At 32.5% G+C, this 72,089-nt stretch overlaps 1 protein-coding gene across 1 annotated transcript; it reads right to left on the bottom strand.

Annotated features, from left to right (window-relative positions):
- Positions 1-46,769: 46,769 nt before the first annotated feature.
- Positions 46,770-47,207, bottom strand: LOC141489700 (large ribosomal subunit protein uL16-like). Its single transcript, XM_074190186.1, has one exon. The coding sequence runs from the start codon at positions 47,205-47,207 to the stop codon at positions 46,770-46,772; it is 438 nt and encodes a 145-aa protein (XP_074046287.1).
- Positions 47,208-72,089: the final 24,882 nt, after the last annotated feature.

Genomic DNA, 72,089 nt, shown 5'->3' with positions numbered 1-72,089 from the left:
GCTAGAATTTTACATACATATTTTGATAAACATGTTTTCAAATTAGTAATTTTGGGCATTAGGAATTAGGATTAAGGGAAAGAGACACATAAGAGATAATTTTTATAAAGCATTCATCAGATTCTGAAGGTTTTTCTTTTTTTTTTCCTGTGTTTGGTTTTATTATGTTTTTCTTCCTCTGGATGGGAACCTACTACCAGACTTTTGCAATGATTTAGATGTGAAATGTTAAGAGACTGCATTAGGGTGCTGGCAGTGTCAGAGGAGAAAATGGGGAATTATATGGAAATAGTACAAAGGTGAAAATGATAGGACTTGGCCACAGTTTTGGTATTAATGAAGGTGAGAGGTAGGAAAAAAATGACAGTTCTTAAGTTGTATGACTAAAGAGTTTTGATGACAATGATCAGAACATTAACAAGGAAAGTAGTAGTAGGTAGGAGCAATTTAGAAAGATAATGATTTTGGTTTTATATATGTTTAGTTAAAAATGTCTATGGGACATCCTAGTTGAGATATCTGGAAAGAAGTTGGAGATGTGGGATGGCAGTTCAACTGAGAGTTTGAGGCAGGTTAGGTAGATTTTGAAAGTCATTAATTTAGAGATGGTAATTAAATAAATGGAAATTAATGAAACCACTAAGTGAAAAAAGTGTTGAGAGAGAATATGAGGACTCAGAAAAGAATCCTGAGATATAAACTGAATAAGACCTTTAACAGAATCTACTGCTTTTTTAATTGTTCAAATAATAAATAAAAATTTTAAATTAATTAATTAATTGATTAATTTATTTATTTTCATCCATTTTTGCATGCATATTTCCAAGTCAGAAAATTTCCTTCAACCATCTCTTACCACCCCTTTTACCCTCAGCAGGGAACTGTCAAGTTAGCATTTTATGTACATATTTTTCTTAAACGTATTTACAGATGAGTCATTTTTGACATGAGGAATGAGGATTATGGGAAGGAGATACATAAGAGATAATTTTTATAAAGTGTTCACCAGATTTAAAAGTTTTTTTCTGTTTGTTTCATTTTGCTTTGTTTTTCTTCCTCTTCTTGGGGATAATATATTCTATAACCAGTCAATTACAATAGTCCTAACTCTGGATTTTCAAGAGGAGTTGCTTCCATCAAGGTGGAAATTGTTTCCAACTTTCTGTCTTCCTTTTAATCTTGTTATCATAGATTTCATTAGAGTAAAAACTTTTTTTAATTTAATGAAGTCAAAATCATCCATTTTGCAATTTGTGTTGTACTTTATTTCTTGTTTATCAAAATTTTTTCCATATCCATAGATCTGACACATATAGAATTTCTTGATCTTTTAATTGGTCTATAATATTGTCCTTTTTGTCAAAATGTTGTACCAATTTTGACCTTTTTTGGTATAATGTGATAGATGACTAGTTTTTCCAATCTCTTTTTGCAGTTTTTCCAACAATTTTTTTTGCATAGTGAGTTCTTATTCCAGAAAGTAATGTCACTTTCTTTGTCAAATTATATATTACTAATTATTTAATACTCAATATTTTAGTGCCAATGATCCATTATTTTAATTCTTAACCAGTACCAAGATTTGATGATTGCCAATTTATAGTAATTTTAGAACTGATATAGCTATATCACCCACTTTTGCATTTTTTCAGCAGTTCTTTTGATATTTTTGATCTTTTCTTGCTCCTGATGAATTTTCTTTCTATTTCTTCTAGATTTATAAAATAATTATTTGGTAGTTTGCTAAGGCACTAAATAAGTGATTTTATGTGAGTGAATTATATTTATTATATTAGCTCAATTTAACCATGAGCTGCCGACATTTTTCTAATTGTTTACATCTGTATTCACGTAAAAAGTGTTTCCTAACTGTCTTCATTCAGTTTCTATGTTTTTCTTGGGAGGCAGATGTCCAAGTAGTTTCTGTTTTCTGCCACTCCTTTAAATGAAATTACTTTTTATAACTTTTGCCCTTGGGCATTGTTGTTCAAGAATAGAAACGCTGATGATTAGTGTGGATTTATTTTACATCTTGCTACTTTGCTGAATTTGTTAATTGTTTCGAGTAGTTTTTTACATGATATTCTTGGATTGTCTAAATATACCTTTATATCATCTGCAGAGAGTAAAGGTGTTGGTTTCTCATCACCAATTTTAATTCCTTCTTTTTCTTCTCTTATTGCTCCATTTCTAATGCCATTTGAATAGTAATGGTAATAATTGGCATACTTCTTACAACCTGTTCTTATCAGACATTCTCCTTGTTTATCCCCATCATATATATATATATATATATATATATATATATATATATATATATAATATTTTGATGATTTTATATAGATAATCTTCATTATTTTAAGGAAAACTATATTCCTATACTCTCTTGTGTTTTGAATTGGAATAGATATGGCATTTTTCAAAGACTTTTCAGCATCAATTGAGATAATCAAATGATTTCTATTGGCTTTGTCATAGATATGCTCAATTATGTGGAGTTTTTCCTATTATTGAACCATCTTTGCCTACCTGGTATTGTGTTATGAATCATACCTGATCCTGGTGCATTATTTTGGTAATAACATGATGTAATGTCTTTCCTAAAATTTTACTTAAGAACTTTGCATCAATGTTCATTAGGAATATTGGACTACAATTTTCTTTGTCTCTTTTGGTTCTTCCAGGTTTAGATATTAACACATTATTGGTGTCATAAGAGGAATTTGACAGAACCCCCCTTTCCTACTTTTAAAAATAGATTTTGCAGAATTGCAATTAATTAATCCTTAAATGTTAGGTAGAATTCACTTGCAAATCCACCTGAAAGAGAAGACTTTTTTCTTAGGGTGTTTATTGATGACCACTTCAATTTGTTTTTCTAATATTGGGTTTTAAAAATATTTTATTTCCTCTCCTGTTAATCTGGGTGCTTTGTATTTTTGTAACTGGCATACAGTTGGTCAAAATAGGTAAGAATTATCTCTTTAAATCCTCCTCATTGGTGTTAAGGTCATCCTTTTAATTTTTGATACTAGTAATTTAGTATTCTTACTTTAAAAATCAGATTACCCAACACTTTATTTTAATGATTTTTTTCCCATGAAACTAAGTATGAGTTTTATTTTTAGATCAAGGGTTATCTTGTTTTCAATTATATTAATCTTTCCATTGATTTTCAGAATTTCTAATTTGATATTTAATTGGGGTTTTTTAATTTGCTCTTTTTCTAGCTTTTTTAGTAGTATACACAATTCAATGATCTTGTCATTCTGTATTTTATTCATATAAGCATTTAGAGTTAAAAAGCATCCCCTAAAGACTGCTTTGGCTGCATCCATTCAATTTCGGTATGATGTCTCATTGTTATCATTTTAGTGGAAAAATGAGTGATTATGTCTATGATTTGTTTTTGGATTCATCCATTTTTTAATCTTAAATTATTTAGTTTCCAATTAACTTTTCGTTTTTCTTTCCAGTGACACTTTATTGCAGATAATTTTTATTGTAACATGATCTGAAAAGTATGCATTTATTGTTTCTATATTGGTTTGACCTTTTTCCATTTGATCCCAAGATTTATGCCCTAGTATATGTCTAAGTTTGACTACAAAAGTTATTTAGATCACTGAAAAGTTAAATAAATTACCTAGAATGAAACAAGTATATATAGTAAAGAGGATTTGAACCTAAATATTCTTATATCACAGGCAAATTGTCTGTCCAATATTTTACATGTCATCTCATATGGAGAATATATACAATTAATTTAATATAAAATAATTTAACATAAGGAAGTTTGAAAGGTAGCATATCAGCAATTTAGGGGACTAGGAAGGCTTCAATTTTGTGTATTTACCAATTCAATGAGAAAAAAAACCTAGTATGTATCTGGAGAATGCTTTATTATAAAGAGTAGAAAAGTTGGAGATAGATTATTGATAGTATTAAATCCTGAATTCTAGCATTATCTCTTGATGTCTCATTCAGTATACATTCCATAGACATAGGAGAAAAGCATTTATCCCTTTAGGCATTTTTCCCCACTTTTCACATTTAATTTTCATTTTATTTTTTCTCGATCATATATAAAATATTGTGTTTTTTTAATTGAGTTCTATATTCTCCTCTACCTTCTCAATCCTTCTTATGTTCTAAGAATTCAAGCAATTTGATATAGAGTATATATGTGCAGTCATGAAAAGCTTTACTGTATTTTTAATATTGCAAAGGAAGATGAAAACCAAATTTTAAAATATAAGAATTTTTTCAAAAGTTTGAAAAGTGCACTTTGAACTGTTTTCATATTTCATCACTTCTTTTTCTGGGGACAAATTGTATGTTTCATCCTAAGACCTTCAAAATTGATACAGATATTATATTATTGAAAATAACTAATTAATTCACAGTTGATCATCACATGACATTTAATCTGGTTCTGCTCATTTCACTTTACGTAAATTCATATTAAACTTCTTATGTTTTTGTTAAATTATCCTACATATCATTTTTATAGTACTATACTGATAGTACATTTTAGAGCATATAACTTTTTTTAGTCATTCTCCAATTAATAGGTATACTGTTCATTTACAGGTCTTTGTCAACACAAAAGGAGCTGTTAAAATATTTGTGTGCAAACAAGTCTTTTAGCACTAATTTTTATTTCTTTTCTAGGTGAAGATAATAGAATATTATATTGTCCTTTGAACATAGTTCCAAATGTCTCTTCAGAATGATTGATACAGTTAACAGTTTTTACACTGCATGAGAGCTTCAATTTTTACAAAGACTTCAAGATTTGACATTTCCCTTTTATTTCAGGTAAACTAATCTCATAAATATGAGGTGATACCTCAGGGTTGCTTAAATTTCCATTTCTCAAACTAATGAAACCAAAATTAGAAGGAAAATAGAAAGATGGAAAATAATTTTTATAGCAACTGTCTCTGTCATAGACCTCATTTTTCAAAGATAAAGGGAACTGAATCAAATTTATTAGAATATTAGTCAATCCCCATTTGATAAATAGTCAAAGACCATGACCAGGACTATTTTCAAGGTAATCAATTATCTAAAGGCATTTGAAGAAGGGTCCTAAATCTCTTTTCTTTAGAGATATCAACATCAAAACAAATCTTATGCCACCTCACACCCATCAATCTGGCTAATATAACCAAAAAAATAGAAAAGAAAAATTATAAATTTTGGAAAGTATGTGGGAAATTATGGCATTAAAGCCCTACTAGTGGAGTTATTAATTGATTCAATCATTCTGGAGAATAATTTGGCACTATGTCTAAAGGACAACCCTTTGATCTGATCCATTTGAACTAATAATGCTTCTACTAAATCTGCATTCCAAAGAGACCATAAAAAAAGGGGAAATGATTTATATGTGCCAATATATTTATAGAAGCCTTTTTCATGATGGCAAAAAAAAATGGAAATTGATGGGAGGTCCATAAATTGAGGAATAACTAAACAAGATATATGAATAAATAAGGTATATGAATGCAACAGAAAATTATTATTGTGCAATAAGAAAGAATGAAAAGGCAGTTTTTTTTTTCTGAATAAAACATTTAAAGACTTATGTGAACTGATGGAAAGTGAAATGAACAGAACAACACAAACCTTTTACACTGTATCAGTAACACAGTGGGATGATTAGCTATGAGTGATGCAGTTCTTCCCAACAACTGATCCCAGCAATGACCCAAGACGAGTACAAAAAATTCATAAAGGAAAATGATTTATACATCCAGATAAAGAACTGATGAACTCAATGTAGATCAAAGCATGTGGTTATTTTTTGTTTATCCCTTTTAATTTGTTTCTTCTTTCTGAGACTAATATGGAAATATGTTTTGCATGATAAGATATCTATACAAAATCAAATTTCCTGTCATTTTCAGAAGAGGGGAGGGAAGGAATGGAAGTAGAAAAATTTAGAAAGCAAAATTCTATATAAATGAATGCTGTTGTGTTGACAAAAATTGTGTTGACATGAAAATTTTTCCCTTATTAATAGTGTTTTTAAAATATTTTATGAGAATATACATAGCTTTTTCTTGTTTTGAAAACTCTTTGGTGGACTTCTGGAGCACAAATGAAGCTAACATGCTCCTGGAGTTGTTCCCTATACAACATCAAATGAGGTATCAACACAGACATTAAAACTATAAATCCAACAAAAAAAATTCAAACAAGTTTTCAACTGTAGACATTGTGGAGGATCTTCAATGAAACTATCTCTTCGAGGGAAATGAGAAGTAAAGCATAGCTAGGAGAGAGGGGAAAACCAGCAGTAGTCTTTCATTTATTTATTTTTAATTTTTAAAATATAGATATTTCATTTATTTGTTTTTCCAATTACATGCAATGATTGTTTTGACCAATCATTTTGTTGAAAGGTTTTTAGTTTATGAATTTTTCTCTCTCTTTCCCTTCCCTGCTCATTTTCCCTAGCTGAAAGCAATCTGATGAAAGCTCTATATTTATAATGGAGAATACCATATATATATATATATATATATATATATATATATATATAATGAGAGAGAGAGAGAGAGAGAGAGAGAGAGAGAGAGAGAGAGAGAGAGAGAAAGAGAGAACTGTGAAATTTAAATGAAGACCAAAGACTATTTATTACCTTTATTTAAGGGAAGAAAACTGTTATCTTATTATGTAATTTTGCTGTTTCTTATACTTTATTTTTCTTCCTTAAGGATACGATTTCTCTCTAATTACATTCAAATTAGATCAATGTATACCATGAAAACAATGTAAAGACTATATGAGTGGAGGGAAGGGAACCAAGATTAGGGGAAAAATTGTAAAACTCAAAATAAATTAATTTTAAAAAAATAAAAAAACAAAATTGTCCTTGATTATTATACTGCTGAAATAAACAAGTCCATCATAGTTTATCATCACATCATGCTGTTATTAGTATGTATAATGTTTTACTAGTTCTGCTCATCTAACTCAGCATCAGTTCATACAGATCTTACCAGGCTTTTCTGAAATACCTTCTCTCATGATTTCTTATAGAATAACATTGTTCTATCACATACATACATGAAAACATATGTACATATAATTTCTTCAGGAGTCAGATCCAGTAGAATTGCTGGATTGGAGGGTATATACATTTTTATTACCCTTTGGGCACAATTTCAAATTGCTCTCCAGAAAGGTTGAATCAGTTTCCAATTCTACCAAAAATGCATTAGTGTACCAGTTTTCCTATTTCCCCTCCAATGTTGATCATTTCCTTTCTAGTCATATTGGCCAAACAGAGAAGTGTGAGGTGGTACATCAGAGTGTTTTATATTGCATTTCTCTAATAAATAATTATTGGAAACAAATTTTCATATAACTATAGAAAACCTTGATTTCTTTGACTAAGAAATTCCTTTTCTTATCCTTTGACTATTAATCAATTGCAGAATAACTTTTTTTATAAATTTTACTCATTTCTCTCTATATTTGAGGAATGAGTTCATTGTCTTAAAATGCTTCTCAACTTACCAAATTCCTTTTAATCTTAATTGCAGAGGTTTTGTTTATGCAAAGCTTTTTATTTTAATGTAATCAAAATTATTCAGTTTGTTTTCTATAATGATTTCTATCTCTTCTTTGGTCAGAAATTGTTCCCTTTTTCGTAGATCTGAAAGGTAAACAATTCTTTGTTCTTCTAATTGGCTTATGATATTAACTTGTATGTCTAAATTTTGCACCCATTTTGACATTAAATTTGTATGGGTTGTGAGATGTTGGCTTATTTCTAACATACTGTCTTCCAGTTTCTCTAGCATTTTTTTCAGTTTGTATTTATCCTAGAAGCTATAAGTGTTGACTTTATCAAACAGTCATTTAATGCTGTCACTTTTTCAAGTAATCTATTCCACTGGCCCATTTCTTAGCCAATATCAAACAGTTTTGATGACCGATGTTTTATAATATGAATTTAGATACTATAGGGCTAAAAGAATGGTACCAATATTAGAAGGAAAACAGAAAGCTGAGAAATAATTTTCACAGATAAGCGTTCTGATAAAAGTCTCATATCTAAAATATATAGAGAATTATATCAGATTCATAAAGAAGCAAGTCATTCCTCAATTAAAGAATGGTAAAAAGATATGAACAGACAGTAAATGAAGAAATTAAAGCTGTGTTTAATCATGTGGAAAAATGAACCAAATCCTTACTGATTACAGAAATGCAAATTAAAAGACATTATTAGGTTCTACCTTACACCTATCAGATTGACTAAGATGACAAAAAGGAAAAATGATCAATTTTGGAGAGATTGTGGAAAGATTGGAATACAAATGCATTATTGGTGGAGTTGTGAACTGATCCGACCATTCTGGAGAGCAATATGGAACTATGCCTAAAGAACAGTAAACCTTTGACCCAGCAATTCCAACACTAGGCCTAAATCCAGATGGAATCATAAAAATGGAAGAAATCCCATGTTTCAAATATTGATAACACTTCTTTTTGTAGTGACAAGGAATTGGAAATTGAGTAAATGTCCATCAAGTGGGGAATGACTGAACAAGTTATGATATATGAATCTTATGGAATAATGTTGTTCTATAAGAAACCATGAATTGCTAGATTCTAGAGAAGAATGAAATAAATTACATGAACTAATGTTGAATGAAGAGAGCAGAACCAAGGGATCATTGCATACATTAACAACAACATTGTGATTTGATCCACCTTGATGGGTGTAACTCCTCTCAGAAATTCAGAGAAATAGGACAATGCTAGAAGGCTGCTTATGGAAAATGTTTTCTCCATCCAGATGAGGAAAAACTAAATAAAAGCAAACCAAATGGAAAAAAATCCTGCAGAATATGAATGAACACTACATTCACTTAAAAATTCTCTTATATATTTCTTTCCCATTACACAGTTTTCTTTTTTTCCCTTATACCTAATTCATCATACTGAAATGACTAATCTGTAAATATCTTAAACACAAATGTGTATGTACAATATTCATTTTACTGTTCACTTCTGAGAAGAGGAGGTAGTAAGGGAGGGTGGAAGGAAATAAAGTACCTTAAAAATTTGCATATGCATTTGGATGAATGTTTTAAATCTTTCATAACATGTAATAGGAAAAATAAAGGAAAATATGAATTGCAAAAAGAAAAGGGTGTTTCAGTCTGTATTCAGACACCATCAGATTTTCCTTAGGTATAAATAGCACTCTTTATCATAAGTCCATCAGAGAACTTGCTTCAATATTATTTTCCACAGTTGCTAATGCCAGCTATATTTTCCTCCATCCACTTCCCCCCAATCCCATTTACTCTATTATGTCTCTTCTTACAAGCATGTTGTATCTGATCTTTCCTTTCTTCCATCATCCATACTCCCCTTTCCTTCCCCATTCCCCTTCTTCTGTCTCTTTCCTTCTGTATTTTCATCTAAGGTAAGATAGATTTCTAAACCCATCTGAGTGTGTATTCCTCCTCTCTGAGGTACTTCTGATGAGAGTGAAAGTTCACTCCCTCCCCCTCATATTACCTCTCTTTTGCTCCATTGCAAAATTTTTCCTTGACTCTTTTATGTGAAATAAATCACCTCATTCTACCTCTCTGTTCCATATCTCCCAGTAAATTCCTTTCTTGTACAACACCATCTTTTTAAATATGTTATATCTTCATATTCAGTTTCCTCCTATACCATGTATACAGCATCCATATATGCTCTTCTAATTGTCCTAATAAATAGGAGAGGTCTGATGAGTTTCTAGTATCATCTTTCCATGCAGGAATGCAAACAGTTCAGCATCATTAAGTCCCCAATAATGTGCCCTTCCCATACACTCTCTATGCTTCACTTTGAGTCTATTAATAGATTATCAAGCTTTCTGTTCAACTCTGGTCATGTCAGTAGGAAAGTTTGAAAGCCACTTATTTCATTGAATGTTTATCTTTTCCCTTGAAAGAGTGTGTTTTGTTTTGCTGGATAGTTGATTCTTAGTTGTAGTACAATAGCTTTTGCCTTCTGGAATATGATATTCTAAGCCACTTGAGCCCTTAATGTAGAACCTGACAAATCTTGTGTTGTCCTAACTATAGTTCGACAATTTTTGAATTGTTTCTTTCTGGATGCTAGTAATATTTTCTCCTTGAGTTGGGAGTTTTGAAACCTGACATTAATAATCTTGGTAGTTTTCATTTTGAGATCTCTTTTCAGTAGGTGATGGATAGCTTCTTTCAATTACTATTTTATCTTCCTCTTCTGGAAATTAGGGCAATAATCTTGGAGAAGTTCTTGGAAAATGAAACCAAGGGTCTCTTTGTTCATGAATTTCAGCTATTCAGTATTATTTTTAATTATCTCTCTTGGATCTGTTTTCTAAGTCAGTTATTTTTTTTCAATGAGATATTTCACATTTTATTCTAGTTTTCATTCTTTTGTATTGTTTTTTGTTTGTTAATTTACCACAAAGTCATGCTCTTCCCTTAGTTCCTTTCTACACATTAAGGAATTATTTTCTTCAGAAAGCTTGTTGATTTCCTTTTCCATCCTACCAGTTGTGCCTTTTGAGGCAGGCTTTTCCTCATTGGTCTTTTGAACTGCTTTTCTATTTTGCCTAAACTGGTTTTCAAAGTTTTTTTTTCCTTCAGTATTTTTTTGTAAGTCCTTCACCAATTTGCCGACTTGGTTTTTTTTTGATTTTCCCATATAGCAATCATTTCTCTTTCTAATTTTTCCTTCACCAGCCTTACTTGATTTTAGTTTTTCTTTTTTAATTATATAAATATTTTATTTGCTTTCCAATGATATACAATACTGGTTGAAATTATAATTTCATTATTTTTCCTCTAACCTCCCTTCCTTCACCCCCTCCCACAACAGAAGGCAATCTGATAATTAGTGCATTATTTCCATGATATGCATTGTTGAAAATTGAATGTGTTTAGAGGAAAAACATATATTTGAGGAAGAAAAAAAATATTAGTGATAGCAAAATTATGTAGTACATAAGTCAGTGTTTTTTAAAAAAATTGAAGGTAAAAATGTTTGGTTATTGTTGAAATTTCTCAGTACTTCATGGTATTCTCCATTGTACATACCCGAAATTGTCCCTGATTATTGCACTGACAGAGTGAGCAAGTCTTTCAAGGTTGATCATCACCCACATGTTGCTGTTATGGTACACAGTGTTCTTCTGGTTCTGCTCATCTCACTCAGCATCAATTCATTCAATTCTTTCTAGGCTGCTCTTAAATCCCATCCTCCTGATTTCTTTTAAGTTGCACTTTTTTAAATAAAAGAAAGATTGTATATATTTAGAACTGTACTATTTTTCCCCCAATCTTGCTTCCCTCCCCCCACCCCCCAGAGAAGGCAGTCTGTTAGTCTTTTCATTGTTTCCATGGTATGCATTGTTCTAAGTGGAATATGATGAGAGAAAAATCATATCCTTAAAGGAAGAAAAATAAAATATCAGAGATAGCAAGATTACATAATGAGATAATCATCTTTTAATTAAAGCTAATAGTCTTTAGTCTTTGTTCTAACTCACCAATTATTTCTCTGGGTGCAAATGTTGTTCTACATAGCAGATAGCCCAAAACTTGTGCCTGATTGTTTCCCTTATTGAATGAGCAAGTCCATTAAGGTTGATCATTACCCCCAAGTTGCTGTTAGGATGCACAATGTTCTTCTGGTTCTACTCATCTCTCTCAGCATCAGTTCATGCAAATCGTTCCCTGAATTCCCATCCCTTCTGTATTCTAATAGAACGATAGTATTCCATGACATACATATTTCACGGTTTGTTAAGTCATTCCCCAAGTGAAAGGCATTCACTTAATTTCCAATTCCTTGCCACCACAAACAAAATTGCTATGAGTATTTTTTGAAGAAATGATGGTTTTTCCCTTTATCATGATCTCTTCAGGGTTTAGATAGAGTAGTGGTATTGTTGGATTAAAGTATATGCATATTTTATTATCCTTTGGGCATAATTGCAAATTGCTCTCCAGAAAGTTTGGATCAGTTCACAGTTCCACCAACAATGCATTGGTGCCCCAGGCATCACATATACCTTATAACAATGATCTTTGCCTTTCTGGTCATATTGGCCAATCTGAGGGGTATGAGGTGGCACCTCAGAGATGCCTTAATTTGAATTTCTCTAATCGGGAATTATTTAATGTAACTTTTATATGCATAACTTTGAATTCTGCAAATTGCCTTTGCATATCCTTTGATCATTTTCCAATTGAGGAATTGTTTCCATTTTTTATATTTGACTCAGATCTCTATATATTTTAGTAACTTTGTCAGAAGCACTAGCTGTAAAAATGTTTCCCAATTCACTACATTTATTTTGATCTTGGTTACAGTGGTTTTGTCTGTGCTAAAGTTTTTTGATTTAATGCAATCGAAATTATCCGGATTGTGTTTAATGATGTTCTCCATCTTTTCCTTGCTCCCCTTTTCATAGACCTGACCAGTAACCTATTCCTTTTTCTCCTAGTTTTCTTGTGATATTGTCTTTTATGTCTAAATCCTCCACCCACTTTGATCTCATCTTGATATAGGGTGTGAGATGATGGTCTAATTCAAGTTTTTGCCATACTATCTACAAATCCCCACCAAAAAAATTTAAGGAAGAGTAAGTTATTATCCAACAACCTGGATTCTGGGTTGATTAAACAGCAGATTACTCTAAACATTTTCTGTTTTCTCTTTTGTGCCTAGGCTATTCCACTGATCTACTACTCTATTTCTAAGGCAATACCATAGATCTGGTAAGGCTAAGCCACTTTCTTTTGTATTTTTTTCCATTAAGTCCCTTGATATCATTGAATTTTTGTTTCTCCATATAAATTTAATTACAATTTTTTTTCCTAGCCCACTAAAGTAATTTTTATGGAAGTTTAATTGGTATGGTATTAAATAAGTAGTTGAACCTAAGCAGAATTGTCCTTTTTATTATATTAGCTTGGTCTATCCATGAGCAGTTGGTATTAGTCCAGTTATTTAGATCTGATATGATTTGTGTGAAAAGTATTTTATAGTTGTTTTTATAGAGTTTCTGAGTCTACCTAGGCAGATAGATTTCCAAGTATTTTATGCCTGACATTATATTTTAAATGGCATATCTTTTTTTTTTAACTCTTGCTTGTGTATCTTGCTATTAAGCTATAGAAATGATTATATTTTATGTGGATTTATTTTATTTCCTTTGAATTTGCTAAAGTAGCTAATTGTTTCCAGTAGTGTTATAGATGATATTTTAGAGTTCTCTTGGTACAGCATCATGGCATCTGCAGGCAGAGATAAAGAGAGTTGTTTCTTCTTTCCAATTTCTAATTGCCTCAATTCCTTTTTCCTCTCTTCTTGCTGTATCTAACAACTCTAATAACTATATTGAATAATAGTGGTGATAACAGGCATCTTTTTTCACTTCTGACCATATCAGGAATGACTCTAACTTATCCCCATTGCATATAATGCTTGTTGATGGCTTCCAATAGTTACTGCTTATTAATCTTAGTAAGAATACATTTATTCCTATGCTTTCTAGAGTTTTTAGTAGGGATGGGTGTTGCATTTTGTCAAAAGGTTTTTAAGCATCTTTTGAGATAATCATATGATTTCCATTAGATTTCTTCTTTATATAGTCAATTATACTGATAGTTTTCCTAATATTAAACTAACCATGAATTCCTCGAATACATGCTGTATATTATCCTAATGATAATTTGTTGTAATTGCTTTGCTAAGATTTTATTTCAGATTTTCAAATCCATATTCATTAGTGAAATTGGTCTATAATTTTCATTCTCTATTTTGACTTTTCCTGGTATAATTATCAGCACCATATTGCTGTCATAGAAGGAATTAAGCAGAGTTCCATCTTCACCTATTTTTCCAAATAATTTATACACAATTGGAACCAACTGTTCCTTAAGTCTTTGATAGACTCCTTTTGTAAATCTGTCCTTATTGTTTTTCAGATTTTTTTTAATATCTTAATTTCCTGAGACCAATTCATATTTTTCTTGGAGACTTCGGATACTTTGTTACCTTCTCAGTGTGTCTTTTGATCCTTCATAGGATCAAAGTAATTGTCTATGGTCTGATTTTTTTTTTCTTTTGTGATTTGCTCATTTCCCCAACCTATGACTTGATTTTACCTCTTTCTTAAGGTGGGTCTCTGCTTCCAGAGAGGAACATGCACTGTTATAAGATTTTGAGAATTTTTTCAGTTGTTTTCAGGGACAATCCCCTAGGAATCTCAATTCCCCCATTGTCTTATGCAAGATTATAACTGCTTTCCTGTCCTATGCTCTGGTCTATGGATGATCACAAGCACTCCCTTTTGCCCTGGAACCAAAAGTAGAGTCCTTACTCTGCTATGGTAATTAAACTCCTTTTCCTGAGAATGGGACCCCCCCCCACTTGAACCTACATCTAACTATGGGAAAAACAATAGAGTCCTGCCTCAGGGATAGATAGTAAAGAGACCTCTGCAATCTTCCTCAATTCCCTCATCCTCTTTGTACTGAAGCCTCTAGAAGAATTTTCCAGAAGACTCCCTGATGAGTGGCTCCCAAGTTTACTCCAAGTTCCTGGGGACAGGTCTGTGTAGTGGCTTGTACTAGGCTAGGTCTATTATTTCTTTGTGGTGAAGAGTATTCCTGCTGAACTTCTCAATTATCCTTGACTATACCTGGACTGAGAGGTCTAGAAACCATTGTCACTGTCACAGACCCAGGCATCCCTCGGGAACCAGGTCTCTTGCTGTCTGTTCATACATAGCTGGAACCAATTTGCTCTGGCTTGTGGCTAGGTTGCACAGTGGGCCCTTTCCAACAGACCCCTCCCATGGATCTTCCAAGTATTCCTGGAAAATTTCCTCACTCAGTCTTTCCATAAGTTCTGCCACTCTATAATTTGGGAAGTCATTATTTTAAAGGCATGTGTATGTATCTCTCTGCTTCAAATGGGTTTATTGTAAGCAACATATTATAGGATTCTGGATTTTAATCTACTCTTCTATTTGCTTCTGTTTTATGGGTGAGTTCACTCCATTCACATTCACAGTTATTGTTCTCCATGCTATCCTTCTCTGTGTTTCTCCCCTTATTTAACCTTTTCCCTCCTCCCCCATGTTTTGCTTCTAAATATCACTTCACTCAATCACCTACTTCTATCCACCACCCTCCCTTTTCTTACTCCTTTTCCTAACTTTTCTCACTCTATCCTTCCCTCCCCCTCATTCTCCTACTAATATTTGAAAGGTAAGAAAAATTTCTAAACTTAACTAAATATGTGTCCCAACTAAATCTGATAAGAGTAAGATTCAGTAGGGTCTTACCCCCTCCATTCTTTCCCTCTAATGCAATAAGTCCTTTTCAACTCTGCATTTATTATAATTTACCCCCATTAAATTTTCCTCTACTTCCCATCTCTTTACACCCCCCCCATTTTTAATGAAATATTTTTAAGTCATTCCATGAAAGTCATGGACATTCTGTGAATATCCATATCTTCAGCCTAAATATATCCTGTCTCATACAGTTACAATTCTCAAAGATATGAGAATCTTCCTTCCAGATTGGGATGCTACCAGTTTCACCTTATTGGATAATAGCTTTTTTTTTCCCTTTTCTCCTGTTGACCTTGTCATATATCTCTTTAGTGCCCTGTTTTAAAATCAAATTTTCTGTTTAGCTCTGTTCTTTTCATCAGGAAAGTTTGAAAATCGCCTACTTGGTTAAAGTTCTATCTTTCTCCTGAAAGAGAAGGATAACTTTTGCTGGATAGGATAGTTGATTCTTAGTTATAATACAAGTTCCCTTACTCACTAGAATATTGAATGCCAGGCCCTTCAGTCTCCTAATGTTGATGCAGTCAGGTGCTGTGTAATTCCATCTATGGCCCCTTTCTATTCTTTCTTGTTGCTTGCAGGATTTTCTCCTTAATCTGATAATTCTGAAGTGTGGTAACAAGATTCCTTGGTGTTTTCATTTTGGTATCTCTTTCAGGAAGGGATAAATGGATTCTTTCAATGAATATTTTTTCCTCTGGTTCCAGGATATCAGGGCAGTTCCCCCATCTATTTCCTGAAGTATGAAGTTCAGTATCTTTTTTATTTCATCAAAGTTTTCAGGAAGTTTTATTATTCTCTTTTTAAAATTTCAAATTTTTATTTGTTCATTTTTTTAGTTTTTTAACATGCATACAATTGCAAATTCATAAATTACACAATTTTTCTATCACTCCTCCCTCCCCTTGGGAATGAATATTCTGTTAAAAGTTGCACATGTATATTTGTGTTTAACATATTTACATTTTAGTCATTTGGTGTGAGAGGCTTTAGGATTCAGGGAAAAGAACAATTCATGAGATAAGAAAGAAAAATAATAAAAAGTTGTAAAAAAGTGAACATAGTTTACATTCAGACCCCATGACTGTTTTCCCCATTGGATATGGATGGCATTGTCTTCAACAGGTCTCCCAGAGTTGTCCTTAATTTCTGAACTGCTGAGATGATTGTATCTTTAATAGTTGATCAACTTACAGTATCCTTCTTAATGTGTTCAGTGTTCTCTAGATTCTCCTCCCTTCACTCAGCATCAGTTGATATAATTCTTTCCATGCTTCTTTAAAGTCCCACCATTTATGGTTTTGTATAGAATAATAATACTTGATAACATTTAACACAATATCTCCCTCACTCAAATCCAATTCACGTAATTGTCATGGCATCAACTACTTGATGTCATGATCTTCTTTGAAAAAGAAGGACAGGGGGTGGCTAGGTTGCACAGTGGATAGAGTACCGGCCTTGGAGTCAGGAATACCTGGGTTCAAATCCGACCTCAGACACTTAATAATTACCTAGCCATGTGGCCTTGAGCAAGCCACTTAACCTCATTTGCCTTGCAAAAACCTAAAAAAAAAGAAAAGAAAATGAAGGACAAACAATATTTTTTAACCATAATTTGTCAGCCATTCCCCAGTTGATGGGCATCCTCTCAACTTCCAATTCTTTGCAATCATCATTTATTTTCTTTTTTTTTATAAAAGAAAGATTCTATTTATTTTGAATTTTGCAATTTCCCCCTAATCTTGCTTCCCTCCCCCCAACTCCCAGTTTTATTATTCTTAATTTGTCTCTGTTAGATCAAGATCAGCTGCTTTACCAGAGGATTTTACATTTTCTTCTGTTTTTTTGTAATTTTTTAATTTAATTTTGTTTCATAGATTCTTATTGTGTCATGTAATCAATTGCTTTCACAGATTCTAGTCTATTTTTCAGAGAAGAATTGTCTCCCTTTTGGTTTTGTATTTTCTGATATTTGGTCAATTCTATTTGTTAGGGAATTACCTTTCCATTAGTCTAAATAGATTTTTGAAGAAATTACTTTTCACATTTGTAAAATTGAATTTTTAGAGAACTTGTTTTCTTCTGTCATTTATTTGTAGCAAAATGTTAAATTTTTCTTTCATGGTGTCAATTTTCTCTAGCGTTTCTTTTCCCAATTTTTCCACTTAATTTTCAAACCTTTTACTGATCTTTTCTAAGACTTCTTTCTGATTGGAGAACAATTCATGTTCTTCTCTGTAGCTTCACATATAGTGCTCATTCTATCCTCTTTTTCTGATCTAATATCCTTATCTCCAAGGTGATGTTCAGTAGACTCTTCTTTGAACTGATCCATTATTTTTTTGGAGTATTAGCTTTCTCTAGGCTCTTGTGTTAGAGAAGTGGCTGATTCACAGGGCTTTGGTCTTGAGATCCCTAGATACTTGCTTACTGGAGGTAGGAACTCAGTGGACCAAACAGTAAGGAATGCAAGAAGCTTTTTTCTGGATTGTCTATGTTGGGAGTGTCAGCAGGCCACACTCTAGGCCTGGGACTCAATGAACAACCCAGTCTTTGGGTTCTGGTTAAGGGCTAGAAATGCCAGAGGGTCTCTCTGAATAATTAGTAGTAGGGAACTTCTGCCACCCACACCTTGGCCTTGAGGACAGGTGTGAACACCCAGCCTGTTTCTGGGTTTATCTTGGAGAAAACCAGATCCTCCTACAGGAACACCAGGAACTGGGCCTTCCAAACCAGATGAGATAGCAGAATAGGTATCATGTGCAACCTCATTTGTGAGGTTCTGCTAATTTGCAAACTGGAGGTTTACCTTTCTATCCATGTATACCTCAAAGTTTTCCACTCCCACTGAAAAGGCTTCCACTCCCACCACTGCAATTCTCAGGTTAGTACCTTGCCTCACCCTTCCACCCTTGAGCTCGGGTTTCAACTTTCTGCCCAGGGCAAGTCTACACTCCCCACATGACAAAATTTGCTAGAAGATGTTTTTCTCTGATATTTTGTGGGTTCTTTAGATCCAAAATCTAAGATACTTGATTAGTCCCTGTTATGAGGGGAAACCAAGAGAGATTAAAACTGTGCCTAGTTTCTTTCTGTCATCTTGATCAGCAAATTAGTCTTCAGGGGGAAATTTTTAGCCACAAGGCAGCTCAGCTCCCAGTAGATAGAGAACATCACAAGCCCTGGCAGAAACACAGCATTACAGCAGGGGGAGAGTCCCAACCTCATACACTTTAATCATATTCAACCATTTAAGTCTCTTAAGTGAAATACAATTCTCAAGAATTATATGTTACCTTTCTTTGTAGGGTATATGCAATTTTATTCTTTTGAATATTGTTTGTTTTTTCCCCTTTCCATTTACCTTTTTTAAGGTTTTTTTTTGGCAAGGAAATGGGATTAAGTGACTTGCCCAAGGTCACACAGGAAATTTTTATGTGTCTTAAGACGAGATTTGAACTCAGGTCTTCCTGACCCCAAGGCCAGTGCTCTATATGCACACCTAGCTGCCATTCATTTACCTTTTTATGCATCTCTTCAATCTTTTATTCAAAGACCAAATTCTCTGTCCAATTCTGGTATTTTTAGCAGCAAATTTTGAAAGTCGTCTATTTCATTGAACATCCATTTTTCCCTTGAACAGAATACATTGAATTTTTCAAGGTAGTAAATTGTTGGTTAAAATCCAAGGTTCTTTGCCCTCAGAAATATATTCTCAGCCTGTCCAGTCCTTTAATGTTGAAGCTGATTAGTCTTGTGTAAATCTGATTATATTCCCTTTGTATTTAAATTGCTTCACTTTGACTTTTCACAGTGCTTTCTCCTTTATTGAGAATTTTGGAATTTGCCTATGCAATACTAACTAGCATATTGTTCTTTTGGTTCTGGTCCCTTCGATTAACATTAGATCCTGCATCTCATTCCATGCCTCTCTAGAGTTGAACCACTTATGTTTTCTTATAGAACACTAATATTTCATGCTATTCATGTACCATAACTTGTTTAGCCATTTCCCAATTGATGGGCATCCCCTCACTTGCCAATTCTTTGCCACTACAAAAAGAGCTGCTATGAAAATTTTGGTACATGTGAGACTTTTCCATTTTTTATATTATTTATGGATATAGGCCTAGAATTGGAATTGCTGGGTCAAAGGGAATGAATATATTTATTGCTCTTTGAACATAGTTAGATATTGATATTGCTCTCCAGAAAGATTGTATCACTTGAAAAATCTACCAGCAATGCATCAATGTACCTTTCCTCCCACAATCTCTCCAACATTAAGCATTTTCCATTTTTCTCATTTTCGTCAGTCTGAAAGGTGTAAGTTGATACCTCAGAGGTGGTTTAATTCGCGTTTACTCTAATCAATAATGATCTGAAGCATTTTTTCATATGATTATATATAGCTTTAGTTTCTTTTGAAAATTGTTTAATCATATTCTTTGTCTATTTATCAATTAGGGAATGACTTGTGTCCTTATAAATTGGATACAATTCTCTATACATATATTTTACACATTTTCTCTATATATTTTAGAAATTTTATCAGAACTCTTGGTTGTGAAGATTATTTCCCAGCTTTCTGCTTTCCTTTCAATTTTGACAGCACTGATTTTACTTGTGCAAAATGTTCTAAATTCACTTTGCAGTTTATAATGTACTCCAGTTTCTGTTTGGTCATACATTTATCCCCTTTCCATAAATCTGATATATAGTGTATTTCTTGGTTTATTAATTCATTATTTGCTGTCACCCCCCATGTCTAAATTCTGTACCCATTTTGACCTTATTTTGGCATATGTTGTGAGTTGGGGGTCTATGCCTACTGTTTGCCAAATTGATTTCTTGTTTTCTCAACAATTTTTTCAAATACAAAGTTCTTACCCAGAGGATGATGCCTTTGGGTTTGTCAAATAGTAGATTGCTGTAGTCATTTCCTACATTTTATTTTGAACTTATCCTAATTCACTGATCTGCTAGTATACCTTCCTTTATAATGCTTTTTCATCAGTTCCCTTAGTATTCTTGATTTTTCTTGTTCTAACTGAATTTTTTCACTATTTTTTTCTTACTAATAAAGAAGTTATTTGGTAGTTTGGTTGGTATGGCACTGAATAATCAATTTAATTTTTGTTGAATTGTCATTTTTATTAAATTAGCTTTACTTAAGCATGAGCAATTGCCATTTCCCCAATCATTTAGATCTGACTTTTTTTGGGTGAGAAGTGCTTTATAATTGTGTTCATGCAGTTTCTGGATTTGTCTTGAGAAGTATTTGTCTTGAGAAGCAGAATTAGCAATCTTAACTGTAAATGTCAATGGAAAGACCTCTCCCATAAAATGGAAGTCAATGGAAAAAATGGATTAAAAAATATAATCCTATAAAATCTTGTTTACAAGAAACACATGTGAAGTGGAGAAGTATACAAAGAAATAAAATTGAAAGGCTAGAGCAAAATATATTGTGCTTTAGTGGAAGTGAAAAATTTAGGGGTAGCAATCCTAATGTTAGACAAAGCATAAAGGAAAAATTGATCTCATTAAAAGGGAAAAGGAAGGAAACAGCATCTTCTTAAATGGCATCATAGGCAATAAAGTTATATAATTATTAAACATAAAAGCACCAAGTGGTCATTAGCATCCAAATTCTTATAGGAATAACTGAATGAATTACAAGGAGACATGGATAGCAAAACAATAATAGTGAGGTGCCTCAACCTACCTTGCACAAACCTAGATATTTCTAAATAAAAAAATAAACAAGAAGGAAGGAAAAAAGTTGAACAAAATCTTAGAAAACTAAGATAAAAAGAAATTTAAATGGTGATAGAAAATATGAAATACATGGTAGTGATAGAAAACATATAAAACTATACTGATAGACGAAGTCTCTTTATCTGAGAAAATTATATTAATGAAAATCTAAGTCCAGTTCCTATCCATATGCTATTTAAATTATTATGTGTAGAAATATACTTGATGGCCTTATCTCTTACTATTTTTTCCTTTATGTATTAATTAAAATGCCACCTTTTATCGGAAATCTTCAACTCTTTTTTATTCTAGTGCCTTCCTTCTATTTATTATTTCCAATTTATCCTGTTCATAGATTTATTTGCATATATATATATATAAATTTTTACTATTATACATATATATGTTCATATATATATATATGTATATATATATATATATATATATATATATATATATAATAATTTGCTTTCTTGTTAGAGTGTTAACTGAATAATGTATTTTGCAACTTTTTATATTCCCAGCCTTTTCCAGCTTCCTGACACACAGTATGTAATTAATGTCTCCCTATTAGAATGCAAGTTCTTTATGTGTAGGGGCTCTTTTATTCATATTATTTATAACAACACCATTTGCTCAGCTTCTGACACAAAGCATCTAAAATGTTTTTTGATTTGACTAATTGATTTGTGCTAAAGTCTCTTTTGCTTTCTCCAGGATAGCTTTATTAATTCAAAAAGCCAAAAGATTTGCTTCTTTTAACTAATCACCTCAGTCCATCAATAAACATTTTAAAGAGTCTATTGTGTGTCAGGCACAATTCTAAGTACTGGGGAAATAAATGAAATCAAAGGATTGTTTCTGCCTTCAAAGACCTTACTAACTCATGGGGGATGACAATGTACAACAGGAAGCAGAAAAGCAATCTGGTGAAAAGAAAAAGAACCATACAAGGCTGTATGATTAGAAAGTATTGAGGAATGAGACTCCCTCTTTAACTGGAAATTCTGGAAAAGAAATCTCTACCCTCCTATCAGTTGGAGGGAGTGGGGCAGAGGGATAGATTATACTGACAAGATGTGAGTTCCCAGGTTGATGTGATATTTCAGAAACATGTTATTAGGTCATAAAGAATCAGAGAGGAATACAGTCCAGTGGGGAATGAAGGATCATTTCATATCCATTGAAAATTTGTTGACTTCTTATATCTTTCAGCCTATGAAAATCATTGATTTTTACAGGATTTAAATAAGAAATAGTCTTTATTCCCAAGAGGATGAACACAAATAAACAAATCAAACAGGACTCAGAGCTTTGGGGTTTTGTTAATTTTCTCATAAATTCATAACATACTGAATTTGGGGCCCTGCTGAGCAGTATGTCTCCTGCAATGCTTTAATAAATAAATGAATAATTAGTTTCACTTTAGTGAAATAATAACTAAAAACCATATGGGTATAAGGCAAGAGGTTTCAATCTAGCAAATTACAAATCCAAAATACAAGCCAATATCAAATATTTTTTGCAAAGTTATGAAATCTGAGAGGCAAATTTTATCAGGAAAACAATTGACTTAAGGAAATAAATAATTATTAAATATTTAATTTGTATAAGACCCCTGGTTAAGTGCTTATTCATAGTTTGTTGGTGACTCATTTTTCAAAGGCTACATTAACATTTCACAAGTTCCAGATGCTCCTATCAAGCTTGTAAACCCAGGATTTTGGGTTTACATCCTTTACAGAGAGACTTTATACATGTGTAAGGACCAATATAACTGAACTTAGTGAACAAATCTGAAGTTTGGTTACAAGGTAATGATATTATTGGCCATGACAATGATCAAGTACCATTGAAAATAGCAAGACACTTCCAGCCAAAATGGCAGAGGAAAGACATGCATTGTACTAAGGTCTCCTGGTTTCCCCTGAAAAATAACATGAAGGAAATTTCTTAACAGAAATTCAATTGACAAAACACAGAAAGAGATGCTAGGAGAACACCTACCAAAATGTCTATCTCAAGAGCCCACAGATGAACTGGGAGATAAGTCACGAGCAGAGAGCCAGTGGGGGCAGAGTGAAGCCAGAGGATCTTAGCCCTGGAGGGTTTGGTGAGTGGTAGGTCCGAGGTTCAACTTTAGCTGCAGAATCTTTGCTGGGGACACAGAGGGCTGGTGAGTACCAGCCAGACTGGAGGGAGAGTTCCAGTACAGAGAGCTGCGGAGCATGGCAGGGAGTCGGCCAGCTGGCCTTGGGGACCTAAGTTCCATACTTTCAGGGACTCTCTTCCCAGAACAAACAGTAACAGCCCCCCCGCCATGCTCAGGTGGGGGCAGCAGAGTTCACTGAGCTGAAAGGGGGATTAACTACCTCCACCAGGGCTCAGCCCACATTGTTCAAGAATAATTCAGGCCCTGCTTCCCAACCTCACTCCCTTGAAGCCTAGGGAGAATGCCTCAAGCACTCCAAAGAAAGTAACCAGCAATTCCTACGGGCTGAATCAATTGGAGTTACTGAGCCAAAAGAACAAAGCCTCTAGGGTTTTTCAAAAGCAAACTTCTGTGATACAGCCCTGCCCCCAATAAAAGATCCTAGGAAAATGAAGAAATGCCATTGAAATGGGGACTCATTGAGAATTTCTTTCAAGGCACAGATCCTAACCCAGAGAGATCTAGATCTTCTGAGGAGAATATGAACTGGTCTTCTTTTCAGAAAGACTTCCTTGAAGAAATCAGGATGGAGTTTAAAAATCAATTGGAAAAACATGGGGAAAGAAACTCAAGAGGAAATTCCCCTTGCAAGAGAACATTAACATCCTGCAATATGAAAACAAACCTTGAAAAATATGATTGTTCAAATGCAAAATGGGAAAAATTCCATCAGATCCTCAATTAGGCAAATGCAAAACAGAAAATAATTCTCTCAAAACTACACTGGGGCAAATGGAGAACTCCTTCAAAAACAGAACTGACCAATTGGCAAAGGAGTTGTAAAAGGTAAATGAAGAAAATTCTTCTCTCAAAAAAAGAATGGAATCTGTGTACATATCAAGAACAAACCTTTGTTCTGTTGAGACAAAAAGATTCTGTTATACAAAAACAAAAGATCGAAAAAAGAAGAAAATATAACTTATTTCATCAGAAAAACCACTGACCTTGAAAATAGATAGAGAAAAGACAACGTAAGAATTATTGGACTTCCTGAAAACACTGAAGAGAAAAAAAGCCTGGACTTAAAATGACAGGATTTAGTGAGCACAAACTGTCCTGACATCATGAAACCAGAAGGCAAAATAGTTATTGAAAGAATACATCCATCTCCTCCATAAAGGTATCCTAAAATAAAAACACCAAGGAATATTGTAGCTAAATTTCAGAACTATCAAATAAAAGAGAAAATCCTGCAAGCAGTCAGAAATAAACAATTTAGATACCAAAGAGCCACAGGAGGGATTACACAGGACCTGGCTACATCAATATTAAGGGATTGAATTGCCTGGAATGAGATATTCTGAAGAGCAAGAGAGATTGGTATGAAGTCAAAAATCCACTATCTGGCAAAACTGAGCCTTCTCTTCCAGGGGGAAAGATGGACATTAAACAAAATGGTATACTCCCAATATTTCCTGATGAAAAGACCAGAGCTAAATAGAAAATTTGGAAATCAAACAGGAGACTTAAGATACACATCAAAAGGCTAAAAATAGGGAAAAGTAAAAAATTGCTATCCAATAAGATGAAACTGGCTATATCCTGACCTTGGAGAAAGATTAGCATAACACTTGATAATTTTAACTCTATTAGAGGGAATATACTTAGCTAGAAGTAATGGATACTCATGACTTATCCATGAAACTGCTATCCAATAAGATAAAACTAGCTATATACCTCCCTGGGAGAAAGACTCTAATAAATCTTGAGAATTATAAGTCTATTAGAGGAAATATACTTAACCAGAAGTGATGGACCCTCATAACTTTTCTGTGACTCAGATAGACTGAATTAAAAAGAATACTCCCAGAGTGACTAGGTGGCACAGTGGATATAGCACTGGCCCTGGAATCAGGAGTACTGGCCTTAGACACTTAATTACCTAGCTGTGTGGCCTTGGGAAAGCCACTTAACCCCATTGCCTTCCAAAAACCTAAAAAAAGAAGAATTCTCCCTTAAAAGGGGGGGGTAGTAAGGGGATGAGAGGATGGAGGCGATTGAATGGTATAAATCTCATTGCATTAATAGATACAAAGGATCTATTATAATACAGGGGAAGAAGGGAGGAGGTGAGAACTACATGAATCTTCACCTCATCAGACTTGGCTTAAAGTTAACATAGCTACACTCAGTTAAGTTATGAAACTTATCTTTCAAATATTAAAAGGGAAAAAGGGAGGGCGAGGAAAAGGGGAACTAACAGAAGGAAGAGAAGAAAGAAGGGGCAAAGAGAAATGGGAAAGGAGAAGGGGTTGGATATAGGATAGCAAACACACTGAAGGTGGTGGTATTCAGAAGCAAACTACTGGAAAAAGTGAAAAAAGGGAAAAGTATAAACAAAGGGAAGGATAGCATGGAGGGCAAAAAAGAGTGAATACTTATAAATTTGAATATGAATGGGATGAACTCTCCATTAAAACGTAAGCAAATAGCAGAGTGGGTTATAAATCAGAATCCCACAATATGCTGCTTACAAGAAACTCATTTGGAGCAGAGATATACATATAGAGTAATGGTAAAAGTTTAGAGAAAAATATATTTTGCTTCAGCTGAAGTGAAAAAAGCAGCAGTAACAATCCTTATCTCAGACAAAGCAGCTGCAAGCATGGATATATTTAAAAGAGATAAGGAAGGAAACTATAGCTTCCTAAAAGTTTCCATAGACAATAAAATATTTTCAATACTAAATATATATGTGCCCAATGGTATAGCATCCAGTTCTTAGAGAAGTTGAAGGAGTTAGATGGAGACAAAGACAGCAAAATTCTACTTATGGGAGGCCTCAACTTCAGATTTAGATAAAATTAATCATCAAATAAACAAGAAGGAAGTTAAGGAGGTAAATAGATTGTTAAAAAAACTAGACATGATAGACTTATGGAGGAAATTGAATGGGGATAGAAAGGAATATACTTTTTTTTCTTAAGTGCATGGCACATATGCAAAAATTGGACATGTAGTAGGGCATAAAAACTTAATTATCAATTGCAGAAAGGCAGAAATAGTGAATATAGCTAAGACTATAATGCAAAATTAATCACATGTAATTTTGGGCCAGGAAGATATAGAACCAGAACTAATTTGAAACTAAATAACCCCATTTTCAAGAATGAGTGCATCAAGCAGTAAGCTGTAGAAAGTATTATTTCATCCTAGATAATGGAAATAATAAAACAACATGACAAAACCTATGTATTTAAATCAAGGCAGCAGTCAGGAGATCTATTATAACATTAATGTTTACTTGAATAAATTTGAGAAAGAAGAAATCAATGTTCTAAATATTCAACTAAAATTGAGAAAAAAGTATAATTCAAAAACTCCCAGATAAATATCAAATTATAAATTCTAAAAATTAAAGGTGAAATTAATAAAATTAGAAAAAGAAAATTATTGAACAAATAAATAAAACCAAGAGTTGTTTTTGTAAAAAAATACAATTAAATTCATAAAATTCTGGTCAGTTTGACTAAAAAAAAGAAAGAAGAAAACCAAATTGCTAGTATCTTTAATGAAAAGTGTGAACTCATCACCAAAGAGGAGGAAAGTAAAGTAATGACTTGGAATTATGTTGCCCAACTATATGCCAACAAATTTAATAATCTAAGTGAAACAGATGAATATTTACAAATAAAATTTTCCCAGTTAAAATGAAGAGGAAAATAAATGCCTAAATAACCGTATCTCAGAAAAATAAATTTAGCAAGCCATTATTGTTCTCCCTAAGAAAAAAAATCTCCAGGACCAGATGGATTTACAAGTGAATTCCATCAAACATTAAAGGAACAATTGGTTCTACCTTGATATAAACTCTTTGTAAAAATGTGTAAAGATGGAACCCTGCCTAACTCTTTCTATGACATGCAAATATGCTGCTGATACCTAAACCAAAAAGAGTTAAAACCAAAAAAGAAAATTATAGACCTATCTCCTTGATGAATATGGATGCAAAAATATTAATTAAAGTCTTAGCAAAACAATTAAATCAATTTATTACTAGGATAATACTTTATGACCTAGTTGGATTCAACCCAGGAATGCAGTGTTGGTTCAGTATTAGGAAAAATGTTAGCACAATTAATCATATTAAGAACAAACTTTTGAGAAATCATATGATTCTCTCAATAGATGCTGAAAAAGATTTTGACAAAATATAACACCCATTCTTACTAAAAACACTAGAGAGCATAGGAATAAATAGATTGTTCCTTAGACTACTAAGCAGTATTTATCTGAAACCATCAGCAAGCATTATATGCAATGGCAATAGGTTTGAGGTATTCCAAATAAGATCAGAAGTAAAAGAAGTGTGCCCATTATCACCACTACTATTCAGCATTATATTAGAAATGTTAGCTTCAACAATAAGAGAAGAAAAACAAATTGAAGGATTTAGAGTTGGGAAGGAAGAGTCAAAACTCTCAGTCTGTGCAGATAACAGAATGTATACCCATCAAATCATAAAAAAAAAATTATCTTAAAATACTACTAGAAATAATTAGAAACTTTAGCATAGCCACAGGATATAAAATAAACCCTCAGAAATCATCAACATTTCTATATATTATTAGCAAGATGCAGCAGAAAGAGCTAGAAAGAGAAACCCCATTCAAAGTAACTTCATACAACATAAAATACCTATGAGTCTTCCTGCCAAGTCAGATGGAAAAACTATTTGAAAACAATTGCAAGGCATATCTCACACAAATAAAATCAAGTGTAAGTAACTGAGCAAATATCAGCTGCTAATAGATAAACTGATCTATTATAATAAAAATGACCATTCTAACAAAATTAAACTACTTATTTTGTGCCCTACAAATCAACCTTCCAAAAAATTACATAATGAGTTAGGAAAAGTCATAAATACATTCATATGAAGAAATAAAAATCAAGAATTCCCAGGGCCTTAATGAATACAGGTTCAAAAGAAGGTGTCTTAACCCTATTAGATCTAAAATTATATTATAAAGCATCAGTTTTCCAAACTGTCTGGTATTGGGTGGCTAGGTGGCATAGTGGATAAAGCACCAGCCCTTGAGTCAGGAGTACCTGGGTTCAAATCTGGTCTCAGACACTTAGTAATTAAATAGCCATGTGGCCTTGGGCAAACCACATAACCCCTTTTGCCTTGCAAACCCTCTCCCCCCCCCAAAACATAAAAAAAAAATCCTGTCTGATATTGGTCAAGAGACAGAATGGTGAATCAATGGAATGGGCTAGGTACAATAGCATGTAATGATTATAGTAATCAGCTGTTTGATAAAGCCAAAAAGTCCAGGTATTTGGATAAAAACTCTCTTTATAAAAAACTGTTGGGAAAATTGGAAGTTAGTATGGCAGAAACTTGGATTAGGCTAACACATCACACCCTTTACCAAGATAAGATCATAATGGACACAGGATTTAGATATAAAAACAATATTATAAGCCTAGATAAAATAATACTTTCCCTCATATATCTATGGAAAGGGAAGCAGTTTATGAGCAAGGAAGAAATGGAGAACATATTTACAAAGTAGATACTTTTGATTATATTAAATTAAATAGCTTTTGCAGTGACAAAACCACTATAACTAAGATCAAAAGCAGTAAATTGGGAAAAAAATTTACAACTAGTATTTCTGATAAAGGACTCATTTCTAAAGTATATAGAGAACTGTGTTAAATTTTAAAAAAACATGCCATTCCCCAATTGATAAATGTCAAATGATATACAAAGGCATTTTACAGGTGTGGAAATCAAAGCATTTGATAGTCATATGAAAAATTGCTCCAAATCATTACTTATTAGAGAAATGCAAATTAAAGCATCTCTGAGGTACCAACTCATAACTCTCAGACTGGCCAATATGACAAGAAAAGACAATGATCTATGTTGGAAGGAATGTGGGAAATATGGGCCACTGATGCATTGTTGGTGGAGCTGTGAACTCATCCAACATTTCTGGAGAGGTATTTGCAATTATGCCCAAAGGACAACAAAAATGTGCATACCCTTTGATCCAAAAGTATCACTATTGAGTGTATATCCTGAAGATTTTGTGAAAAAAGGTAAGAATATCACTTGTACAAAAATGTTCATAGAAGCCATGTTTGTGGTGGTAAAGACCTGGAATTTAAGTGAATGTCCTTCAACTGAGGAATGGCTTAACAAACTGTGGTCGATGTATGTGATGGAACACTGTTGTTCTATTAGTAACCAAGAGGGAAGGGAATTCAGGGAAGCCTGGAAGGATTTTCATGAACTGATCCTGAGTGAGATGAGAAGAACCGGAAAAACACTGTACATGCTAACAACAAAATGGTGGTGATGATCAATCTTAATGGACTTCCTCATTCCATCAGTGCAGCCATTGGGCACAATTTTGGGATATCTGTCTTGGAGAATATCATCTATATCTAGAGAAAGAATTGTAGAGTTTGAACAAGTATCAAAGTTTATTAGGTTTAATTTTTAAAAATGATCTTATTATGTAATTTCACTTTCTCTTATACTTTATTTTCCTTCCTTAAGGATATGATTTCTCTCTCATCACATTCAACTTAGATCAATGTATAGCATGGAAGCAATGAAATATTAACAGGCTGCCTTTTGTGAGTGTGGGTAGAAGGAAACAAGATTAGCAAAAAAATGTAAAATTCAAAATAAATAAATTCTTTTTTATGAAAAAAGAAAAGAAAAATAGCAAGACTACAATTTGAATGAAGTCAGGAACCATATTTTTAAAATCGGAGTTATTTTAGTATTGATCATGTTAATACCATTTTGCTGGGTGTTTATTTGCAGTCAAAGACAAAAAACTATCACAATTATTCTCTAGGCAGTTTGCAATTTAGTCAGTGGAAAAAAAGATTAAACACACACACCCACACAAACTCATAAACACACATACATTCGCATTTTTACATACATGGACATTCAACAATAAGACAAAATTTTAGTAATTATATGAATTTACCTCAGAAACAACATTAATCAAGTATCTAAATGGATTCTCAATGACAGAATTTACAGACAGTTTGAACAATTTCCAGTTTTAAGATATTTGGAAAGGAGTTCAGAAAATATTAGTATCACTAAAGTGGAGGGAAAGCTGGGCCCAAAACAAGGAGTGCAGCACATTGTAGGATGCTGAGACCTGGACAAGAAAGATATAGAGGAGATCTGTTTATGACTGACAGGCAAAGCAGAGATCTGTGGTAGAGGTCCCTGTAATTCAGTTTAGCAGCCCATGTTAAGGTAAGATAGCAGGGCCCCAAAACAGAATCACTGTTTAGATGGCACTACTGGGTTGGAACCCCATTGAGTGAGCAAGGTACTAACATTGCCAGCAGAGAAAGTCTGCTAGGGAATCCCTCAATCAACACAAGAATCTTGGGAGAGCAGAAACATATGGGTTAAAAACAGTTAAGAGAAAATTCATGTTGTTAAAAAGTTACATTTAAGGTAAAAAAAAGAGTAAAATCCCATCCCAAAAAAGGATGTCAGAAAAAGTATTATATCTGAAGCCCCAGAAAGGAATATGATTCATTCTCCATTCCCAAAAGACTTCTTGAAAGAGCTTAAGATAGATTTTAAAAAAAATCTCAAGAAAACCTGAGAAAATAAAGGCCAGAGAAATTTGATATCTTGCAAAAAAAGTACAAAAATTGAAGAAAAAAATTCCTTTAAAAATACAGTTGAAGTGAATTCTGGCCAAGATGGTGGAGAGAAGCCAGGCACTGATTTAAGTTCTCCTAGTTTTCCCTCAAATCTAATTTTACCCAAGACTCTTAACAGCATTTGGATCCACAGAACCCATAAGTGAACCTAGGACAGGAATATCTACCAAAAAAAGTCTGTCCCAGGGAAGCCTTGGCTGGTTGGGGCAGAGAACAAAAGCCAATGCAGGGCCTATGGGCTGAGTCTCAGGGATTGACCCGAGAACAGCTGCAGAAACCTTTCCTGTATTCATGGCAGCAGGAAGAGCTCTAGCTTGGAACCATATATTGTATTGGGCAGGAGAGATCCAGTGTGGTGATTAGACATTGATCTACTCAATTCAGCTGGTCTGGAAGACCAGGGCTATGAGCCCCCGTGTTTTCAGTGAAGTCTCCCTGTTTCCAATTGAGTCCCCTCCTACTCCATATCTATGAGTGAAAGTGAGTCTTCCAAGAAAAAACATAATTACAAACCACCCTCCACCCACCCATACCCCTCTGTTCAGGTGTGAGCAACAGATCTCCCCCAGTGATGAGTGAGGTTTAAGTAGATGAATTATATAGCCCAAGGGCCCAGCCCATATTGTTTGAGGGTAGTCTTGATCCTGCTGTACTCCCCACCCTCCCACACTAAGGAGTGAATCATTAATCAAGGTCACAGAAACTCCAGAGAAATCAATCAGCATTCCCTATGGGCTAGTGCACTTGGAGTTACTATGTCCCATGAGTAAAGCATCTAGGGATTTCACAGCAAAAGTCTGTGAACCAGCAACTCCTCCTAATAAAAGATCCTAGGAAAATGAAGAAAAGCCAACTGTAAGGCATGATTCATTGAAAGTTACCTTTAAGAAACAGATCCTAACTCAGAGAGAACTAAATCAGAGAAGAGTATTAATTGCTCTCCAACCCAGAAAGACTCCTTAGAAGAGATCATTAAGGAGTTTAAAAATGAATTGGAAAAACTGGGAAAAGAAACACAAAAGAAAATTAACATTTTGCAAGAAAAAAATTATCCTTTTGCAACAAGAAAAAGAAAATAATAATGGACAAGTGCAAAAAGAAAACAATTATCTCAAAACCACAATTGGGTAAATGTAAAACTCCTAAAAATATAAATAAACAATTTGGAAAGGATTTAAAAAAGGTAAATGAAGAAAATTCTCGAAAAATTGGAATCTAAGGGTCCTAATGACTTCATGAGACAACAGGAATCTGTCAAAAATATTGTAAATATAGAAGAAAATGTAAAATACCTCATCAATAAAACAGCTGACCTCAAGAACTGATCCAGGAGAGACAACTCAAGAACCATTGAGCTTCCTGAAAACATTGAGGAGAAAATAGCCTGTACTCCATACTTCAAGATACAGTGAAGGAGAATTGCCCTGATACCATGGAACCAGAGGGACAAATAGTTATTGAATGAATACACTGATTCCCTCCTGAAAGGGACCCAAAAATGAAAACACCAACAAATACTGTGGATAAATTCCAGAACTATCAGATGGAATTATTTTCTTCCATCAGTCTTTGTACTTTCTTTTGCAAGATATTCAATTTCTCTTGCCTTTATTTTCTCAAGCTTTCTTGAGATTTTTAAAATCCATTTTGAGCTCTTTCAAGAAGTCTTTTGGGCATGGATAATGAATTATATTCCATTCTGGAGCTTCACACATAATACTTTTTTCTGACATTCTTTTCTGGGATGGTGTTTTACTCTTTTTTTACCTTAAATGTAACTTTTTAACAACATGAATTTTCTCTTAACTTTTTGTAATTTATGGTTCTCTTCTATCCCCAAAAAGTCAGAAAGAAACAATTTAAAGCAGGACCAGGCTGCATCAACATTAAGGAATAAAAGGGCCTGGAATTTGATACTCTAAAGAGCAAGGGAGCTTGGAATGCAACCAAGAATTCACTATACAGCAAAACTGAGCCTTCTCAGTTAAATTGACATTTAACTAGGAGATTTCTATCTTTTCCTGATGAAAAGACCACAGCTAAATAGAAATATTGGACTTCAAACAAGAGACCCATGAAAAGTTAAAAAAGAGAAGAGAAAAAAACTGCTGTCCAATAAGATGAAACTGATTATATCCTGACTAGACAGGAAGATTTTCATATCTCTTGAGAATTTAACACTATTAGAGAAAAAATCCTTAGCCAAAATTCATGGATACTCATGACTTGTTCACGACTCTAACAGACTGATTTAAAAATATCTCCTTAAAAAGGGGGGGGGGGACAGTCAAAAAATGGGTGAATGGAAGAGAGTGAATTGGGTAAACTATGTCACAGGAAGAGGTATAAAGGACTTATTGCAATAGAAGTGAAGAAGGGAAGAGGTAAGAATGATTCAAATTTTACTCTCATCAGATTTGAGTCAGTGAAGGATTCATATATACACACTCACTTAATTTTAGAAACTTATCTAATCTGTCATGTATTAAGAGAGGAAAGGGGAAGGGGAGAAAAAAGGAACTGACAGAAGGTAAGAAAGAAGGGACAAAAGACAAGGGGAAGGAAAGGGGAGGGTGGTTGGATATTAAGGGGTGAATCCCCTGATAGAGGTGGTATTCATAAGCAAAATACTGGGGCATAAGGATAAGGGGAAAATGCAAATGTAGGCAACATAGCATGGAGGGCAAGAAAGCATTAGCACTTATAACTTTGAATGTGAATGTGAATGTGAATATAATGAATACTCCCATACAATTTAATCAAATAGCAGAGTGGATTAAAAACCAGAATATTAGCTAGGTGGCACAGTGCATAGAGTACCAGCACTGGAGTCAGGAGGACCTGATTTCAAATCCATCCTCATACATTTAATAATTACTTAGCTGTCTGACTTTCAGCAAGTCACTTGACCCCATTGCCTTGCAATCCCCCCCAAAAATACCCCAAACCAGAATTCTACAGTATGCTGCTTATATAAAATTCATTTGAAGCACAAATCGATACAGAGTAAAGGAAAAGGGTTAGAGCAGAATATGTTATACTTAAGGTTCAGTGAAAAACATAGGGGAAGCAACCCTAATCTCAGACAAAATAGCTGCAAAATTAAATCTTATTTAAAGAGATAAGGAAGGAAACAATATCCTGCTAAAAGTTATCATAGGAAATGGAGCAATTTCAAAACTAAATATGCATGCACTAAATGACATAGCATCCAGATTCTTAGAGGAGTATCTGAATAAGTGACAGGAAGTCCTAGACAGCAAAATTCTACTGGTAGGAGACATCAAGCTTCCTCTCTCAAAATTAGAAAAATCTAACCATAAAAGAAACAAAAAGGAAGTAAATAAAATGTTAGAATATCTAGGCATGATAGGTCATTGGAGAAAATTGAAAGGGGATAGAAAGGAATATATACCTTTCTTTCTGATGTACATGGCACCTACATAAAAATTGACCTTCTACTAGACATAAAACCTCATAATCAAATGCAGAAAGGAAGAAATAGTGAATACTTCCTTCTCAGCCCATGATGCAATAAAATTCATGTGCAATAATGGGACATGGAGAGATGGACCTAAAAGGAAATGGAAATTAAATAACATCATTTTAAAGAATGAGTGCATCAAATTATAGATACAATTAATTATTTCATCTTAAAAATGACAATAATGAGATAACATACCAAACCCTATGGTATCTAGACAAATTAGTTATTAGGGAATGTATTAAATGCTCACATAAATGAAAGAGAAAAAGAGGAAAGTAATGAATTAATCATGCAATTAAAATTAAAAAAGAACAAATTAAAAACTCCTAATTAAATACAAAATTAGAAATTCCCAAAATTAAAGGAGAAATTAATAAAATAAAAATCAAGAAAACTATTGAACTAACAATTAAAACCAAGTGTTGGTTTCATGAAAAAAACAATAAAATAGATACACTTTTGATTAATTTATTTAAAAAGTAAAGAAGAAAATCAAATCATTAGAATCATAAATGAAAAAATGAACTCATCACCAATGAGCAGGAAATTAAAGGGTTAATTCAGAACTATTTTGCTCAACTGTGTGCCAATAAATTTGATAATCTAAGTGAAAGGAATATTTACAAAATTATTATTTGCCCAGGTTTAATGAAGAGGAAAGCAAATACCTAAATAATTCTGTCTCAGAAAAAGAAATTCAGCATGCCATCAGTGACCTCCCTAAGGAAAAAAATCTCCAGTACCAGTTGGATTCATGAATGAATTCTATCAACCATTTAAGGAATAGTTGGTTCTAATTCTATATAAACTTTTTTTGAAAAATTTGTTAAGATGGAACTCTGCCTAACTCCTTCTATGGCAGCATTATGGTGCTGATACCTAAATAAGAAAGAGTTAAAATAGAGAATGAAAAATTATAGACAATTTCCCTATTGAATATGGATAAAAAATTTTAAATAAAATCTAAACAAAGTGAATACAGCAGCTATCACAGGGATAATACACTATGACCAAGCCAAATTTATCTCAGGAATGCAGAGTTCATTCAATATTTAGGAAAACTGTCAGTATAATTCACTATATCAATAACAAGGCTAACAGAAATCATAGCACAATAGATGCAGAAAAAGCCTATGACAAAATACAGCACCCATTCCTAGTGAAAACACTAGAGAGCATAGGAATAAATGCATTTGTCTTTAGAATGATAAGCATAGCTATACTAAACCACCTACAAGCATTATATGCAATGGGGATAAGCTAGAGTTATTCCCAATAAGATCAAGGGTGAAAAAAGGATGCCCATTATCACCACTACTATTCAATATTGTTTTAGTCATTATTTTTTAGCAATAAGATGAGAAAAAGAAATTGAAGGAATTAGAATTGGGAAGGAAGAAATAAAACTGTTACTCTTAGCAGATAACATGACGGCATAACTAGAGAAACCTAAAAATCATCTAGAAAGTACTGGAAACAATTAGAAAATTTAGCAAAGTTGCAGGATATAAAATCAACCCACATAAATCCTCTGCATCTCTAGATATTACTAGCAAGATACAATAGCAAGAGCCAGAAAGAGAAATCCCATTTAAAATACCTTCCGACAATTTAAAATACGTGGGAGTCTACCTGCCAAGGAAGACTCAGAAACTTTATGTAAACAACTATAAAACACTTTTAACACAAATAAAATCATTTTAAAATAACTGTTCAAAAATCAATTTCTCATGGTTAGACCAAGCTAAAATAATAAAAATGACAATTCTATTTAAATTAAACTACTTATTTAGTTCATTACCAATCAAACCTCCAAAATATTACTTTAATGAGCAAGAAAAAAAGTGTTAAAATTAATATGGAGAAACCAAGTCAAGAATATCAAGGTATTTATTGAAAAGAAGTGCAAAGAAGGTGGCTTAGGCTTATCATATCTAAAATTATTTTATAAAGTATCAGTCATCCAAACTATCTAGTACTGGCCAACAAACAGGAGTGGTGGATCATTGAAATAGACAAGGAGCAAAAGAGACGGAAGAAAAGAGCCCAGCTTCTAGGAGAATAATTCTTTCTTTGATAAAATCTGTTTGGAAAATTGGTAGTTAGTATGAAGTTAGTAGTTAGAAACTTGACTTAGACCAACATCTCGCATCGCATACCAAGATGAGATAACAATTGGTGCAGTATTTAGACATAAAAGGTAATGTTTATCAGCAATCTAGGAGAACAAGGAAAAGTTTACCTGTCAGGTTTATGGAAAGGTAAGCTTTCTATGACCAAGGAAGTCATGGAAAACATCATTAAAAGCAAATTCTCTTATTTTGATTTCATTAAATTAAAAAGCTTTTGCACAAACAGAGACACTGTAAACAAGAATAAAAGAAATATACTAAATCGGGGAAAATTTTTTATGAGTAGTACTTCTGACAAAGGCTTCATTTCTAAAATATTTAGATAACTGTGTCAAATATATAAAAAAAAAAAGCCGTTGCCCAATGGACAAATGCTTAAAGTATATGCAAAAGCAAATTGCAGATGAGAAAATCAAAACCATCCAAAGTCATATGAAAAATTGCTATAAATCACTACTTATGAGAAAAATGTAAATTAAAGTATTTCTAAGGTACCACAGCACACATCTCAGTTTGGTCAAAATGACCAGAAAGAAAAATCATCTATGTTGGAAGGAATGTGGGAATTCTGGGACACTAATCCATTGTTGGTGGAGCTGTCTACTGATCTAACCTTTCTGGATAACAATTTGGAATTTTTCCCTATTTGCAATAAAAATGTGCATATGCTTTCTTCCAGAAATACCACTATTGAGTTTGTACTCTGAAAAAAATATGAAATAGGGTAAAAACTTTGCATTTTGTACTCACTTTTTATAGAGGCAGAGAAATAGAAATAAAGGGGATGTCCATCAATTGGGGAACTGCTGAACAAATTGTGCAAACACTATTGTTTTATTAGATACTCAGAGACAAACTAGAAGATCAAGAAGTAGTTTGCCTGTCAGATCTATGGAAAGGGAAGCAATGTATGAAGGAGCAAGAGATGGAGAACACCATTAAAAACAAACCAGATAATTTTGATTACATTAAATTAAAAAGCTTTTGCACAGACAAAACCACTGTAACCAAGATCAAAAGAAATCTATTAAACTTGGGTTTTTTTAGGTTTTTGCAAGGAAAATGGGGTTAGGTGGCTTGCCCAAGGCCACACAGCTAGGTGTCTGAGACCAGATTTGAACCCAGGTACTCCTGACTCCAAGGCTGGTGCTTTATCCACTATGATACCTAGCCGCCCCAAATCTAGTAAACTTGGAAACAAGTTTTACAACTAGTGTTTCTGACAAAGGACTCATCTCTAAATTATACAGAGAACTGAGTCAATTTAAAAAAAAATATAAGTCATTTCCCAATAGACAAATTTTTGAAGGATATGCAAAAGCAATTTACAGATGATGAAATCAAAGCAATCCATAATCATTTTAGAAATTGCTCTAAATAATTATTAGTGAAATGCAAATTAAAACATCTCTGAGGTACCCCCTCACACCTCTCAGACTGGCCAATATGACTAGAAAGGACAATGATCAATATTGGAAAGGATGTGGGAAATCTGGGACACTTATACATTATTGCTGGAACTGTGAACTCAGCCAACCTTTCTGGAGAGCAATTTGGAATTATACCAAAGGGCAATAAAAATTGGCATACCCTTTCATCCAGCAATACCACTACTGGGTCTATACCCTGATGAGATTATGAAAAAGGATAAAAACATAACTTGTACAAAAATGTTCATAGAAGCTCTGTTTGTGGTGGCAAAGAAATGGAAATTGAGGGAAAGTCCATCAATTGGGGAATACCTTAACAATATGTAGTATATGTATTTGATGGAACACTATTGTTCTTTTAGAGACCAGGAGGAATGGGAATTCAGGGAACCCTGGAAGGATTTGCATGAACTGATGCTGAGGAAGATGAGTAGAACCAGAAGAAAATTATACACACTAACAGCTACATGGTAGTGATGATCAACCTTAATGAACTTGCTCATACCAACAAAACAGCATGCAGGCACAATTTTAGGGTGTCTGTGGTAAAGAATGCTCTCCATATCTTGAGAAAGAATTGTGAAGTTTGAACAAAGACCAAAGACTCTTACCTTTAATTTAAGAAAAAAACTCTTAATTAGGTAATTCTGCTATATCTCATACTATATGTTTCTTCCTTAAGGATATGATTTCTCTCTCATCACATTCAACTTAGATCAATCCATATTATGGGGGGAAGGAAGTGAGAATCAAGAGGAAAATTGTATAATTCAAAATGAATAAAATCTTTTTTCATTAAAAAAATGAAACTGGAAGAGATGGGGTTTCAGAGAAGCCTGGGAAACCTTGCATGGATTGATGCTGAGTGAGATGAGCAGAACCAGAAGAATATTATACACCCTTACAAGCAAGACTGGAGTGATGATCAACCTTAATGGACTTGCTCATTCCATCAGTGCAATAACTAGTAAAATTTTAGGATATTTGTGATGGAGAATATGTATCTGTACCCAGAGAAAGAACTGTGGAATTTAAACAAGACCAAAGATTATTACCTTAATTTTTAAAAAAAATATGTTGGCTTATGTACTAATAATTTTGCTCTCTCTAATATTTTATCTTTTCTGCAAAGATAAGTTTTTTTCACTCAACACATTCAATTTTGATCAATGCATAACATGGAAAAAATGTGAAGATTATCAGATTGCCTTCTGTGGGTGAAAGTGAAAGGGAATGGACAGTGAGGGGAAAAGTATAAAATTCAAAACATTTCCAAAAAATTATAGGTAGAAACTATTGTATATAATTAAAAACAAATTAAAATATTTATATAATATTAAAAAGTAAATTTGGATTGACCAAATGGATAAGAAGTTGCAAAAGATAAATGAAGAAAATTATTCTCTGAAAAAAATGGACAAGTCAAAGCCCAAAATTCTGTGACACTTTAAAAATCAATCAAACAAAATTTAAAAAAATATAAAAAAAGAAGAAATTGTAAATTAAATGCATCATTAAAAAAACACTTGACCTGGAAAAATAGATCCAGGAGAGAAAATTTAAAAATTAGTGGACTATCTGAATACCATGATCAAATAAAAAAAGCCTGAACAAAACCTTTCATGAAATCATTAAAGAAAACTTCCCTGACATACTATATCCTAGGGGTAAAATATCATTGAAAAAAACCAATGATCACCTTTTGAAAGATACCCCAAAATGAATATGCTCATAGGTATTGTAGCCAAATTTCAGAATTTCAGGTCAAAAAGAAAATATTGCACAGTCAGAATGAAACAATACCAAGGAGCCATGGTCAACATTAAAATATCAAGGAGCATGGAATATAATATTCCAGAGAACAAATGTGCTTGGATTGCCACCAAGATCAACTACCCTTGAAAGCTGAGCATACTCTTTCTGGGGAAAAGATGGGCATTTAATTAAATAGGTGATTAAATGTTTCCTTATAAAAAAGAAAAGATCTGAACAGGACATTCAATATTTAAACATAGAATCAAGAGATAAATAAAATTGCAAAAAAGGAAAAAAAGAGAATAAAAGCTATTTTATAGGATTAAACTGATTATATCCCTTCATGGGAGCAGGATGTTTATAACTTATAGAAATATATCTCTAATTGAGGACATATACGTACATTGAAGTAGGGGTATATATTGATTTGGTGGGATGTGTTTGTTAAAAATTGCATTTAAAAAGAGATTATATAAGAACAAGAAGAAGGGGGAGGCAAAATAGGGTAACTTCTATCACATGAAATATTGCAATGGACCTATTATAATAGAGGATAAGCAAGGAGAGGTAAGAATTATGTGTATCTTACTTTCTTCAGACTTGGTTCAAGGAAGGAAATATATATATATATATATATATATATATATATATATATATATACATATATACATATATACATACATATATATATATATATATATATATATATATAAACTCTGTGTGTGTGTGTGTGTGTGTGTGTGTGTGTGTGTGTGTGTGTGTGTGTGGTTTAGAAGCTTTCCCTGTTCTATTGCGAATTAGGAAAGGAAAGGGGGAGGGAAGCAGTAAGGTCAATATCAATAATAAGGGGAGAAGTAAAAGGAATAATGTGAAGGAAAGGGAGAACATTTGACAGAAAAGAAAGCACTTTGAGGTAGACCGTGATCAGAAGTAAAACACTAGTTAGGCAGGATAGAATGAAAGGAGAGAGAATGTGTAAACAGAAGTAAGATGGGATAAAGTAATACAGAATTAATAATCATAACTCTATATGAAGGCAAAAATGTAGTGGATGAAGAATCAGAATCATACCATGTGCTGTTTATAAGAAACACAATTGAAGTAGAGGGATACCTACATTGTAAATATAAAAGACTACAGCAGTGTATATTTTGCTCCAGTCAGAGTGGAAAAAAGCAGGGTTAGCGATCCTTATCCAAAACAAAGCAAAAGGAATATGGAAGGAAACTCAACTTCCTGAATGATACCATAAACAATTTCATCTGTCTTCTTTCTGAACTAGGAATCCTGTATCTTCCTATTTTCACTTGTACTGTACTTCTGATGGAATTAAATACTATCTTCTTAGAATGAATGAAGTATCCTCCTGAATATCCCGGTGGAGTTCTTATTTTTCATATAGAAGCTTCTGTATTTCCACATCATTTTCACTAAACCAGGCTAGATGTTTATTAATAGACCCAGATGAGAAAATGCAGTGCTGAACTCCAAATCTCTGAAAGTTGCCCACTTCTTTTCAATTTCAATGTTGTTAATTGTGTGTTGGTTCAGTTTTCTTTTGAAATTAGCAACAAACTTTCAGCTCAGAGAAGGACTGATTTCTAAACATTAATTCTTATGTAAGTCATTTTGCTTTAGATTCACTGCTTCAGATGAATGTAAATATTTAACCTGGAGAGATTGTGTCTGTTTTCAGTCCTGTACTGTTCATCACTCTCATATACCGTCTGACTCTTCTCCTTACAGTCTCATAGTCTGGTAAATGGTCATGTTTGCTGTGAACATGCATCTAGGAAGTTTTATGACGTTAGTATAAACAGAAGACCGTGAGATTAAGTTGTAGTTGCACATGTTTTTAGCAGTAAGTGACTAAACAGCTTTTTCTGTTTACAGTTCCATTCCTTCCAAGGAATATCTGCCATGACTGGCAGTCTGAGTCAACTCTATTATTAAAGTAACCTAGAATTATAAATCTTTTCTCTTTGGTATATTGATGATAGGGGTTTCAATTTCTTCATAAAGTTTTTCCTTTGACTTCATCAGGTTGCCATGGTGGGAGCATAGGCAGTGATGATGGTGGCAAGGTATTTTCCTGCAAGGGGCGATCACATTGTCATGAGCCTGTCATTGACTCATTTTGGTAGGCATACAAACTTCTTCCTAAATTAGTTTTTTTTTTTATTTTTAATTTTTTATATTTATTTATTTTGAATTTTACATTTTTCCATCTAATCTTGCTTATCTCCCCCCATCCCCACAGAAGGCAATCTGTTAGTCTTTACATTGTTTCCATGATATACATTGATCTAAGCTGAATGTGGCAAGAGAGAAATCATATCCTTAAGGGCCAAAAAAATAAAGACTAAGAGATAGTAAAATTACATAAATTAAAGGTAATAGTCTTTGGTCTTTGTTTAAACTCCACAATTCTTTTCTGGGTACAGATGGTACTCTCCATCACAGATATACCAAAATTGTGTCTGATTATTGCACTGATGGAATGAGCAAGTCCATCAAGGTTTATCATCACCCCTATTTTGCTGTTAGGGTGTACAGTGTCCTTCTGTTTCTGTTCATCTAGCTCAGCATCTTAACTAGATTAGTTTTGAGTGCAAAATCTACTCCAACTTTACAATGCTCCTCTTCATTGTGACCACTCCAGAAAAATGTATTCAACTTCAACTTCAGGAACTTGCCCTCATTTTCCAGTTATATTCAGGTCTGCTATTTGCCTATGATGCCTGATGAACAAAAACTGTTCATCTTTCTGGTGCACTGGATCTTATGTTGTTTGGGAGTGTGTGTGCACATTCCATGCACTGAAGGTGAGTAGAATCTTCCTTAAACAATTTTTCTACATTTTTTTTGTGCATCAACCATAGGGCATGATCCAAGCCTGCTGTAGTACTCAGACCATGGTTAGATAAGAAGACGATTTTATTCTAGCCCCTTCCTCACACCAGTAAGTGAACAGTGCTGTCATAAAGAGGCAGCTCAGATAGCCATGGGGCTGCTGAAAACCACTTCTAATTCCAGTGAGGAGAAGAACCTTTCACCTACGTCACCTGTGTACAGTTTTGTCACTACAGCTTCCAGTTTATCCATACCCATTGATTTAGCACTTGCCTTTAAGATAGGTAAGAATGACAAAATGGTATGGGCAGTTTCAATTGATATATGCCTAATGAGATTTAAGAGGCAAGTTCCATGAAATTATTAGCCTCAGTCTCATTTCTGTAGTCTTCATGGTCCAGTGGCAAGATAGTCAAGACAAAATGGCGATGGCTGTAGATTTAGTGGATGTCATTTGAACCTTTGATTTCTAGTCAATCTCTCAGCACTCCACAAAGACTGCCTCAGCTGCTTTCATGGAATTTGGAATGAATTGTTCTCATCTATCCATTCCACTAGAGAAAGACTTCACATACTGGGGGTAAGAATCACCCCCAACTCACCTATGAGTTTGAGACCCCTCAAGTACCCTCAACATGGTTTAACCAATCTGCTTAAACAATTTAGTTGACTGTGGCCATTGTATTTTCTCCTGCTTTGTGGCATCACAGGTAAGATTTAAGTGGCTCAGCATTATTCAACTCCCTAAGAAAAAATCTCCAGGGCCAGAGGGATTGATAGATGAATTCTATCAAACATTAAAGGAAAATTGGTTCCAATTATATATAAACTGCATGTATTAAGAGGTGAAGATTACCTAACTCATTCTATGACACCAATATGGTGGTGTTGATACCTAAACCAAGAAGAGTTAAAACAGAAAAAGAAAATTATAGCCCTTTCTCCCTGATAAACATAGATGGAAAAATATTAAATAAAATCTTAGCAAAATGATTAGAAGTTATCACTTGCATAATACATTATGATCAAGAAGGATTTATCCCAGGAATGCAAGGTTGGTTCAATATTAGGAAGATTCTTAGTATAATTTACTATATCAATAAAAACCTATCAGAAATCATGTGATTATGTTAATAGATGCTGAAAAAGCTTTTGACAAAACACAGCAGCCATTCCTACACTAGAGAGTGTGGGAATAAATGTTTTTTCCTTACTATAATAAGCAGTATCTATCTAAAACTATCAACAAGCATTATATTCAACAGGGAAAGGCTAGAGGCATTCCCAATAATATCAGGGGTGAAAGAAGGATGCCCATTATTACCACTACTATTCAATATTTTATTAGAACTGTTAGCTTCAGCAATCAGAGAAGAAAAATAAATTCAAGAAATTAGAATTGGGGAGGAAGAAGAACAACCTTTCACTTTTTTTTCAGATAACAGGATGGTATACCTAGAGAATCGAAAAAAATCATCTAAAAAACTACTAGAAATAATTAACAACTCTGGTAAAGTAGCAGGATATAAAACAATCTTTCATAAATCCTCAACATTTTTATATATGACTAGCAAGATGCAGCAGAAAGAGAAATCCTATTCAAATTAACCTCAGGCAATATAAAATAACTAAGAGTCTATCTGCAGAGCCTAACTCAAAAACTGTTTGAAAACAATTACAAAACACTACTCACCCAAATAAAATAAGATTTAAATAACTGGGAAAGCATCAAATGTTCATGAATACATAAAGCTAATATAATAAAAATGGCAATTCTACCAAAACTAAACTACTTCTTTAGTGCCCTACCAATCAATATTCCAAAAATTTACTTCATTGAGTTAGAAAAAGATGCAAGTAAATTCATATGGAGAAATAAAAATCAAGAATTTCTGACTGCATTCAATGAAAAAAAGTGAAAAAGAATGTGACTTAGCCTTACCAGACCTAAAATTGTATTATAAAGCATCAGTCATCAAAACTGTTTGGTAATGGCTAAGAAGTAGATACTTGAAGGCAGCTTATGAATATTTTTGTAGAAGTGATGTTTTTACCCATTTTAATCATCTCTTCAGAGTATAAACTCAGTAGTAGGATTGCTGGATCAAAGGATATACATATTCTTGTTGTCCTTTGGGCATAGCTCCAAATTGTTCTCCAGAAAGTTTAGATAAGGTCACAGCTCCACAAACAATGTAATAGTGTCCCAGATTTTCCACATCCCTTCCAACATTGATCATTGTCCTTTCTGGTAATATTGGTCAATCTGAGAGGTGTAAGGTGGTAGGTGGTAGCTCAGACAAGTTTTAATTGCATTTCTCTAATAAAAAAATGATTTAGAACAATTTGTCATATGACTATGGATTGCTTTGAATTCCTCTGCTGTAAATAGCCTTTGCATATCCTTTGATGATTTGTCAATTGGGGAATGGCTTTTTTTAATTTGAAAATTTGACACATTTAGCTGTATATTTTACAAATGAGTCCTTTGTCAGAATTTCTAGTTGTAAAGATTGTTTCCCAGTTTACTACATTTCTTTTGATCTTGGTTACAGTGGTTTTGTCTGTGCAAAAGATTTTAAATTTAATGTAATTAAAGTTATCTAGTTTGTTTTTAATGATACGCTCCATCTCTTCCTTGGTCATGAACTGCTTCCCTTTCCATAGATCTGACAGGTAAACAGCTCCTTGATCTTCTAGTTTGCTTATAATGTTTTTTTTTTTTTTTTTTATGTCTAGATCCTGTATCCATTTGGATCTTATCTAGTTAAAGGGCATAAGGTGTTGGTCTAATCTAAGTTTCTTCCATATTAACTTCCAATTTTTCCAGCAGTTTTCATTAAAGAGTGTTTTTTTTATCCCAAAAGCTGCACTCCTTGGGCTTATCAAATAACAGATTACTATCATCCTTTTCTACTTTTGAACGGAGTCTATTCCACTGCTCCACCACACTTTTTCTTAGTCAATACCAGACAGTTTTGATGACTGATGCTTTATAATATAATTTTAGGCGTGGTAAGGGTAAGCCACCTTCTTTTGTAATTTTTTTCATTGAACTCCTGAAAATTATTTACTTTTTCTTTCTCCATATAAATTTATTTACAACTTTTTCTAATTCATTACAGTATTTTTTTTTTTTTTTGGAATTTTGATTGGTAGGGCACTAAACAAGTAGTTTAGTTTTGTTAGGATTTTCATTTTTAATATATTAGCTTGACCTATCCATACCAGGTATTTAAATCTGATTTTATTTGTTTGAGAAGTGTTTTGGTATTGTTTTCAAAAAGCTTTTGGGTCTGCCTTGGCAAGTAGCCTCCCATGTATTTTATTTTGTCTGAAGTTACGTTGAATGAGATTTCTCTTTCTAGCTCTTTCTGCTGTGTCTTCCTAGTCATATATAGAAATGTTGAGGATTTATAAGAATTTATTTTATATCCTGCTACTATGCTAAAATTGCTAATTATTTCTGGTAGTTTTTCAGGTGACTTTTGGGAATTCTCTAGGTATACCGTTATATCATCTGCAAAGAGAGTTTTGTCTCTTCCTTCTCTATTCTAATTCCTTCAGTTTCTTTTTCTTCTCTTATTGCTGAGGTTAACATTTCTAATATGATATTGAATAGTAGTGGCAATAATTGGCATCCTTGTTTCACCACTAATCTCTTTGGAAATGTCTCAAGACTATAACCATTGGATATAATGCTTGTTGATGGGCTCAGATAGATACTGCTCATTTATTCCTTTACTCTCTAGTGTTTTTAGTAGGAATGGGTGCTGTATTTTTGTCAAAAACTTTTTCAGCATTTATATATTAATATAATTAATCATTTTTTATTTATGCACTATTTAGTTTATTTATGCCTTATAAGGCTGAATTCATAGGACACTCCATTTATTGGTGGAATGCCTGCCACTTGATCCAGGGGCCATGGCTGGAGATATATTTAACCCCACAGCCATCAGGAATCAGCTGCTTCTGAGCTATCATATCCTCAAACTCATCACCATTAAACTTGGTGAAACTCCACTTCTTGGAGATGTGAATCTTCTGGTGGCCAGGGAACTTGAACTTGGCTCTGCTCAAAGCTTCAATCACATGCTCTTTGTTCTGGACCTTGCCTCAAATTGACATGATGACTTGGCCAATGTGAAACTAGGCTACGGTGCCCTGGGGCTTCCCAAAAGCCCCTTGCATGCCTATCAGCTCCAGCACACAACAGCATCTTATTGATGCGGATGACATGGAAAAGATGCAGGAACACACGGATGTGAAAGCCATTCTTGCAACAACTCTTGACCATGTATTTGTTGGCACAGATGCGTGTGACTTCCAAGGCTTCTGAAGACAGCTGTTCATACTCATTTGATACCATGTGGCCACACAATGGGAGCTCTTCCACTTTTGCTTTCTTCCTACCACGATTGAAGATTCTTATCTTGGCATCAGGAACTCCTCTGCAGAACCAGGATTTGGGGTATGGCTTGTTTTTACAATACCTATAACAGCGGGCAGGACGATGGCCCATGGAGTTAGCACTGGCAGGGAATGGATCTTGCTGCAGCAAAAGGCTAGTAATAATTTCTGATAGGTTTGTTGTTGATATAATTAATTAAAGTAACAGGTTTCCTAATATTGAACCAACCATGCATTCCTGGGATACATCCTACTTGATCATAATGTATGATCCTTGTGATAACTTCTATTCATTTTGCTAACATTTTATTTAAGATTTTTGCATCTATTTTCATTAGGGACATAGGTCTATAATTATCTTTCTCTGTTTTAACTCTTCTTGGTTTTGAAATCAGCACCATATTGGTCTCATAGAAAGAGTTAGGCCAAGTTCCATCTTCACCTATTATGCCAAAGAGTTTATATAGAATTGGAACCAAGTGTTCCTTAAATGCTTAGTAGAATTCACTTGTGAATCCATCAAGACCTGGAGATTTTTTCTTAGGGAGTTCAGTGATGAATTGTTGAATTTCTTTTTCTGAGATAGGTCTGTTTAGGTATTTAATCTCTTCTTCATTTAACCTGGGCAACTTATAGTTTTGTAAATAATTGTCCATTTCACAAAGATTATCAAATTTATTGGCAAAGAGTTGGGCAAAATATTTTCCAAATTATTATTTTAATTTCTTCCTGATTGGTGGTGAGTTTAACTTTTTCATTTATGATACTAGCAATTTGGTTTTCTTCTTTCTTTTTTTTAATCAAATTTACCAGAGGTTTATCAATTTTATTGTTTTTTTCATAAAACCAACTCTTTGTTTTTTTTTAATTCAATATCTTTTTTCTTTCAATTTTATTAAATTCTCTTTTAATTTTTAGAATTTATCATTTGGTATTTGTTTGGGGGGTTTTAATTTGTTCTTTCTCTAATTTTTTAGGTGCATATTTAGTTCATTGATTTCATATTTCTCTAATTAATCATGTAAGCATTTCAAAACATAACATATCCCCTGACTGCCGTTTTGAGTGAATCTCATAGGTTTTGTTATGTTATTGCATTATTGACATTATCTAGGATAAAATAATTAATTATTTCTATAATTTGTTGTTTAATCCACTCATTCTTTTAAGTGATTTTATTCAGTTTGTAATTACTTCTGAGTTGATATCTCCTTGGCCCAATATTACATATGATTTTTATTGCATTATGATCTGAGAAAAATATATTCACTATTTCTGTCTTTCTGCAATTTTTAATTAAGTTTTTATGCCCTAGTACATGGTCTATTTTTGTGTAAGTGCCATGTACTAAAGAAAAAAAGGTATATTCCTTTCTTTCCCCATTCAATTTCCCCCATAAGTCTATCATATCTTGGTTTTCTAACAAGCTATTTACCTCCTTAACTTCTTTCTTGTTTATTTTATGATTTGATTTATCTAAATCTGAGAGTGGGAGTTTGAGGTCTCACACTTGTAGACCTTTACTGTCTACATCTTCCTGTAGTTCTGTCAGCTTCTACTCTATCCCATTAGGTGCATACATATTCAGTACTGAAATCACTTCTTTGTCTATGGTACCTTTTAGGAGGACATAGTTTACTTCCTTATCTCTTTTAAGGCTATGTGTTTTTACAGCTGCTTTGTCTGAGATAAGGACTGCTACCCCTGATGTTTTCACTTCAGCTGAAGCAAAATATATTTTGCTCCAATCTTTTACCTCTATTTTATGTATCTCTCTTCTTTAAATGAGTTTTTTGTAAACAGTAAATTGTAGGATTCTAGTTTTTAATTCAGTCTGCTATTCACTTACATTTTAAGGGAGATTTCATCCTATTCATATTCAAAGTTATAATTACTAACACTTTATTGCCCTCCCTGATATCTTCCTTCTGTTTGTATTTTTTTCCTTTTTTCCTCTTTATCTTTATTTCCCAGTATTTTGTTTCTGAATACTGCCTCCTTCAGTGTGTTTGTCCTCCTGTATCCAACCCCTCCTCTTTCTTTCCCCTTCCCTTCCTTCAGTTAGTTCCCCTTTTCCTCCCCCTCCCTGTTTCCATCCTCCCTCCTCCTTCCCCTTTCCCCCCCTTCTAAAACTTGAAAGGGAAGATGTTTTTTAAGTTAACTTTGTCTCTGTGTGTGTGTGTGTGTGTGTGTGTGTGTGTGTAAGTTAACTTTAATCCAAATCTGATGAGAGGAAGATTCAAGTGTTTCTCATATCCTCCCTCTATTACTATAGGTCTTTTGTGTCTCTTAATGTAATGATATTTACCCCATTCAATTCCCTCTCTCCTCTTATCTCCTTTCTGTCCCCCTTTTTAAGGAGGAAGTGTTTTTGAATCACTCTTTCTGTCATAAAAATCCAGAGTATCCATCACTTCTGGCTAAGTATATTCTCTCTGATTGAATTACAGTTCTCAAGAGTTATGAGAATCTTTTGCCCCCATGTTGGGATATAGCCAGTTCCATCTTATTGATTCATCTTATTTTTTTATTTACCCCCCCTCCCTTTTTTACCTTTTCATTTGTCTCTTAAAGCTCCTGTTTGATGTCCAGATTTTCTATTTACCGGATAGTGGATTCTTAGCTGCATTCCAAGCTCAATTGCTCTTCATAATGTCTCATCCCTGGGCCTTCTGTCTCTTAGTGTTGATGCACCCAGGTCCTGTGCAATCCTTACTGTGGCTCCTTGATATTTATATATTTTTTTCTACTTGCAGGAATTTTTCTTTTATCTGATAGTTCTGGAATCTGGCCACAAATTCCTTGGTGTTTTCATTTTAGGATCTCTTTCCAGAGGGGAGTGATGTATTCTTTGAATAACTATTTTGCCCTCTGGTTCCATGATATCAGGGCAATTTTCCATCACTAAATCCTGTAATCTAAAGTCTAGACTATTTTTTTCTTCATTGCTTTCAGGAAGAGTCATAATTGTCAGGTTGTCCCTTCTGGATCTACTCTCAAGGCCAGTGGTTTTGCTGATGATGTATTTTTACAGTTTCTTCTATTTCTTCAATCTTTTGGGTTTTTTTTAACAGGCTCTTGTTGTCTCATAACATCATTAGTTTCCATGGACTCCATTTTTTTAGAGAATTTTCTTCATTTACCTTTTGCAACTCCTTTTCCAATTGGCCAATTCTATTTTTGAAAGTTTTACATTTGCCCATTTGAGATCTGAAAGAATTATTCTCATTTTGCATTTGTCCAATTGAATTTTCCAATTATTTGTTTTCTTGTTGTAAGGTGTCCATCTTCTCTTGGATTTCTTTCCCCAAATTTTCAACTTTATTTTCAAACTCCTTACTTATTTTTTCAAGGAGGACTTTCTGTGCTAGAGATCAGATCATATTCTCCTCAGAGGATGTAGGTCTCTGTGAATTAATGTCTTTTCCTTCCAAAAATTTTTCTATGAACCCTCCTATCTGCTGGCCTTTCTTCATGGATCACTAGAGGCTTTATACATTGAGTGTAATATCTCCAGCTGTCGAGTAGGGGGTGCTAGAGGATTTACTCAGTGAGTGTAATAGTACCCTAATTCTTTATTGTCCTCCATGCTACTTTCCTTTGGTTTGTATTTTCCCCTTTTCCCCCTTTATCCCTATTCCCCAGTGTTTTGTTTCTGAATACTGCCACCTTCACTGTGTTTGTCCTACTATATCAATACCTCTCTCCCTTTCTTTTCCCTTTCTCTTTTCCCCTTTCTTTCTGTTAATTCCCCTTTTTCTCCCACTCCCTATCCCCCCTCCCCTTTTCCACCTTTAATGTTTGAAAGATAAAGTAAGCTTCTTCACTCAATTGAGTGTGCTTAAGTTACCTTTAAGCCAAGTCTGATGAGATGAAGATTCAGGGAGTTATCACCTCCTCCCTTCTTCCCTCTCCTTACCGTCCCCTCCTTTTAAGGAGTTTTTGCTTTTAAATCATTCTGAGTCACTGAACATTTATGAGTGTCCATCACTTATGGCTATGTATATTCTCTCTAATAAAGTTACAATTCTCAAGAGCTATGAGACTCTTTCTCCCAAGTGTTTAAATATTCAATTTCATCTTATTGGATAAAGTTATTTTTCCTTATTTTTTTTAACCTTTTCATGTTTCTCTTGAGCCTCCTCCTCCTGTTTGATGTCCAAATTTTCTATTCACCTCTGTTCTTTTCATAATGAAATCTTGGAAATCTCTCATTTCATTAAAGGTCCATCTTTTCCCCTGGAAGAGAAGGCTCAGCTTTGTCAGGTAGTAGATTCCTGGCTGCATTCCAAGCTCCCTTGCTTTTTGATATATCTCATTCCAGGCCTTTAGATCCCTTAATGTTGATGCAGTTAGGTCCTGCATAATCCTTACTGTGGCTCCTTGGTATTTAAATTTTTTCTCTATGGTTGCTTGCAAGATTTTTTCTTTTATCTGATAGCTCTGGAATTTGGCCACAACATTATTTGGTGATTTCATTTTAGGATCTCTTTTTCTGAGCTTTTTTTTTTTTTTTTTGCAAGGCAGTGGGGTTAAATGGCTTGCCCAAGGCCACACAGCTAGGTCATTATTAAATGTCTGAGGCCAGATTTGAACTCAGGTACTCAGGACACCAGGGCCTGTGCTCTATCCACTGCTACATCTAGCCACCCTCATTTTAGGATCTCTTTCCAGAAGAGATCGATGTATTCTTTCAATAACTATTTTCCCCTCTGGTTCCATGATATCAGGACAATTTTCCATCACTAAATCCTGTCATTTTACGTCCAGGCATTTTTTCCTCTTTCATTTTTTCATAATTTATAATTCTCAGGTTCTCCCATCTTGATCTGTTCTTGAGGTCATTTGCTGATGAGGTATTTTACATTTTTTTCTATTTTTTCAATCTTTTGGCTTTGTTTAACACAATCTTGCTGCTGATGAAGTCATTAGTTTCTTCAGATTCCATTCTTTTCTTTAGGGATGAAGATTTTTCTTCATTTATATTTCACAACTCCTTTTCCAGTTAGTCAATTCAATTTTTTGAAGCTGTTTTCAATTTTCAAGGAGTTTTCCATTTGCCCAAGTGTAGTTTTTTCCCCTTAGGTTATTTTTTTCCAAAGCAAATGGGGTTAAGTGGTTTGCCCAAGGTCACACAGCTAGGCAATTATTAAGTGTCTGAGGCCATATTTGAACTCAGGTACTCCTGACTCCAAGGCTGGTATTCTATCCACTGTGCCACCTAGCTGCCCCCCAAGTGTAGTTTTTAGAGAATTATTTTCTTTTTGCATTTGCCCAATTGAATATTTGAGAGAGTTATGCTCATTTTGTATTGCCAATTGTATTTTCCAAGGATTTGTTTACTTGTGAGTTGTTAATTTTCTCTTGAGTTCCTTTTCCCAACTTTTCCAATTTATTTTTAAACTCCTTCTTGATTTCTTCAAGGAAATATTTCTGTGTTGGAGAGCAGTTCATATTCTCCTCAGCAGCGCTAGATATTTCTGGGCTAGAATCTGTCTCTTCTAAATATTTCTCCATGGGCCCCCCATTTCTCTGGCCTTTTTCCATCTTTCTAGGATCTTGTGTTGGGGAAGAACTGACTCTCAGAGGTTTGCTTTTGTAGTTCCTACAGGCTTTGTTCACTTGGCTTAGTAATTCCAAGGACCAGCAAGTAAGGGGCACTGATTGATTTCTCTTGAGTGCTTGAGGTCCTCAGCAACAGGGTCTGAGTTGACTTTAGCACTGTGCTGGGTCCACTCACTGAAGCCTCTACAGTTGAGGCTAGCCCTCTGGCTTCCTCCAGCTGCTGGCCTCATGCTGATTGTCTGTTCTTGTCTCCTGGTTCACCCATGGTCCCCTGAGTCAGACCTTCTTGGTAGATGTTTTTGTCCTAGTTTCACTTTCTTGAATTTGTTGATCAAATTTCTGTTAAGATATTTCTCTCATGTTGTTTGTGAGGGGAAAGAGGAGCACTGAATACAGTGCCTGTCTTCCTCTGTCATCTTGGCAAGAAATCCATGACTGATGATTTATAAAATCCTTTGAGATCTTTGATATCTTATACATTCTATTGCATCGATATTGCTTTGATATTCTTGACTCTTTTTTCCTAACTCTGCAAAAGAAAATTTTGAAAATTTGATTGGTATGACACTGAAAAAGTAATTTAATGAGGTAGAATTATCATTTTTGTCATGTGAATTATCTTGCCCTTGAGTAATTGACATGTTTTTTTATGTGTTAAAATGTTAGTTTGTGTGTGAAAAGTGTTTGCGATTTTTTTAAAAAATTTCTATGTTTTGGCATATATATGCCCAAATATTTTATATTGTCTGCAGTTACGTTAAATGGAATTTCTCTTTCCTTATCTTGGTGCTGGGCTTTTTTGGTAAGGTATAGCAATGTAAATTATTTTTCTGTGTTTAATTTATATCCATCCACTTTCCTAAAGTTGTTAATTGCTTCAAACTGTTTTAAGTTGATTTTCTAGGTTTCTGTAAGTATTCCATCATATCACCTGCAAAGAGTAAGAGCTTAATTTTTCTCATTGACTATTTTCATTCCTTCCATTTTTTTATCATATTGATAAAACTAACATTACTAATTCAATATTAAATAACAGTGGTGATAAAAATGAAATGATTCCACATTAGGGTAATTTACACACACACACACACACACACACACACAAACATATACACACACACATACACACACTCTCAAGCACCTATGCACACAAATGTAATCCACAAAATATTATAAAAGTCTTACTCAGATTTTAAGAAAAAATCTATGAAGTATAAGAAAACATGATTTGGGCTTATATTGAATAGATTTCCACATATAAAACAGAAGATTTACTTTATATGGATATGCTATTATTCAAATTGTTAAACTCTGTGCTAAGCATACTGATAGTTACTTCAGAGATCTTAAATGGTATATTTTCTTATGAAGGAGATGGGGCCAAAATAAATAGAATGAAAGATCGTTTCATTATTCAAAACACAAAATGTAAAGGAAATATATATTTTACATTAAAGAGCTTTCAGTTTTTACTAGGAATGATCAAGATTTCAAAAACAACCTAGTCCATTCTGTTGATAATATGAAAGCATTTTTTCAAAACAATAGGAAGTTCTATTTCCATGATCACAAGATGAATGCATGTTTCATTTGTCTAGTTGAGAGAGCTTCAAGGAAATTCAGCTAATAAAGAATCAGTCAGTTGCTATGCATAGCAATTGAAATGAATGTCTACGGATAAAATTTAGGAGGCACCAATTTTCTTTATTTAAAATTCACCAATATCTCTTATGCCAAAAGAAAATATAAATTAACATGACAAAAGTTTGCACATTTAGTTTTACCAATTTCAATGATTAGAATAGCACAATACAAATTATATTCAGGAAAATCTGTGATTTTTTCATGAATAGTGAAGGACTTATATTAAGTAAACATATAAAATATTGGACACATTTTTGAAGATTCAAAAGTTATGTCATACCCAATATACAGGTTATAAAATTAACATTTCATTGTGAGAATATAAAATATCAAGGAATTGGCAGAATAAGATACAATAAGTCATATTAATTTTTCCCAGAATTATAAAATATTAGAAGTGAAAAAACACTCAAAATATAGAGTACAATTTTACTCAGTGTTATGAATCTTTTCAACACCATTTCTGACAAATGTAGATTTGAAATTTCTTAACCTCTAGTAACTTATTGCTTCTTGAGATATTCTATCCCATTACTAGGCTTCCTGCTTACAAATATATGCATTCACTTTTTAAAAATTTCTTGTATGGAATATAGGAAGTTTCTTGTTTCTTCCATATGATAGTCTTTTAGATACTCTGATTAATTCATCTCCACTCCTGCAACAGTTCTTTTCAATTATTTTCAGAGAATCCCCCATCTTCTTACTATCCTTCCAAGCATTTCTTATAAAATATCTTGCCTAGAATGATGCACAACTAGACATAATTCTCCAGATATATTTACCTAAGTCCTTAGGGTTGATTATTTCATATGAATTAAAAACAAATTTACTCAATGGAACATCATTTAAGCACCTATCATTTTAAAAGAATAGTTTTGGGAAATGAAAGCAATAAAAATGCAAGTAATTGGGAAAGGATACATACTCTTTAAAGTACATTTAATTTAAATGAGATAGAAGACATGTACAAAAGTAACTATAAAACAAAACAAGATATAATTAATTACATTAGAATTGTGAAGTCAGATGAAAATTACTAAGAAAGAAAAAAGTTATATTTGAACTAAATGAACTTCTTAAATGAAATATATCATTTTAGGAGACTTTTTGAAAAAAATAGTATTTTCACAGATAGTGTTAGGATCTGGAAAACCAGTCTAGGCCTTTTCATTGTCCCAGAGGTATAAAAAAAGAAGGTCTTATTGTGGGTGATGTTAAGCAATCAAATTTGGACAGAAAGGAAATAATGTGAAATATAAAAGTTATAATGTAATGAATCTTTAATGTCAAACAAAGTATATATCTTATTCTGTAGAAAATGATACCAACTAAAATTTTTTGAATAGATGGTGATTCCTTGTGACACAACATTAATTTCACAATATGATGGATAGATTAGAGAGAAGGTAAGAGACAAAGAATTACAATTTATTATTTCATTGCACTAATGAAGAGTTAATAAAGACTTGAAGGAAGGAGCAGCGTAGATAGCAAAATGGAAGAAAACGTATTAAAAGTATTCATAAATGTGGGTGACTGATCAGGTAAGGAAGTAAAACAGAGGGAAAAATTAAAGCTATTCTTAAGGGCACAAGCCTGAGTTAAGGAGAGAACAGTTCTTCTACTAATAGAGATCAAGATAACAGGGAAGGGAACACTTTTTTTGTTTGGAGGAATAAATATATTTGGAATGTGATTAATGAAGTACTGTAGAAGACCCTACATAGAAATTGAATGTATATATGGAGGTTAGAAATACAGTATCTTAAATTTTGTTTGTTTAGTAAAATCAGTCACTAATTTAACTTAATTCATGAATAAATCTGCCTGGAGATACAGATTTCTGACTCAAAGTATTCTTTTTGTCAAGTTGAAAAGTCCTCCCTATTCATACAATTTTCAATACTTATTTTATAGTAGTGAAAGATGAGAAAGAATTTCATGACAACGGGATTGGAATTGGAGAGTGGAAATAACTATATGAGTTTTAGTAACAATTATAGGAAAATTATGCCAAGAAATCCATGTCTATGCAAGCATTTTTCTGTGAAAAAAATCTGTCTCCCAAAAATTTTAAGGAATTCTTTTTTTTCTAATCAAAGTAAGCAATTTGTTCAATGAAAAAGAATGAAAATATATTTTATTTCCTGTATTCTCTACATAAATAAGAAACTTTTCTTATATGAATTTAATAATTTCCATCAATATTCATGACTCATTAGATATTCAATTGGGGTGGTGGTGAAAATGAGATTAAGCCCAAAAGAAAAGCATTACAGCATCAACTTTTATATTTTTAAAACTTATTTTAGTTTTGTGAGGTCCCATAAGAATTTAGTCAAGGGTTCAGATAAAAAAAACTCATAAATAATTCTCAGTGAGATTATGGTTGAAGGTATAGATAGGAATAAATTATCAAGACATATGAAACAATGGAGATCAGAGGACTAAGAAATGGGAAATGGTTTTAGGGATAAGTTTTTCAGATTGCTTTGTTATAAATTGTTGTTCAGATACTGGGGGCATGTAAGTGGGCAAAAGGTAATAATATAAGCCTATAAAAATTAATCATAAGACAGTGACATTAAAGTTACCTAAACATTACTGAATAAAAAATATGAATGATATAAATTAGTTTGTCAAAGGAACAGAAAGCACTCATAGATCAAGAAGCAATTCATCAATAAATTAAATAGAAGTTTATGCAATATAAAAAGGTTACATAACAAATATAAAAGTTGCAATGATATTAATGAAGTAAAATCAAGTTAAAAATTAAATATGAGTAATGAAGAATTACAAAAACAAAAATAATGGAAATATACTTGCAAACACTAATCAAATAATTCAGGAAATAATTTCATATATATAATGCTAAGTCATAATTTGAAAGGCAATAATTATAAATGGTATCAGTTAGGTGGTCTAGTGGGTAGAGTTCTGGACCTTGAGTCAGAAATATCTGAGCTTAACTTCAGTCTCAGATACTTATTATATGTGTCATCTTGAGTAACTTGTTTGACTCTGTATCTTCATCTTTAAAATGAGCTGAAGATAGAAAAGGCAAAGTACTCCAACATCTTTGCCAATTAAAATACAAATGGGGTCTCAAAACGTTTTACATTCCTGAAATCAATAAACAACATCAGCAGCAGCAAAATTATGACATGACATGAACAGGAGATATACATAAATCAAAGAAAGATAATTACTGAGAACGATTATATTCTTTCCTAATTGCTCTTATGATGAAATCAAACTATGGTATTATTTTAGAAAGTTTGAAAGAATAGAATTATTCTTTTCTATTCAGCTAATTTACAAGTATTATCTCCATTTTTAAACATTCTCCTAAGCTCCACATATATAAATATTATATATATATATATATATATATATATATATATACATATATGATGTCTGTGTGTGAGAGAGATGATTGTACATAGAAAAGGAAAAAATTACATAAAAACTGAGATTCTGAGACTAGTTCTATAGTAAAATGTTTACTATATATATTTATATATTATTAGGATAAAAAATTTGTTTTTATTTACTCATGCTTTTTGTTTTGTTTTGTTTTGGTTTATTTGCTTTTGGTCTTTACTGTGCCTGGTAGTCTGAAATTGACAGGAATTATCAAAATGTAGTTTTGTTAGTTTTTGATAGATATTGTCATAATGAATTTAACCTGAAACAACCCATCCCCTACATATTTATAGTGAATTAACAGCAATAGACAAAGATGGGTAAGGCAAATCCAGTTACTGAACTATGGTTACAGATAACATTAGCTATAATGAGAGCAAACAAACTAGATTTCTGTGCAACAGTAATTGGGTAACTCCAGTGAAATTAGATTCAATGTTTCACAGAAAATGTAGAAAGTGTCCATGTGAGTTTCAGGATCTTTTTTTCATATTTTTATTTTTCTGGTAAAAACTAGGAAGCAGATAGGAAAAGTTGAAAATAGAAAGGTTTGTGAGATTGCATTTTTTCAAAATAAATGGTGTTAATTAGAAATACTGTCAGCATTTTAACAGCTGTATTGTCAGTCAAATTACATGAAATATGTCACCCTATTTTGAACAAGTTTAATAGTATGAGTTTAAATATATTCAGTAACAGTAAAAATAAAAATAAAAACACTAATATCATTTTATCCATTCTTTTAAATTTACTCTACTACACATTCTCCTAAAAATTCTTTCTATACAGAATTTCTTTAATGAGTAACATAGTTAATACTATATTAAAATATTTACAAAAAGAATTTTAAGAACATTTTTTTTAAAAAGACATGACATTATTTAGGAATTCTAAATTCTCATGGGGAAAATTTAGTTTGAAGTTACAAAAATTTAACCTGTTTCTGAATCCATTGCAGAATTTAATTTTTTATTCTATAGTTCATCATTAGTTCATACATTTTGATTCTTCTCTGAATAGTCTGCTGGACTATTTGAGTCTAACACAAATTTGCCTATGCATGTTAAGACATATTCTGACTTAAACTTTCCTAGTCAGCACTGTAAAGCTGTACTAGGTGACACATGAGTGAGGCTTGAAAATTGTTGATCATAAATTCTGTCTGTTTCATATTTCAAATGAGCCCCTTAAGAAGTATCACAGATTCCCATCAAAATAAAAGTTTTCCATTTGTGAAGATAATATACTTATTTATTCAGGCATCTATCATGCATGTACTATGTCAATATTTTTAGGTTCTGCTAAAATTCACATTATTGTCATCACTGACATTGACCATTTAACATTAAAGTAGTTCTAAATATGGTTCTTAAAGGGACTTCAATTGAATTGTTTGTGGCTTATTTTATTGGCATAGAATTTTAGAATTCTGTGGGAGTTTACAGATCATCTTATCTCATAGTTCCATTTTTAGAAGAGGAGAGAGTCTTAAGGAATTAAATTGATTCATTTAAGGCCACCCAGATACTTATTTGCAGAAATTCTAAATTTCAGTGGAATGAGTTTCTATTATCTTACATTATTATTGATTCACTATTTAATAGTGACAAATTTAATGAATTTAACTCTGCAAAATCCAGAAAAGTTTACAAATCAGTCTGCTTTATTTAAATATTTCTTTGAAATGCATTCTGAGTTGGTTTATAATTCTTTTATAGACTCTATGGATAAAAAGAAATTGTTTCACTTTTTAAAATTTTTTATTTACTTTTTTTTCCAATTACTTGAAAAGGTTATTTTTTACATTCATACTTTTGTAAGCTTTTAAGTTCTACATTTTTTCACCAACCACCCTATCTCCCCCTCGCCATGGCACAGAACAATTTCATATAGATTGTACATGTAAAATTGTGTTTAATTTAGTTCCATATGATTCATGTTTTGAAATAGAAATTAAAACTTAGGGGAAAACATGAGAAAAAACTTATCAAAGAAGTTTAAAAATATGACCATAAGATGTTTTGCTTTCAATTTAGACTCCATAGTTTTTTTTCTCTGAATGTGGATTACATTTTCCATAAGAAGTCTTTCAGGATTATCCTTAATCATGTAACTGCTGAGAAGAGCTGTGTCTGTCATAGTTGATCATCTCACAATGCTGTTATTAATGTGCACACTGGTTTTGCTCACTTAAATCAACATAAGTTACCACAAATATGTCCAGGCTTTTCAAAAGTCTAGCTACTCGTATAACAATATAGTGATAATATATATATATATATATATATATATATATATATATATATATATATATATATATAACACAATTGTAGCCAATGACATTTATATACCATAATTTGTTCAATTATTCCCCAATTCGCGGGCATTTTTTCAATTTGCAATTTTTTTGCCACAACAGAGTTACTTTAAATATTTTAATATATGTGGGACTTTCCCCCTTCCCTGTTTTATAATTTATTTAAGATATATATAGACCTAGTAGAGGTATTGCTGGATCACAGAATATGTGCAGTTTTATTTTCCATTTGGGCATACTTCCACATTGCTCTCCAGAATTGTGGGATCAGTTCATAACTCCATCAAACAATGCATTAGTGTCCCAGTTTTCCCATATCCTCTTCAACATTGTTCATTTTACATTATTTCTCATTTTAACTAATCTGATAGGGTTGGAAGTGGTACTACAGAGTTATTTTAATTTTAATGTTTCAATAGATAATTATAGCATTTAAAATATGATAACTAATGTCAGTTTTTCCATCTTGATACATTATACACATTTTTCTGCCTTTCTCCCTTCCCCACCCTGTCCTCTCATGAGCAAACAGTGTGATAAATGTTGTACATTTAAATTGTTTATATATTAGTCAATTTGTGTATGACAATCAGAACTAAGCAAAAAAGAAAGACAACATTGGTATAGGAAAGAAAAACAAAAGAGAAGTTTTAAACAAGTGAACATAGTATCCATTCAGAGCCTGTTTTTTTCCCTCTTTATGTGGATGGCATAGTTCCTAATAGGTCTTCCAGGGTTGTCCAAGATCTCTGAAATGCTGAGAAGAGTTGCATCCATCACAGTCAACTCACAATTCTATTAATTTGTATAATGTTCACTAGGTTTTGCTCCCTTCATTCAGTATTAGTTGGTATAATTCTTTCCATGTTTCTCTTGAGTCTGTCCATTCATTGTTATAAAATAATAATACTCTATATCATTCATCACTCATTCCACAATTGATAGGCAGTGTCTTCATTTCTAATTCTTGGCCACTACTAAAAGAGTTGTTATAAAAATTTTTGTACATGTTGGACTTTTCCCAATTTTATGATTTCATTTTTAAATAGGCTTTTGATTAAAAGTATAATCAGATTTATGTCTTTTGGGGCATAGTTCCATATTGTGCTTCAGCAGGACAGGATTAGTTTACAATTTCACAAACAATACATTAAAGTCCCAAACTTCCCAAACCTTCTCTATTTTCCTTTTTTGTCTTCTGAGACAAACTGATTGGTATGAGGTAGTATTTGATATTTTAATTTGCATTTCTCTAATCAATTATGATTTGGAATATTTTTCATTTAATTCCTTCATTTGAAAGTAGCCTATTCATATCCTTTGACCATTTATCAATTGGAGAATGAATTGTAACTTTAGAAATTTGATTTAATTCTATATATTTTTTTGGAAATGAGACTTTTACAAGCAGCACAGGAGGTGAAAATTGTTTCCCAATTTTCTGTTTTACTTCTAATCGTAGCTGCATTAAGTTTATTAGTACAAAAACATTTAAATTTATTTAAATTTATTTAAATTTATTATGGTCAAAATCATCTATTTACCATTTATAATGTACTCTAGTTCTTGTTGTTTATAAATTTCTTCACTTTCCCTAGATCTAACAGATAAGAGTGATTCTAGATCTATTAATTGGTCTATGGTATCACACTTTGTGTCTAAATTCTGTACCCATTTACCCATTTTGATGTTATGTTTGTATAGGGTGTGACATGTTGATCTATGCTTAGTTTTTGTCATACTATTTACCAGTTTTCCCCAGCAACTTTTGTCAAATAGTGACTTCTTATACTAGAGGCTAACATCTTTGGGTTTTTCAAATAATAGATTACTATGGTCATTTACTTCTGTTTCTTTTGTTTCTATTGTAATGCACTGGTCCATTGCTCTATATCTTAACCATTACCAGGTAATTTTGATGACTGCTGATGACTTTAGTATAGTTTTACATCTGGTAAAGCTAGGCTACCATCCTTTACCTTGTTCCCCATCAATTCCCTCATTACTCTTGTATTATTTTTGTTCCAGATGAATTTTGTTGCAATTTTTTTCAACCTCTGTAAAATGGTTATTTGGTAGTTTGATTGGTATGGCACTGAATAAGCAATTTAACTTGGGTAGAATTGTCATTTTTATTATATTAATATCACCTAATCTTGAATAGTTGATGCTTTTCCAGTTGTTTAGATATGACTTTATTTGTGTGATGAGACTTTGTTCTTTAAATATTTTCAAACTGAATCCTTTATCAGGGACATTAACTGGAAAAAAATTTTTTCCCAGCTTTATTCTTTTATTCTATTCTAAATTGCATATGTTTATGTAAAAACTTTTTTAAATTTTTAATTATTGGGGCAGCTAGGTGATGCAGTGGATAGAGCACAGGCCCTGGAGTCAGGAGTACCTGAGTTCAAATTTGGCCTCAGACACTTAATAATTACCTAGCTGTGTGGCCTTGGTAAGCCACTTAACCCCATTTGCCTTGCAAAAACCTAAAAAATGTTTTAATTAGTTACATTATTATTTCTATAATTTACAAGATTCTCTATATCTTAGTGATCACTACCTTCTCCCAATTCCATAGTTCTGATGAATAAATTATTCCTTGTTCTCCTAATTAGCCTCTGGTATCAAACGTTATGTCTAAATCCTGTAACCATTTCTATCTTTTCTAGGTATTGAGTGTGAAATGTTCATCTATGTTTAGTTTTGGCATACTATTTTCCAATTTTCCTAGTAGTTTTTGTTAAAAAGTGACTTCTTATCACAGAAACAGGAAACTTCAGATTTATTAAACATTAGATTACTGTAGTCATTTACTACTATTTCTTTTGTACCCAATCTCTTCCACTGATCCACCATTATATTTTTTAGCCATCACCTGAGGGTTTTGATGACTGCTGTTTTATAATATAGTTTTAGATCTGGTATAGCTAGGCAAACTTTCATTGAATCCTTTTTCATTAATTTCTTTGATATTCTTGATGTCTTTCTTAATTTTTTTAGTTCTGTTTTTTTTGGCAGTTTTATTTTTATTTCACTGAACAAGTAATTATGTAGAATTGTCATTTTTATTATATTATGCTATATTGTTATAATATTATTATATATTGCACTGGATAAGTAATTACATACAATTGACATTTTATTATATTATCAATATTATATTGCTCATGGCCCAACCTTTAGCAACTGCCCTTTTCAAATTAGTTAAATATGACTGTATTTGTGTGAAAAAAATTTTTGTCATTATATCATACATTTTCTGCGTTTATCTTGGTAGACAGATTCCCATGTATTTTATTTTTTCAACAGCTACTTTAAATGTAATTACTCTTTCTATCTCTATCTTTTGGTCTATTTTGCTTATATTTAGAAATGCTGATGATTTAATATATGTTTATACTATATCCTGCTATTTTGTTAAATTATTTCAAGTAGATTTTTATATGATTTTATGTTTTGTAGAGTTCTTTATAAATACCAGTATATTATCTGCAAAGAGTAAGGGTTTTTTTAATCATTGCCTGTTCAAATTGCTACAATTTATTTTTTTCTTCTCTCATTGCTGAAGCTAATATTTCTAATATGCAATTGAATAATAGTGAATATAATGAACACCCTTGTTTCCCCCCTGACTTTATTGGGAATTTTCCTAGTTAATTTTCATTACATATAATGTTTGCTGGTGGTTATAGATAGATACTGATTATTATTTTAAAGAAAATAGTATTTATTCCCAAGGTCTAAATTATATTTAATGGGAATGACTACTATATTTTGTCAAAGACTTTTTCTGCATCTATTTAAATAATCCTAAAATTTATGTTAATGTTGTTATTGATATGCTCAATTATGCTGATTGTTTTGTAATAATGGACTATCCCATAATTTGTGCTATAAATTCAGTTTGATTCAAATTTATTATATTAATGATCACTAGATGTCATCTCTCTGTTAGTATTTCATTTAAATTTTTTGCATGAATATTGATTAGGTAAATTTGTCTATAATTTTCTTTGTTTTCGTTCTTGTTGATTGAGTCATTAGTATAATATTCATGCAACAAAGAGGATTTGGCAGAACTCCTTTCTCATTTATTTTTCTTTATCCTTTCCTCTTATCCCTCCTCATCAATATTTTGCTTCTGACTGCTGACTCCCTAACTATACCTTTTACCCTTGCCCTTTTCACCTCCTACTTCTGTGTAAGGTAAGATAAGTTTCTAAACTCTACTTAGAAGGCATGTTGTTTTTACTTTGGTTAATATCTGTGGAGAGTAATATTTACTTGGTGTTCATACTTTCCCTTCATTCCCTCTACTGTAATGGGTCTTTTATGATCTTCAAGTGGTGTTGTTTATCCAGTAATGTGATCACTTTCTTCTCTCAGTATCATCCTTTTTGTATGTCTTAATTGTTTTATCCCTGTCTTGGACCCATACCCATTGTCAACTCTCCTGGATAGAAGTGCAATTCTCAAGAGTCATAAATACAAACACATCATAAATAATTTATACCTATACCTCCTGTATAAATGTACTTCCTCCAGTGTCCCAATAGAAATTCAACCATCATAAGGTAAAGTGTCATCACTTCATCATGAATTCATACCTATACCCTCCAACTGTCCCAAGTACAAACTGCATGAACTAAAAAATCATCACATCATGATCAATTTATATTTAATTATGCTCCTTTCAACTGTACTAAGTGTTATGAGTCAAATATGTGATACAGTGGATATAGCACTGGTTCTGGAGTCAGAAGGATCTGAATTCAAATCTGACCTCAGATGCTTGATACTTACTAGTTTTGTGATCTTAGGCAATTATCTTAGCCCCATTGACCATCAAAAACTAAAAAAAAAACAGTCTTTGTGCTTTTTGGCTCCTTTTGATAATTGAGTTCTGCTCCTGATAAACAGGGTTAGAGTCCCAAGCTCTTTTTCCTGAGGGTTGAGAGTCTGATCCCTTGCTTTCTACTCTTGCATCTCAGTTGATCATAGTTTATTCTCTGAATTAGAGTAACCCAGTCAAATCTCACCTGCTATACCAGTTCCTATGCTTGAACTCTGCTTTTTAGACTAGAATTTGGATACTCATTGATGACCTACTGAGCTAGGAACTAAGGTGCAATTTGGCTAAGAGCCTTCTCCTGACTACTCATCTCTTCTCCCTGTGCTGGGCTACACTCTCCTTTCACTCATGAGACAGATGTTTTCTGAAGTTCTTCCATGATATCTTGAACTGAGAATTTGTTTCACTGTTTTTTTATGGGTTCTGTTACTTTAGAATCTGTTTAGAGGCTTCATCCAAAATTTCATTTGGTAACTTGTTAGTTTCATGCCACAATCTTGTCTCCACCCAGGAAGAACCCTATATTGTTTCTCAAACATGTGTCATGTTCTAGGATTATATGTTTATTAGGTAAGTGACAGCAAAAGAACTTAAGTGTTTATATACAAAGTTAGAATGCCAACAAGTATGATATCTTTGCCTGATGTAGGTGCTTTAAAATCTTTTAAAATCTCAGCATATTTAATACCGGATCAATGATTCATGGAAGATAATGCTCAATATATTAGCTGTCTTTTGACTAGATAATTTCTTTTGAAAACTGAAATTACAAAACATTCAGAATGAATGACATAGAATCATAAATAAAAATAGTAACAACCAATTGCATGTTATTGCTCCTTTACCTTTTTCCATTAGATTAACTCATCGTCATTATATAATTTTCAGAGTCAGCTGAGGATTCTTTCAGAAAGCAATAAAGAAATCCTGAATTATTGACTGCTATCTTGTCAGATGTTCTTTTTGTTCAGATACCTATTTTGAAGATGAACTTTATATTAGCCCCTCCTTATGTCATTATTTTTAAGTGAATGAAATTATGTAGAAAAAGGAACATATAAAATGGGTTTAGGAGCATAAGAATTTGTAAGATTTCCTTATGAAGCTAATCAGTATGAACTATTAAGTCCATATTATCTGAAAAACATAATAGAAAGATAGAGATACAAGGAAAGAAACTCTCTCTCTCACACACACACACACACACACACACACACACACACACAACACACATACAGAAAACCTCCTTTCCATTGGTAGAGATATTAACATAAAATGTCTGATTGGCTCCAAGACAGCACAAAAACTTGGAAAATTTACATTAGACCAAAATTCCAGGGTATTTAAGAAGAATATCTTTATTCATTTGACTCCTTTATATAAAGTATACATTTAAAATCCAAATCTGTGCAAATATACTAAATACAGGAAATATAAAAACTGAAGTCAAACTATTGTCTTTGCCCCTGAAGTATTTATATTCTATTGGGAGATATAGCAATACAAGAGGTTAATTGATAAATGATAATTTTAGGAGTGAAAGAAAACATACTGCTCTAGGGATCAGGAAAGACAACCTGGAGTTAAAAGTTGAAATAAGCCTTGGAGATAGTCAAGCTTGGCAAAAGGATGACTTAAAAGATGAAAACATTCCAGGATTTTGTGATAATCTAGAAATGGAAATAAGGTTGTTCTGGGGATAAGAGAGTCTAATTTGATTGCAATAGAAAGTGTATGAGGAAAATTTGCCGAAATAAATGGAAAATAATGTTTGAAATATTCTGAAGAAATTTAAATGTCTAGTAGTGACCTTTATTCTATTCTAGAAGCATCAGAGAAGTATTTTATTTCTGTTTCTATAAAGATAATAGCAATAGTATTATCAATACTAATAGCTATTATTAGTATGTCATGTTTTATATAGTATATATATATATATATATATGTAAATATTATAGACACATGTTATCCAAATATATACATATATGCTCTTTCACACACATATAGATAGATTCATATGTGGACCTATTTATTTGTCAATCAATTTACATTTGAATGAATTTTTTAAAAATGTGTATGATTCTCTTACTTACATTTTCTACTGGTACATATGCAGTGAGAACTTTGCAGTTGATTGTGAATTTTAAACAATTTCTCTAATTTCCTACCTATGACATACTTATGAAGGCCCTAATTTTCACAATTATTTCACATATGAAAAAACTGAAGTTCAGAAATTTGAAGGTAATTGCTTCAAATTACTACACATTTTATAAGTAGGAACCTCTCAAAGAAGGTGACATTGTTTTTACTCATTTCTTTTGAGCAGGGTGAGCTACAACCCCTCAGTGACCCAGTCCATGCCAGAGATAGGATCTTCATTTGGATAGATTCAAGGGAATTTTTCCATTCAGATTAAATTTACATTTAGGTTTAAATTATATTCTCTTCAACGTCTCTCATGAATTTCCTATGTTCCTTTTAGATTTTTTTTGGCATATTCTGCCTTTAGATACACTAATTAAAATAAAAATTTTGAACTAAATGAATTCTGGGGCTCCTACCAGATCTAAAGTTAACCTATGATCTTGTTTTTAAATAAAGTCACACAAGTCAATATTTTTGCTACTTATGCTTTTATGGATGAAATCATAGACGTTGACTCCCTTTTGAACCTATCCTCCAATATGTAATAGTTATAATCTAAATGGGTACCAGTTTTTTTATTATGCAATTTAAATACAACAACCTTTGGAAAATGTTAATCAATTAGTTAATGATGCTCAAAATGATGTCAAAATGCTTTAAATTACACTCTAGTACATTTATTATATAATTTATTATCTGTTCAATTCAAATGAATTCAATAAATGGCAAGTACCACACACCGTGCTGGACTCTAAGTAGACAAGGAAGAAAAGGAAATAGTCTCTATACTCATGACATTTATATTCTGTTGTATGTATGAGCATGAACAGTGCTTATTAGCATTACAATGCTAAATATAGAAATGTACATGTATGAAAATGTGGGTATATGTGTATAAAAACACTTACACACATGTATAATTGTGCTTACATATATATATATTCATGCATATGGACATATTTAACACATATGAATGAACATACAGCTAAATAGATAAATAGTGATAATTGTGATACTTTGACAATATTTACTAACTACATTTCAGTGGTGATCTAAAGATATTTCAATTTTTTATTATATATCACATCATCTTCAGCTGAGTGGTTAATTGGAGGAATTTGAAGTCATCATCCCTAAAAAAGAAAGAAATAAAAAGAATATTTAATATCTGAATTCTATTTAATTATTGCAAAAGTTGAAGCTACATTTATCAAGTATATATAATTTTTTTATTATATCAGTCCTATTATATCAGTCAAATCAATTGTCCCACCAGAATGTTCAAGAATAGAAATAAAGAACTGATAATTTAATGTCCATGATTGTATATACTCCATCAAAACTAAGATTTGGCAAATACTTTTTCACATAAGTTTATGTATAATGTTTGAGTATATTAGTATATGTAGTTATATAGTTTCATGTGCGTATATATAGGAATATGCATGTGCATATACATATATCATTGATTCAAATATTCAAGTAAGTAATATATGATTATTGATGACATATCCAAAGACTGTCACTGACTCAAACTTTGTGAAAAGGATATTTTTTTTGTACACATTGATTTCTATTTTAAGGATGTTTTGGAAATTGTCAAATAGTCATGAATTTGTTAATCGTTTCATTTAAACTTTTATAATCTTCAAAATTGGTGAGATTCTTCTCACATTCTACTGCTTATGATTAGAAAGAGAAATTCCCCAGAATAAGTAAGCCTGTGACCTGAAATATGGTCTTAGAAAACAGAGATATCATTGAATTATTTTATTTAAAAAAAAAGCCTTGACTAATATTCTATAAGTTTTGGGTAGAAATAGAAAGGTGAGAACGTAATTTCCTTTAGACAAAGAAAATAAAATATAAAAAAAAATTTTCCTTATTTCTTATCCTATGCATACATATTCTCTCTCTCTCTCTCTCTCTCTCTCTCTCTCTCTCTCTCTCTCTCTCTCTCTCTCTCTCTCTCTCTCTCTCTCTCTCTCTCTCTCTCTCTCTCTCTCTCTCTCTCTCTCTCTCTCACACACACACACACACAAACACACATAAAAAAACAAACACACACATTGTTTCTTTTAGGGAAATTGAGTCTGAGCAATAGAGCAAGAAAAGAAGAAAAGATCCAAGGAATAATGCCTTAATTAAGAGACTCCATTTTCTGCCAATTTCATTAAAATTTCATTCCTGGATGTCTCTCTTCATCTTCTCCCTGACTTTCAAGATACAACAAAAAGATGATATTCCAGAAAAAGTCTTTCCTAATCCACATCAGTGCTCATGACCTCCTCTCACTATGAGTTTATTAACTTTATGCTATATGTGTCTTATTTGTGCATGGTTGTTTTCATGTTGTCTTCCTCTATTAGACTATAAGCATTTTAAGAGATGTGTTGATTTTTTCCTGGGTTTTAATAAACATATTCCTTTTTGTTTCTTTCTCTACATACCCCCCCTTCACCCACAGAAACCTTTTCTCCCTTGCAAAAGGAACCCAGTCTAATCAGACATTAACATGTTAACTGTTGAAGTAGCTATTGAAACCTTTTCAGCAGAGGGTTGACATGACTTGACTTATGAATAACAAGACCAAAAATATGATGCTATAGTAAATGACATATAAGAAGAGAGAGAAAAAGACTAAATGGAAAGATTTTTCAGGACGTTATTGCAGTAGTCTTTGAAATTAGTCATGAGGGCCTGAATTAGAGAGGTGACAAAAGCATTTGAAAGATACTTCTTTTGAGAAGGGAGAAAATCTGAGTACTTGTGAGTGCATGTGTTTTCAGACATGGTCATTATGTCTGTAGGTTTCATTTAATTAAAATTTTTTTACAAGTGAGAATCCATTGAGAAGAGGCTGCAAGAAGTATATAAATGATTATTACATATTTTATAAAAAGAGATAAGTGAGGAAGATTGCATAGTTAGAAGAATAAACAGGATGTGAAAACTGAATGAGAGAAAAAAAAAACAAAGAAAATGACATGATTATTTAACCTTTTAAATAAGTGTTTAAGAAGGATAATGCTTTCAGAAGCATATTTTTGTTCAGGTCTTGGGATCAATTACTTATATTGAAATTCTCCAATAAAGTAAAATATCAATTGGGCAAAAAAAAATTTATATCCATAAGATTAGAAAGGAGGAAGAATTCAATTCATAGTAATTCACTTTAAATTTTTTTTAAGGATTCTATATATCTTTGCATATATCAAAAGGGTGAATGTTACTGTTTTATATTTAAATATAGTATTTAAGGTCTCACAATTCATCTTTGCTTGACAACAGTTGTTTAGATCAATAATATTATTATGCCACTATACAAATGAAGACCTTGAAGCAAAATGGAATAATTGTCTTAGACAGACCACCTAGTCATTAGATAGCAGAACTGGGATAAAAATTCAATTAGTCTGATTCAACTAGCCCATGACTCATCATCAATTCTGATGTGTCTGTACACATTTGGTGCAATGTAAAGTATGATATAGAAAGATACTATATATTAAAATCCCTGGATCACTATAACCATGACTATAAACATTTGAGGAAGAAATTAAATAGTACAACTATATGTGGGACTTTGTTCTACCCTACAAATAATTTAATTACCTTTTTCTCCTATTTTAAGTCTTCTCTGACCACTCCAAATTGAAGTGATCATCGTCTTGTGAATTCCTCAATACATCCTCTTTTCTATAAAAATTCATTAATCGATTAATTATAGACATTTTCTTATCTTTAACTGACTTTTCAATATTTAATACTTATTTAGTAACTTAATTTTTTTTTATTTCTTGTCTCTACAACTAGATTGCAAACTTCTAAATAGAAGGATTCATCTTTTATATATTTTTTATCCAGTAAAGCTTTCTGAATGTAAAAATAAATTTTCTGATTTTATTAATTAATAGTAACTGATATTTAAGTAGCACCCTCTTTTTTACAAAATAAAGTATACAGTTTTTATCTCATCTGATTCACAAAGCTGTCCTGTTAAATAGAAAGCAGTGATATTACTATCCCCACTTTCAGATGAAAAAACAAAATCACAGAGAGATCAAGCTAGTCCTAGAAGCAATACTCAAATTCAAAATTTCTTATATTAAATTCAGAACCATTTTTATGGTTGTATGTATATGTATACATGCATATAAATAAGTGTGTAAGTATGTATTAATTTATACATTTATATTTATGTTCTATTATGAGATCTCCTTAATTTAGGTATAGTTAGGTATTCAAAGATACTTTTGTAACTTGATCATTTGGAGATTTACTTCATTTTCTGATTAGAAATGATGCTATAAATGCTGGTTAGGTTCCCAGACAAGTCCCCCCATGATCTTATTTCATTTATTTCAATTTAATAGTCATTTATCACATCAATCCTGCATTTATAACATTGTGCTCTGCACTGGGAATGTGCAAAGTTTAGATAAGCCCCTGCACTCATGAAATTTAAAGTCAAATAGAGCAACTTTTGAAGGATATAAATTTCAGACTAGCTGCCTATAGATTAGTTTCCTTCTTTATAAGGTTCTTAAACTAATGAATTGAATACCAAGAAAAAAAAGTTGTGGGAGCTACATAAAATGTGCATATTGTATTTCTACACACACATATACATATGTGTATATATGTATAAATACATAAATATACATAAAAACATATGTATATATGTATAAATGCATATGCACACATATAATAGTCACATGGGCATATGGGTATGAATTTATATGTGAATGTATTTATATATAATCTATGTATTAATTTTTCTGTATAATTAATATATATAAACACATACTTATGATTTACATAGCTAAATAACAATACTATGTGAAAAGTTCATTACAAAGGTGAAAAACTAAAAGTGATGAATGAAATGATAAATGACTAAAACTATGAAGAGAGGAGTCTATAAGAATTAATTGAACAGACAAAATTTGAGTTAATCAATTAAAATGAGTAGGGATTTAAGAGATGGAGGTTAAAGGAATTAATAGGGGTGGCTAGGTGGATAGAGC

Source organism: Macrotis lagotis, chromosome 5, assembly GCF_037893015.1.
Source record: "Macrotis lagotis isolate mMagLag1 chromosome 5, bilby.v1.9.chrom.fasta, whole genome shotgun sequence".
Taxonomy (NCBI): Eukaryota; Metazoa; Chordata; class Mammalia; order Peramelemorphia; family Peramelidae; genus Macrotis; species Macrotis lagotis.
Note: the sequence above shows the minus strand (reverse complement) of the source record. Positions and strands in the feature narration are given on the sequence as shown.

Bases quoted from the DNA above. Each gene is read 5' to 3' on its own strand.
- LOC141489700 (XM_074190186.1), bottom strand. From the start codon at position 47,207: ATGGGCCATCGTCCTGCCCGCTGTTATAGGTATTGTAAAAACAAGCCA.